General features: G+C 37.2%; 5 protein-coding genes across 6 annotated transcripts in view; 3 read left to right on the top strand and 2 right to left on the bottom strand.

The window, feature by feature from the left end:
* Positions 1-3,688: 3,688 nt before the first annotated feature.
* pdlim1 (PDZ and LIM domain 1 (elfin)) lies at positions 3,689-9,563 on the top strand. Its single transcript, XM_058386108.1, has 7 exons — positions 3,689-3,896; positions 5,125-5,276; positions 5,604-5,688; positions 7,235-7,419; positions 7,578-7,723; positions 7,837-7,954; positions 8,694-9,563. The coding sequence occupies exons 1-7, from the start codon at positions 3,804-3,806 to the stop codon at positions 8,878-8,880; spliced, it is 966 nt and encodes a 321-aa protein (XP_058242091.1). The 5' UTR covers positions 3,689-3,803; the 3' UTR covers positions 8,881-9,563.
* Positions 9,564-13,248: 3,685 nt separating this feature from the next.
* On the bottom strand, positions 13,249-14,126 carry neurog3 (neurogenin 3). The gene has a single exon (XM_058386720.1). It carries the CDS (start codon positions 13,901-13,903, stop codon positions 13,316-13,318), a length of 588 nt encoding a protein of 195 aa, XP_058242703.1. The 5' UTR covers positions 13,904-14,126; the 3' UTR covers positions 13,249-13,315.
* An 8,150-nt stretch (positions 14,127-22,276) lies between these two features.
* sgpl1 (sphingosine-1-phosphate lyase 1) lies at positions 22,277-35,771 on the top strand. 2 transcript variants are annotated; one of them, XM_058385973.1, is made up of 14 exons: positions 22,277-22,540; positions 26,675-26,840; positions 27,407-27,474; positions 28,395-28,542; positions 29,316-29,395; positions 29,552-29,680; positions 30,306-30,394; positions 30,920-31,028; positions 31,123-31,221; positions 31,349-31,495; positions 31,688-31,926; positions 32,020-32,166; positions 32,257-32,377; positions 33,823-35,771. In XM_058385973.1, exons 1-14 carry the CDS (start codon positions 22,529-22,531, stop codon positions 33,985-33,987), a joined length of 1,719 nt encoding a protein of 572 aa, XP_058241956.1. In that variant the 5' UTR covers positions 22,277-22,528; the 3' UTR covers positions 33,988-35,771. The 2 variants fall into 2 exon arrangements, with proteins under 2 accessions (XP_058241956.1, XP_058241957.1); XM_058385974.1 differs by lacking the exons at positions 22,277-22,540; positions 26,675-26,840; positions 27,407-27,474; positions 28,395-28,542 and adding an exon at positions 28,880-29,140.
* An 834-nt stretch (positions 35,772-36,605) lies between these two features.
* pcbd1 (pterin-4 alpha-carbinolamine dehydratase/dimerization cofactor of hepatocyte nuclear factor 1 alpha) lies at positions 36,606-39,398 on the bottom strand. Its single transcript, XM_058385975.1, has 4 exons — positions 39,272-39,398; positions 37,919-38,050; positions 37,204-37,284; positions 36,606-37,105 (listed from the first exon to the last, which is right to left on the bottom strand). Exons 1-4 carry the CDS (start codon positions 39,272-39,274, stop codon positions 37,013-37,015), a joined length of 309 nt encoding a protein of 102 aa, XP_058241958.1. The 5' UTR covers positions 39,275-39,398; the 3' UTR covers positions 36,606-37,012.
* A 2,442-nt stretch (positions 39,399-41,840) lies between these two features.
* Positions 41,841-60,948, top strand: part of si:dkey-192p21.6 (uncharacterized protein LOC565246 homolog) — a 31,506-nt gene continuing 12,398 nt past the window's right edge. Inside the window, exons 1-10 of the mRNA XM_058380839.1 lie at positions 41,841-41,919; positions 42,470-42,564; positions 43,089-43,210; positions 45,171-45,286; positions 48,866-48,935; positions 49,412-49,478; positions 50,043-50,122; positions 56,750-56,826; positions 60,234-60,264; positions 60,813-60,948. The exon at positions 60,813-60,948 is cut by the window's right edge and continues 25 nt beyond it. Of these exons, the coding sequence (XP_058236822.1) occupies positions 41,841-41,919; positions 42,470-42,564; positions 43,089-43,210; positions 45,171-45,286; positions 48,866-48,935; positions 49,412-49,478; positions 50,043-50,122; positions 56,750-56,826; positions 60,234-60,264; positions 60,813-60,948 (873 nt within the window). The remainder of the gene's footprint in view (positions 41,920-42,469; positions 42,565-43,088; positions 43,211-45,170; positions 45,287-48,865; positions 48,936-49,411; positions 49,479-50,042; positions 50,123-56,749; positions 56,827-60,233; positions 60,265-60,812) is intronic.

Here is a 60,948-nt window from a genome sequence, read left to right as displayed (position 1 = left end):
CTCAAAAAACATCTAAAGGATAGCTCATATCTTGAACTAAACAGACACTCATTTATCACTTAAACTAGTACCAATACTTTGCTTTTTATATGGACAAACAAATAAACCCAGATTGTAAAATTACACTGAAACATAAAAATCTAAACTGATCCGCATTAAGACACTACTTCAGTACTGAAGTTCTATGTTTCTGCTATACTTCAGTGTAATGGAAGAGAGAGTAGAAAATGAAAGAGTTATTAGAACTGTCAGAGTTCATGACTGTCAGTAGGATGACCTTGACCTCTGCTGGCAGAAAGAGGATATTACATCCAGTAATTATACAGTATTACATACTTTTTTCCCTTAAGGGAAAAATAATAATAAATATTTATACCTAATAAATACCTAAATAATTTAAATACCTAAATAAATACTTTCTCAAACATATTCTTCTTTAAGTCTCCTTTAAATGTGCTGACAACTGATATTTGAATAAATATAATGCTTTTGTTGATGGTAATGTTAGTAAAATTGTGCTTAGGTGCACTGGTAGGATGAATGAAATAGCAATATACTGAAAATGAGACCACTTATCATTACAGACATTTTTTAATTAATTCCAAATATGTAGGTCAATGCTACATTTTGGAAGCTATTCTATGCATTTTATACAAGCTACTCCTTTTCTCTTTTCCTGTTTTTTTTTTTTTTAAATCAAAGGTTACATACACTGATCAAGCATAGCTTTATGACCACCTGCCTAATAAAATGTTGGTCACCTTTTGCTGCCAAAACAGCCCTGACCTGTCAAGACATGGACTCCACTAGATCTCTGTAGGTGATGTGGTATTTGGCACTAAGATGTTAGCAGCAGATCCTTTAAGTCCTGTAAGGTGTGAGGTGGGGCCTCCATAGATCGGACTTGTTTGTCCAGCACATCCCACAGATGCTTGATTGGATTGAGTTCTGGGGAATTTGAAGTCAACACATCAAACTTGTTGTTGTGCTCATCAAACCATTCCTAAACCATTTTTGTTGCCGTTGAAAAGGTGTACATGGTCTGTAACAATGAGTAGGTAGGTGGTACATTTAAAAGTAACATCCACATGGATGGCAGGACCCAAGGTTTCCCAGCAGAACATTGACCAAAGCATGACACTGCCTCCACCGGCTTGCCTTCTTCCCATAGTGTAATCTGGTGCTTCCCTGGTAAGTGACATACACGCACCCGGCCATCCACGTGATGTAAAAGAAAACGTGGTTCATCAGACCAGGTCACCTTCTTCCATTGCTCTGTGGTCCAGTTCTGATGTTCACATGCCCATTGTTGCCACTTGCAGTGGTGCACAGGGGTCAGCATGTGCACCCTGACTGGTCTGAGATTATGAAGCCACATACACAACAAACTGTCATGCATTGTGTATTCTGACACCTTTCTATAAGAACCAGCATTAACTTCTTTATCAATTTGAGCAATAGTAGCTCCTCTGTTGGATTGGATCACACGGGCCAGCCTTCACTCCCCACGTGCATCAATGAGCCTTGGCCACCCATGATCCTGTTGCCTGTTCACTGTTCCTTCCTTGGACCACTACTGATAGATACTGACCACTGCTGACTAGGAACAGCCCACAAGAGCTGCAGTTTTGGAGATGGTCTGATCCAGTTGTCTAGCCACCACAATTTGGCCATTGTCAAACTAGCTCTTGCCCATTTTTCCTGCTTCTAACACATTAACTTTGAGGAAAAATGTTCACTTGCTGCCTAATATATCCCACCCACTAACAGGTGCTATGATAAGGAGATAATCAGTCTTATTCACTTCACCTCTCACTGCTCATAATGTTATGCCTGAGTGGTGATAACATTTGGGAACTTTTCTGCATCTAACATTCAAACACTTGCTCCTTGTATATACAACAACATGTGTAAAGGTGATGCAAGAGAGGAAGCAAAAGAAAAAGATATTTTCACAGGCTACACCTATTCAGGCAGTTAGTCTTAACTGTTTATTCTAATCCAGGAGTTCTCAGCTCCAGTCCTGGAAACCCACTGCTCTGAAAAGTTTTGAATTTTCCTTATCCCAACACAGTCACAGTTTTTGTTGAATGAACTACAAGTTGTACTGAAACTTAAAAAACAAAAAGAGTAGGGGCTACTATTCTTTAAATGTGCACGTGGTGTCCCTTTACTTTAGTCTAACAGGAAAACTTTGAGTTTTTGAGTGAATCACAAATCCTGTGACTGAATCCTGAAAACGCCTCAGCAATTGCTGTGACCAGGAGCCAAGAGACCAAAAATGGCCATGTTCTCTGGGAAAGATGGCATACTTTTGCTCTTCATGTTAACTACAGTGTCACTTTGAGCTCGTGTATGAGAATGAGGGCAGATATTGCTTCAGATATTGGGCAGATAGTGTAGTAGTTGGCTTCATATGTCTCAGACAGAAAGCACCCTCACCAGTTGGTACCTGTTGTGTGATGAGGAGAGCTGGCTGGTGGTATCTGGAAGGTGAAAAAATTGTGAAGAAAAGTTTGGAAAAACTAATTATGATCTATTTTATTCATTCATCTTCAGCGACAACGCCACCATGCACACACATTCACAAATTCATTCACAAGAAGCAGTAATTTAGCACATTTTTTGAACAGTGGGAGAAAAATGGAGAACCCAGAGGGAACCTGTACAGATATGGGGAGAACATGAAAAACTGCATCCAGACAGTAATCCAAGATCAGGATCAAACCCAGGACCATTGAATTGTAGCTTCAGTGTACTAGCTATGTTGCATTGTACCTTAAATAATTTTTTAAGGTGCAATGCCTCCATCATTCCAGGTGAAACACGCATACTAGTGTATAGGCTAGAAGTTCTGAATGCTAGTGCAAGAGACGGAGCTTTATGACTTCACAGGCAAGTAGCAACACATCTTTGCCCTGATTGGTTAGTTGGTGGCTGTCCAGATAATTTGTTTCCAGGGAAAACATGAAACTGTGCAGGGCAGTGATTCCATAGAACTGAATCGGTGAATCGGTGTTTTTTCAGTGGTGTCAGACTCCAGCCCTTGTTGGCCACAGCAACTGAGTTTAACATTCTGCTTCATTTAACACAGCTGACTCAACTTATGAGCTAAGCACTAAGGCCTTCATGGACTGAACGTGGTGTGTTAGACCAGAGAAAATATACCATTTTTGTGGTCTGTGGCCCTCTAGGGACCAGACTCTGACACTCCTGCATTCTTGAGTATCATTTTCACATTCAGCATAAAGATGTAGACCAGACAGTGTGCATATTTCACCTTCTTGTGCTTTAGTCTACACTAACTTTTGCTAGGTCCAGGACATGACCAACAGTCTAACATGTTTAAATCTGCCTTTGCCTATCGTTGCCAGGAATTCGATGTCGGGAGTGGCACATTCCACATCCTGGGATTTGAGCCCTAACCATAAATGGTAAGTTTCAATAGGATTACGTAACGTCCCTCCCCTAAACAAACATAGGAAACTAGTTCTTATCAGCAACAAAACCTTTAGGCTGAATCCCAAAAGGCGCCACACTCCCTGTATAAGTGCACTACATGTGGTATAAAAGTAGCCAATGTAGTTCACTTTGGTTCCAATAGGAAGCCATTTGAATTTCAGCCTCAAACTCCATTGGGCCCTTGTTCGTAGAAAGTCCCGCCCCCGTCCCCCACTTTTACAAAGTTACCGCCCTGAGAGACTGAAGATACAGCGAAAGTTACACGTTTTGTATCGCAAACCTCGTTCGGGAGGATTAGACCTGTCCTGTGTGTTATTAAGCGTTTTTCATTGAAAAACAAAATGCCTCTGCGGATTGACTTGCAGGGTCCTGGACCTTGGGGATTTAGACTGGTCGGTGGTAAAGATTTCGAACAGCCCCTGACTATTTCACGGGTAAGTACAATGTATCACAAAAGCATGCTCTTTATCTGCGCTATAGTTATTGTAGAAAGGTTTTCTTTTCTTTATTTATTTAACTTTAGAGAAACCTTTATGCGAAGTGTTTTTCCCACAAGTGACATGTAGTCATGTAGCTCATTTAGCTAACTAATCTAGACTAATCTAATTCTAATAGAAGTTTTTATTATTGTTATTATTATTATTATTATTATTATTATTATTATTATTATTAAGAGCCAGATTCCTTGTGGTCTATAATAACAAGTAGGAGTTAGAGATATGTCTATTTGCCCCAATCCGTGTGTACTAAGAAATCCGAATAATGAGTGTAATGCCATTGTAGGCTATATCGCTAGCATGAAAGGGGTTTCAGAGATATTACACAGCCCTCACTTTTTCCATTAGCTAACAGTGGACGCTTCAGTGGAAATTTTTTCTGTGAAGTCAAAGTTTTTTTGTTTTTTTAGTGTGTGTGTGTGTGTGTGTGTGTGTGTGTGTGTTTTATTGCACACCTTCGTTGTTTAACAAGCCAAAGCCTTAGGATGACTCGTTGTTTTGGACACTACTGATAAGGGGAGGCTTGTTTCCTCTAACGTTTTAAGAAGGAAATCCTCTTGTGACAAGTGAAAGAATGACCAAGAAACCTTCTAGCACTGGTGAATTATATATTTGTTTATTTGTGCATTATTTATCTGAAAACAGTCTCTAAACAACGGCTCATCCAGTCCATGTTTCTATTCAGGTACAGCTTTAAAAACACCTGATCTAGGTAATGCTGCTGACAGTGCTGTTTGTGTGTGTGTGTGTGTGTGTGTGTTAAGAATTAAACTGTGGACTGGCTTGAAAAAAAGAAAAAGAAGAAACATCTGGTCTAAATTTAGTGATACACCAATCCTATTTTCAATACAACACCAATAGCCAAGCTTTGTGTTTCAGTGCACGTTTTCTGTCCCGCATTAACACACAACATCTGGGTTCCATGATCCCAATGACCCAATGGGAATTCTTAGGAACAAAAATTATACATGGAGAAATACCTTGTCAGGGGGCCCAAAATATATGCAGGTAGCCATGTGTGTCAGTCTGCATCAAATTGCTTTGTAGCTTTCAATATGCCAGTGGATGAATCTGACACATACTCATCTAACATTTCAGATTATTTATCAGTCAGCACCGATACAAAAACTCAGATTAAATGAATAGTGCCCACTTTATTCACCAGGTAACCCCAGGAAGTAAAGCAGCCCAGGCCAACCTCTGTATTGGTGACATTATTCTTGCTATTGATGGAGAGGCGACGGAGGGAATGACTCACCTGGAAGCCCAGAATAAGATCAAGGGTTGTATGGAAGAAATGGTGCTCTCCATAGACAGGTACACATCACAATAAATCTCTAATAGCCAAAGAGAGATCATTGAGTGAGTCTATATGATGTGTTGTTGGATGGTTAGTGGACTGCATTCTTTTTCTTTTTCTTTTTCTTTCTTTTTCTCCCAGTGGCTAGGGTTTATTCATACGTACAATGTTAGTGATCTTTTCAAAATGTAAACAATATTGAAATTAAATGCTTAATGAAGAGTCATTATGCATGTTTAAGGTAACTAGAGGTTTCCTGCTCTAGTATCGGGCCATTCTGTGTCTACTGTATTATCAAAGAGTTTTTCCCCCATTGAGGCTGTGCTTTTTTTTTCTTTCCTTAGATCAGAATCTAGAATGTGGTCTCCCCTCGTCTCTGAAGATGGGAAGACACATCCATATAAGATGAATCTGGCAACAGAATCGCAGGTACGTATTATTCTTGCTTGCAGTAGTTAATATTCCAAAGCACGGGAAAGAACTTTGACCTGGCCAGGCCTTTTACAATGACCTGTGAAGAGAATGAGATAGTCATAAAGTACAGAGCCTTTTTACATAGCAAGAAAAAAAAAACAAACAAAGGCAGGGAACAAAATGAAGTCATTATTTACATGCTAACAAACCATATCCATGGAGACAAAGGTTTATGAGCCAGACCAAGACGTAATGCAGCGTTTCTGCCAGTTCCTGCAGGCAAACCTAAAATTAAAGGTCAAAGAGTGAGCAAATGCCGGAAGTATGCATTTGTGGGAGAGTTGTACTGGGAATGTTTTAAAAGTTCAGAACTTTATACAGTGTTCTACATTTGATGTGCTTAAAGGATGCATTTGCTTCTAGCATTTCCGTAATGCTTTATTCATATTTGGTGTGTTATTAGACTTACATTAAGGCAGAGATATCAACTGAATCTTTAGATCAGTTAAGCCGTTGATAGACACCACGTTATTATATGCATATTCTCTTATTTTTATTTAGTAGAGTTTGTGGTTTTGAAGATTTTGAATGAAGACATTTAATTTAGATACATATTAGAGACATTAAGGGTGCGTCTCAGTCAGCTTTCTAGGTCCTGAATCAGCACATCATGTTCACAAGTTCAGGCACTGGCTCATTGCGCATTGGGACACTGACTCAATTTCTGTCTACATGACTACATACACAAATTGTGAAACATCACCACTGACACTTATCAGTAACAGACAGTACTGATTATTTTTCTGACATTATTTCATGTAAAGTACATTAATGAACATGCAGCGATTGTTGTGCTACATATCCTTGCAGCATTTCAAGCTAGTGTAATAGTTAAACTATGCTGGAAATGTCAAATAAAGGGAAGAAAAATCATATTAAGCAATCATTTGAGAGCTACAACAACGAGAACAAGCTACTCAACATTTAATGATGAAGTTGGCTGAGAGTCTGTCCGCCGTGCTTTCGAGCTGAGAGGCATCAGAAAGTATGACATTTCCAGTAACAGAACATAGTGCGCGTTGAAGCTCCCTGGTTTTTGGATTGTGTTGTGGGATTTTTTTTCAGGGAGTGAACATTCCAGTTCACTCGAAGGATTTTGCAATTGAGACATCTTTTTAAAATGTTCGACTCCCTGATCAGTGCCTGGAGTATTGAACTAGGAGCCAATCGAGAGACACTATTAGTGTTTTAGATTCACAGATGTACCTTAATCATTTGTTACCAAAAATTGGTAAATAGTGTGTGTTACACATTATGGATCATTGACTTATTACAGGACACACAACCATTTTAACATCTTTAAGTTTGGATGCAGGTAACTCTTAAAATTGTGGCACAATTTTCTGTTCATTTTAAAATTATTTAATTTTATATGCTTTTGGATGGATTGGTAGCTGTAGCGGAACCTTTCTTTTTTTGATAGGTGGTTTCTAAACCATGTTAATCACTTTGGTTGCACTTTCTCTTGAGACACTCTGACCACTTCCTTCATTTTCTATAGGAAGTGAAGCACATTGGTTCTGCTCACAACAGGAGTGCTCTCCCGTTCAGTTCTCCAGGCTCCAAGGTGGTTACAAGCCACTATAATAGTCCAGCAGGCTTGTACTCTTCTGATAACATCAAGAACTTTAACAGTGCTGTTGGTGGTGCCAAGCCCACTGTGACGTCCAACGAATCAAGTAATAAGTAAGAATTGCTTAGTGTCAAGTCTCAGTAATCACATTGTCCACCACAAAAGCAATTAGTTTAGTGGAAACTTGAAATTCATATAATTTTTACTATATAAATCTTTCTTTGTTACACTGCCAATTACATAGTTTACCTATTTTTTTGCTCGGTTTCAGTCCAGATCTCGCCAAGCCAGTCCAGCAGAAACCATCAATTGCTGTTGACTCCGAGGTGTATAAAATGCTGAACGAGAACCAAGAGTCAAATGAGCCTCCACGTCAGTCTGCATCATTCAAAGTCCTGCAGGAGATCCTTGAGACTGGTACTGCACTTTTTCTCATCATTTCTTGTACACCTATACTGTAGATCTCAGGCACCTTTTTGGGATAGCAAACCTTTGGAGCTGTAGCTTTTCTTTTCTGAATCTTTGCACAGGTGATTCTGACAAACCTTCTGGATTTAGAAGTGTGAAACCTCCCACTACAAAAATTGCTTCTTCCGTGGGCAGTACTGAGAAACTCTCCATCTGTGACAAATGTGGCTCAGGGATTGTGTAAGTTAACTTTTATGATATTAAGATTGTGTTTGAGGGGAGACAAAAAATGATGTAATCTGAAATAAGAAGGCTCCTTTGGTGGATTTCATACTGGGGACATTTGCTGAGATCTGAATCAGGATGTGATTGTTCCCGGCACTCATGCAGTGTTGGTCTGGTTTCAGATTCTATCGATGTCAAGTACATTTGCACTGATCTTGCATCATCACAATCTCATGTGTAGAACACATTTGACTTTTGGTGCTATTATGTGCAGTGAGGCACCACACATCTTCTCTGTCCCACAACATTCCCCTGCCACTCATGGTACATGTATGCTGTGGAAACGAATGATATTGTGATCAGCTAAAACACATGTGCAAGGTTACTTTTTCCAGTGCAGCTGAAATCAGACCACCTCCTTCAGGTAGTCTCGGGTTTGTTACCGCAGTGTACTTCCTTATTCACACGACCGCTTTCACATTATAAATTGTTCATGCAAACCACGTGTTTAAAACTAAACTGCCAGTGTGAAAGCACTCTTAATATTAAAAAAAAAACTTTCATGCGGTGGTGTTGCCACCTAGTGGAAGGTTGTGGAACTCGCATCATGGGCTTGTGTGTAATATACATTATCTTCTCCTATCTATTTAATATTTAGTTTGATTTACGTTAAAAACTTTGTTTAAAATTTCAATTGGACTATTTATTTTTGTTCTTTATATTTTAATGCAATACCCATTTTTTTTAAACATAGGGGAATGTTTGTCAAACTGCGAGATAAGTTCCGGCACCCTGAGTGCTACGTCTGCACTGACTGTGGAACAAACCTGAAACAGAAAGGACATTTTTTCGTCGAGGACAAGATTTACTGTGAGAAGCACGCACGTGAGAGAGTGACCCCTCCCGAGGGTTATGATGTCGTCACAGTCTTCCCAAAATAGACGCTTCACCAGTGATGCTTAAAAACTGCACATTGCCCTGTTTTGAGGAATTCTGTGCAATTTGGAAACACTTCATGCAGATAGTTTTTTTTTTTTTTTTTTCCCCCCCCCATTGGGTTTTGTCAGTATTTGGAAAAAGTAAACAGTTACAGCAACTCGAGTTAACGCACTAGATGAGTGCTCATCGTAATCAAGGAGAATATCTTCATGAAGTGCTTCTAATATAAGACATTCCAGTTTCTTAGACATTCCATATGTGAGGCAGTGGAACAAGTGCTTTGGTGCTTTAATTCTCTCCAGGTCCTTTGCGAAAATGCTAATATTAAAGGGGCAAGGTGCTACATTGCCTACAATTTTGCACTTACATATAAAGGAAAGTGTGAATGTTACAGTGGTAAACTGATGTTTTTTGGCACATTTACTGTAACTATAAAAGATTTGACTTTTGGGATTGTCAAAGATTTAGGGACCATCAATTTCATATTCCTGGAAAAGTGGAAAAATCTCAGTGCTTCAGCTTTCTCTGGAAACTACATATATGAGCAATAATACCAGATCATTTCATAATCTCATGTTTGGACTGTTTATTTCATGTAAAGTATCATGTCCTTGTTTCCAATCTCTGTTCTGCAACATTTTTTGTAATAAATGTGACTGAATTGAATAAATTCTTTTAATGCCAACTTGTCTACATGCTACTAAAGTTCTTCTAACTCAAAACAGTCCACCTCTCAACAGTTAATGCTGGTGTAGGGAATGTTTTCTTACTTTCGTATTCCAAAGTAGTTCCCTAACCGTGAAAATGTGTTCATTGAATCTCAATAGCAACTTTTAGAAAAGGCAATTTATAAATTACCTTAAAGATTTATTGTTAGGGCAAATTATGGAATATGTTTTACAGCATACAGGCTGTATGTGAAGGGAAAAAATAGTCAAATGTTTTACTGGACTCTGGGTCTCCCTGCCAATGGTCATATCTAACTGTGATCTGGGAAGTCTCACTCACCCCTCTATGTAATACTTCTCATGAGCCTGACCAAGCTGCTCCAAAGAAATTCTCCTCCAGTCCATTTTGCCATCATTCTGATCACTGTGGATTTCAAATTAATGGCTTGATGATGCTTGAAAAAAAAACACATTTGGACAGCAGTGACTTTTAATATACAGTTCTAATCACATTTGCATCTTTATGCATAAAGCTATTTAAGAGAACACATTTTCATGGGGCATTTAAACACAGGTGCATGGGGTCAGAACAAGACAGGTAAAGTCACATTCCTGGCCTCCATTTCACAGAGCTCTTTGGGAAACTCTGGCTTGTTTTTCTTTTCACAATCCAGCAGTCAAATTAAGGATAAGTCTCACAGTCTAGATTTTTTTTCCCCCTCAGGATGATTTCTAGTTGGATTTTTTTTTCCTGTATAAAAATATGACTGCTTAATTTTATGTAGCTTAATTGTGTATAATTTCTGTAGGATTTGAAAGGGCTATCATGACTTAAAAGCAACAAGATATTTTTCAACAGTTACGTATGGAACACATTGCTGAACACATCAGTCCTGAGGATTCAAGGAAATGGAAGGTTTTATCACACATTGTAGCTTCTTAAAAGATTTGCTTCACTTTTAAACTAGTATACTCCTGCCATAATTAGCAGGCCAAGGCAGGCTTGCAAAAGAGTTACAACTATATCATTCTTTTTTTTTTTTCCATGTTTGGCAGCATATCTGGCATACCTGTCAGCATTTTGATTGTATCTTCCACATTACTCTTCACATCGGGATAAACAGTTTGTCACTGTTCCTTTTGTTGTTGTTGTAAAGGTCCTAGATATGTGTACCTAAGCATCAAGGTCTTGATCGGTTTCTGGTCCTTCACATGTCCACACAAACTTTTACTTATATTTCCCATAAAAATAGAAAAGGTCATAAAGTCAAACTGATTAAAAAATGTGTATGTAAAAATGTTAAGTATAAGGGGCTCTGTGGTCTCAGGGATTTCAAGCAGTACATAAGGGCTATACATAATATAAACAGTTTTAGCAGATAGAGGGCCAATGCTTAAAAATTTCTTTGTGAACAATTAAAAAAAATCAATAAATATTAAACAAATCAATAAAAATATTATTTCAATTCAAACGTGTGAAACTACACAAAGGTTTTAGGCTTGTTTCTTTGCCTAATCATTTCATCCGCTTGAACACGGTAAGCTGACTACCACAAATTACATTATAATAATAACAAAAATGCAAGTGATCATATACTACCATTTAAAACGTGAACTGAGGTTCAGTTTCAGATAAAAAACTTAGTTTTTTTCTGTCTTAATTTGACAGTTTCAAACTTCTTGCTCTTATAAAGGAAACTGGAGAAGTTAAAATCCTGATTGTATTTATTGACCAAATTATCAAACCTCAGTCCGAAGTTACTGATCAAAACAATTTTGATTTTCATCCTCATAAAATCATGTGATTATTATTATCTCAAAATATATTTTTAAACTGAAAGAGGAAAAGGTCTTTCTGCATTGGCTTATTTTTATTTTATTTTATTTTATTTTATTTTATTTTATTTTATTTTATCCTATCTATCTATCTATCTATCTATCTATCTATCTATCTATCTATCTATCTATCTATCTATCTATCTATCTATCTATCTCATCATTGGACTAAAACTGAAGGTTAGGTATGGTTCTGCACTCAAACACAACAAATTCACTGACTTCTTTAAGTATAAATCACATAAACCACTGTTTGAGACGTGGGTAGAAGCAGACCACTGTGTCCTGAAGTGCAAAAATAATATCAATCTTTCACTGTTTCTGAGTAAACACAACATTTAACATTTACCATGTCACAGAAAGGCAAAGAGGATGCGCTGATGAAAGATGAATTAAATTCATTTTTGTCAAATTGACTCATACATTTGTAAAATTGCATCCAAAAAATTAAACATTGATTGTTGGGTTGCAAACCTCCTGTGAATCTACACTCTTAAAATATTTAAACCCATTCTGGGGGAGTCTGTAACTGTAAAACTAGGGTTTTAGAACATTTTTCAGTGAATTATCCAGTGAGCATATGCCATAACTGGGTAATCACATTCCAGGGATTTAAAAAAAAAGTTAGGTAAACAGTTTTGGTACTTGGTTCAAGAATTATTTAAAGTTTTATCAAATAGGATAGAAACCTATTCCATAGAATCCTTGAATCTTATTTTTTGCAGCTCCACACATTACCATTCACTGCTAGAGATTTATTCACTATATCAGAATTTATAGTAAAAAAAAAATCCAAACAAGGTACGGCACACATTTTTACATTGTTTTTAATTTTTAAGAATGTACAGTGAGTGTCTTGTAGATAGAGATGGTTATGGTTCATGTTATCTGTGATGCACCTGGTTTGGTACTTCTTGTACAGAGGCTTTACATGATGAGGCATAGCAGATGTCAAACACATTGACCCTGCTGTGACTGACTGGCCCCTGGATACCACTTTGTCAGATGCCTTTTCTAGTATAGAAGCCACCACACTTTGACTTGACTTTCTGTATTCTGTAAACATCCAACACATTTTCTAAAATATGTACATTTACCATTAAGAGGTACTCCAACTCCTTCGCCATTTCCTTTGTTGTTGTCTTTGGGTTCAGTTAAATTGTTTTGAATTTGTTCAGTTCAGAGATTATTTGTACATCCTTCCTGAATGATGCAGTGTCTCTGTGGTGCAAAGAGTTTTAAATTTGTATAAAATTGTTTGCTCCTATAAACTCTGAAATAGGGAATACATTTCTGCATAAGTGATTATTTTAAAATGACCTCATTGACTTGCCAAAATAAATGGATGTTAACATGAAATCCATGGCATTGCAAAAAAAAAAAAAAGAGAGTGATTTAATATTATAAGCATATGTATATGTAATCATGTGGCCTTTATTTAACTATAGAGACACATTTAACTAGTGGCTTGGACATGGCCAGGCCCAGGGATGTATCTCATTTGCTCCAGGCAATGCTCCACTGTTGCAACTGACCCTTACAGTGTCAGCAAACTGGTGACTTCAGCCCTAACAATACTGAATATATTTAAAATAGCACACTAAGACTGTGAAAAGATTAAGCCAAACTGCAATAATTACAACTAACTTAACTATTTTATAATTTGAGATATTAATTCCCACACAGTGTATGAGTATTGAAGGCAAACTATAAAAAGATGTATGGTCACAGAGTAAATATCTACAACAAATAACAGATTAAAGCATTATTATTTCACCTCAAAGTTTATTTGAATGTGGAAATGTATACACATCTAATTCTTGAATGATCTATTGCAAAAAAAAAAAAAAAACAGAACACGGAATATTGGGAAGGAGTGAAGCGCAAAAGTTCATGTAAGAGACGAGATATTCCCGTTAATTCAGTGAAAGCATCACAAAGTGCAGCTACTAATGCCCTGGTGTGAAAAACGATCAAATCCTTTACTCATAAATACATCGTCTTTATCGCATCCAAATGCCAGATGTTGTATAAAAGTGCAGTCAAATTCTTCCAGTAGCAGATCTGTGTAGTAAGTTTGCGCTCCGGTCCAGCTCGCTAAAGAGTTGCTTGCAGAGGTGCAGTATAAAGTGAGTGAACCGGATGCATGTGGATGTTCATCATTAATATCCAGACCTGGTGTGTGTCCCACGTGCTCGGTAATTCTGAGAGTTTCCGTCAGTGCCCAGATATAATTGTGCGCAAATCTTAAGGTCTCTATTTTTGTTAGCTTGGCGTCATCGGGGAACGTGGGAAGCACTCTCCTCAGCGCGTCTAGAGCAGAATTAAGATTGTGCATACGATGTCTTTCCCTGTCGTTCGCTTTCGCCCTACGATTTCCACAAGCGGAGAGCTTTGTCTTCAACTGGCTTTTTATTGATTTTCTTCTGCATGGCGTGAGTGAAAACGCATTATTTTTTGGCGCTTTGCCGTGCTGGTCGGGTTCACTGACGGTCGAGATGACTGACCTTTCTTTGGTCATGCTTGCTCCAGTTGAGTGAACGTAAGAGGCACGTGCCTTGGTTGTCTCCACTGATGCGCGCGCCGACTTGGGGAACACGCTGTAAAGTTAAACAATATGTCAATATGCTGGAAAAACAAAGAAAACACTTAACATCAAAATATAAATCTATTTAAACACAATACCATCTTACCTTATAAAGAGTAGCAAGTCTTACTGGGCTGAGTGATAGACTCAGTACAGATCTTATCCACTGTATATAAATACACAAGGACAATAGGGACGTGACGCGCCCTCTGCTTCATTTGTGTTCCTTTTATCCAATCTGCATGTGTGGATTGTGTGTAGAGAGCTCATGACCAATCAGACTTGCTCAAGCACTTTCTTGTGTTAACCTACTATATTACTTTATATTTTTGGTCCTTTTCTGACATAGAGGTTCGCGCAATTTCAAAGTCATTTGATTGCAAACTTGGCTCATTGCAAACACATTATTCCAAAATGATAACAGTTTTTGCTCAGAATGTAAATTGTTTTCCAAGAGTATATATTGATGAAAAACATATAAATATATCATATTGTCAATAAATGCGACTAGGTTAATTGTAGTCTGTACGCATTCGTCTCCAAATCAGAGCGCATTGGAGACCTGCGATGCTTTATAAGAATGCATTAAGATAAGATATTGTCTACATAAATTAGCATTTACAGAATTACTCATGAAAATGATTCTAGGTTAGGATTACATGAAAAACAACAATTGTTTTTTCCCTAACGATTAACCAAGTTAAAACCCTGTTTTAAAATTTACTGCGTCATGCGCAAAAAAAAAACCCAACCTATTTAATTGTGCTCATAGTCTGTTTTCGACTAAAAATGATGTAGAAATATCTTTGGGTGAAGATGTTTTTAAAGAGATATATCAGCCTAATTGCTGATCAACACAATAAACACACTTCTTTTCCAACTTGGATGAATAAAGTGGCGTGCGCCCTGTGGTCTCCAAATTGCTCCAAATTGTTTACTAAGGCCAGTGCGCAGTTTGTCTTTATTCGTAGTTGAGGATAAAAGACCTTCAAAGGTGAATGATTGGCCTAAGTTTACTCTCTGCTATAAGTCTTGATAAATCTTAGTTTATAGGACAGACGTCAGTGTGTTTCTGTGGACAAAAAATATTTGCCAATGTAGACGACATCTCCGCAAAAGCACTCATCTACAGTCTAACTAAATATGTATTTTGTAGGGTATCTGATAACCATATGCTTTCAATAAACTAGACAAATAAGTCAGGGAGATATGGGATGTTGTCGTGCTGTTATAAAAAGCCTTGAAATAATCCAAAGTAAACCAAATCTCGCCGCTTTACAAATAGCAATTGATGCCAGATCCATGTTCGGATAACGCAGACAGGTGTGAGTTTGGGGCTGTCAGATTTGTCGTCCGATTTTTTATCAGTGCCGTGTAATATCCTGCTTGTTATGCAAAGTATGGGCAAACACAGGAGAGCAGTTGCTGTGGAAATCGGAGATATCGGCAAAGAGTTGGTCCGAACGCGATTTAACAATATTTAACAATAAACGAGACTTACTCGAGAGCAGGTGATACCTGCCCTCAGCTCCTTGATTAATACTTCCTCAACTACTCCACTTTGCAATCTGTTGTAATTCTATATTAAATCTATTTATTATTATTTTAGCAAACAGAAGTACCAGGTGGGGCTTTATTTTCATCCTCAGCTTTTGTTTGAAGGAGGCCAATGAAGAGGCCAATGAAAGACTGAAAACTCGCTGACCAGCTTTTTGCCATCCATTTGTCCTAAACTGGCAGACAAGCTATTGAAATCTTCCCTCTTGTTCAGACACGGGAAAAGGCTGTATATAAAGAAGAAAAGGAAACTTCTCTCCGGAGGAGAAAAAAAACACACAACTTAAAACATTTAATTGCAACCCGGATGCCATATGTACACCACTTGTACAAAAAACTCAAACAATGTCAACTCTTTTGTGAGCTAAAACGTGCGCTTTTGGAGACGTGTGCGCTTTTGGAAAGGTGTGCGCATCGAGATCAGAATGACCTTGAGTACACTTCTTGGAAGAACTAATGCTAGTTTAATGTGCTGTCGAGGTTCCTTTTAGAGTCGGTCTATTGTACTATAACGCATATGCTTGTGATGACCGAATACACCAATTATAAGTGAATAGCTAAGAGCACTTTGGTAAACCTCTGTTTCGTTTAAGCACTTGGGGCTACACAGATTAATCAAGCTTTAACGTTGCGAATGATTGTTTATTCAAACCAAGGAGTTTCGACATCGGGCCCCATTTGAGCAGCATATAGTGCCTCTAATTAATTTCTATTTTCAAAATATTTATATTCTTATTAGGGTATGTTTTTTTCATTTTCAAATTTTATGCAACAGCATGCACAGAGAACACAGAGTACCCCCAGGAACACACCAGAAAAGGAGCATTTTAATTATAGAAAGCAGTTCACCTAAATCACTGACCACATTTGTACATTTATGTTTTCATGTTTATTTTTTTAAATGTTTGTGGGGGGAAAATAAACAAATAGCATTCTTGATATAGTAACCGCTTTGTAAAACAAGAAGAAGAAGAAGAAGAAGAAGAAGAAGAAGAAGTCAATTAATATAAAATTCTGGATGTTAACAAAGACGGTGAATAATTCTTTTTTTTGTATATATATATATATATATATATATATATATATATATATATATATATATATATATATATATATACACACACACAATATTTTAATAAGAGATATTATTCTACGGATAACGTAACCTATATTAGAGAAAGGTGACATTTAAAAATAAAAAAACAAAAAGTACACTCTGCTGTTTATTTGTGTCAATCTGTCCTAGTCAGTGTCGCAGTGCATATGGAGCCTATGCCAGGAACACTGGGTCTAAGGCAAGAATACACCCTTGGATGGGCCGCAATACACACACACACATTTAGGTGGCCAGCCTGCCTTGCATGCATGGCTTTGGGAGGTAGAAGGAAACAACAGAACCCATTGGTAACATACATGCACAATGCAGAACTGGGGGCAGAACTGGAGCAATTCTACCCACTGGGCCATGTCACCAGGTTATTTTGCCATATTTTTCATTTTCATTTTATGCAATTTGCATACATACATTCAAAAATAGCCTATCAGAGCTTATAATTACCAATCATTCAGTTTAATGTTGTAATCCTCACACACATACCTGAAACTACATTGTATTTCATAAAAGATCAGTATGAATATCAGTTAAATCGGGTGTCAAACTCATGACCCGTGAAAAATAGTATTGAATTAGTCCAAAATAACAATTTTGAGTTGTAACGAGATTCAAGGAGCTGGGAGATGGGAGAGAGATCATTAAGCCGGAGGTACGAGACAACAACAAAATGAAAATGAAGTGCAGCTAGATATTAATAAGAAGTGCTTATTGTATTGTGCTCCATGCGTATATGAGAGGAATCACCATGCGCATGGGAAAAAAGTCTATCTATCTATCTATCTATCTATCTGAATATGTATGTATCTATTATTAATTATATATGTATTAATTAGGCTACTGTATGTATTCTCATCTTTTTTCTTTTTCCTTAAATAGAATGGTCCTTTTGCACGAGTTTTAATTATTATGCATAATGTACATGAAGGCAGTTCTACAGTTCTATAATTTTTACTAAGTAAAACAGATTTAATGGTAAGAACTCTAATTGTTATTAAATATGAAGTCATATGACTATTAGATTTTAACTGCAGACCTGTAGCACAGCGACCTCACGCGTTCTTCACGCGCTACTGTAACGCATACTAGCTCTCAAATGATTTTCTTACCGTGATATATTTATGATATGTTTAAAACATTTATATTAGGGGTTGCACAGATAGTATTTTTAAACTGTAATTAAAAATGTATGCTTTGTATAAATGCTATTTTTTCATGAAAACTATTCCGTTCAATGCAATACATTTACTATGATATCAAATTAAAAAATTTCAATTAACCCCCAGGTTCCAATCCTAGCTCCTGAAGTACCCTATGTCCTACACATTTTAATGTTTCCCTGCTCCCAACATACCTGGTTTAGTTAATCTCTTCTTTAAAAAACCCTTTTTTTCAGTAAAAAAAATGTTGACAGGAATGCATACAATAGAATAGTTTTCACAGAATCATCCTAATGTTGTTACAAGTCCTAGGTTTTTGGTGTTCTTTGGTAGAAAATGTCTGTAAAGTCTTGGTTTCCCGGGTTTCCCAGGAAAAAAGGATTCATTTATGGTGATGTATTGATTCGCCCGAGAGCCATTCATTCACGGTATGGCAATACACGCTCTAACACTTATTACTTTTCTCACATGATGGAGAATAACCTTGTGTTCCAGCAGAATAGAGTCATCTGGCTGCCAACATATACAAAGCAAGTTTATCACTTGAGCTTGCCATGGCCGTTCTCCAACTATTTTTTCCGATCACTAGTGAAAGTCAGGTTTCAGAGACACACATTTCAGTTTTTTGTGGCATTGTGGCAGATGGAGGCCCCTGCCCCTTCTAGTAAGCCCTAAAACGTCTATGATCCCCCGAAGTGCCTGGCATGCTAACCACATGCCCCCTGTGCCCCTGTGGCACCACACTACTCCCTATACCAAGTAAGGGTGTCCATGGTAACTGTCTGTCTCTGTAGGGGCACTGCTTTCAGGCTGCCCCATTTTGTTAGAAAAGCTTTGCAGTTCCAGCAAATGAGAGAGTGTGCCCCTCTTGTAAGACAAAGACATGACTTGTTGTGGAGTGTGCTGTTCTAGCCATAGGCTAATATGCCATTTATGAAAAGCTTGTAGTTCCAGCAAGCCCAAAGGGACTTCCACTGAAGCTGACATAAACAATCCTACCATCCTTAACGCAAGCTGGTACCACACATAGCAACCAGGTAGAATCTAATTTGCCAGCATAATAATGCCTGCCACACAAAGATTATAATTAGGTACCAAACTGTGGTATACAGTTTATTAATAATAATAAAAAATAAATAAATAAATAAATAATAATAATAATAATACTTATTAATGAATCAGTGAATGAATGAATCAATCAATTATCATTAATTAATGAATAGTGTGGTGATAAGATGGCTTCAAGAAACAACAAACAAGAGTGGCTTCAGAAATAGGTGTGGTGAGAGGAAGCAGGAAAGAGTAGACTTTGAATCTGAAGCCTGTCAAAGACAAATTTAAAAAAAACACCTGTTTTATGATATAATTGTCACATAAACATAGATAAGATGCAGATCTTGCTACATGGCATAAAGAAAATCTAGTAACCTTTTCAAATGGATATGATAATCTATAGAAACTTTTTCAGCCCTCAGAATTGGATAGAAATTGCCCTTCATTTTCCTTGGAACATACAAGTACATTAAGTAAACCCCTTGTATTTTGGAAACATGTGGTTTACATTTATAATCTTGTCTGTGTCAAAGAGAGAATGTTCTTCTTGGGCCAGAAGAACACCTTCATTGAGGTCTGAATAAAGCCCTGTAACATTGATGTTAACTTACAAATCTGAAATAATCACTGCATAATAAGCAATATTTCTGCCTTTAAGCATCCCAGCTCTATGGGACACTTTTGTGGTGGTCTACACTGTTTAAGGCTCACCATAGGAGATGGAAAAGAGTGTGTGTGTGTGTGTGGGGGGGGTCCTAGGGGGTCAAACAACTGCGGATGTCGGCATGCTGAAACAGATTGTAGGAATCTTAAAGCCGTGCATGGATGGCCCATATGGCCTTGCAGATTTCATGATTTTTAGACCAGTGCTATCCTCTCTAGGGCCTCATTGGCAGCAGGCCCAAACACTGACCTTGGTACCCAGTGCAGATTTCATACTGTTGTTTTGAAAACCCAGCAAAGCAGATTGTATGAACCACACCTGGCAGTGTGTGGAACCCACAGTGGCAAACGGTCACCCCATATCCTGACCTAGCCATCACCCTGCAGAGGAATCTACTTCTGTAGAATGGGCTGTTTGGTTCAATGCTAGCGATAAATAAAAAAAAGGTTGTGAGTCTGCCTTCACCAGTTGTTTATCTACAAGTCCAAAGGAATCTGGACATGGCTGTAGAATTTGCATCCTTGTGTTCTTCCTGTAACTAGTATTTGGTCTACAAAAGAGTTTAGTTGAAAAACATTAATCCTGGAGTTGAAATCCAGCTAATGGTGCATGCTTAGTAGCTTAGAGTACGATTAAACAGAGGAAAGCTATGCCAGCAACATTTAGCCACAGGCCTGATGTTTGGTTAGACAGTACAGTATATGGAATATTCTGAACAGTTAAAAGTGACATACACCGATCAGGCATAACATTATGAGCAGTGACAGGAAGAAGTAAATAACACTGATTATCTCCTCATCATGGCACCTGTTAGTGGGTGGGATATATTAGGCATTCAAGTGAACATTTTGTCTTCAAAGTTGATGTGTTAGAAGCAGGAAAAATGGGCAAACGGTTTGGTAGTACCTGAAGTAGCAAAGGCTACAGCAGGGGGCAGAGCACTTTCTTACAAAGCCCCACAGTTATGGAACAGCCTTCCAATTACTGTTCAGACACAGTCTCAATGTTTAGGTCTAGACTGAAGACACGTTTGATCAGTCAATCTTTCAATGTATAGTTTGTCTAAGGTAAAGGAGCAGATCTGGAAGGTTCATGGGCATAGAGTTTTTGGTGTACTGGGATGCTTGGATGCTGTCGCCCTACCACCATCGCAAGTCACTCAGGTTTGCTATCTGTGAAGTGGTTGGACACTTTATGTCCTGGAAAGCCTTTATGTCTGTCACCTTCTGGCTCTCCCTTTTAGTTATGCTGTTATAGCTAGGCTTGCCGGAGTCCCTGCCTGCACTTTACACATAATCTATATTGTCTTTAAACATCACATGATCACAAGCATACTTAATATCTTTCTGTCTCTCTCTGTCTTTGTTGAGCTATACATCCCACTCCAGAGCTCCCAGTGTTCTGAGTTTCCACTGGCTCCACCCTGGGTGGAGTGTCGTCGCTTGGTGGTGCTCTGTGATGCTGTGAATGGATCTATGTGGACAGCCTGTGACCAGGAGACAGCCATGGACAGAGCCACTTGGGGACTGTCACACCGTCACGGATCTGCCGTTAAATCTGTCAGGTTGTGACAGCAAGGAATTAGTGTCTGTAATAAACTCAGAAACTACACTGACCTAATTGTTCCCCACAAGCCTTTGGTTGCTGTTGTTGAAAGGACATTATTTACTACTGAAATGAGGATGGGTTCCCTTCTGAGCCTGGCTCCACTCAAGGTTTCTTCCTCATATCATGACAGGGAGTTTTTCCTTGCCACTGTCGCCGCAGGCTTGCTCATTGCGGATAAAAATAGTAAATTTAATTTTATTTTTTTCCTTCTCTGTTTCTATACTTCTGTAAAGCTGCTTTGAGACAATGTCTATTGTTAAAAGCATTATACAAATAAATTAAATTGAAATTGAATCGAATTGAACAAGCTTAAGGATTTGAGGGAGTTTGACAAGGGCCAAATTGTGATGGCTAGACAACTGGATCTCCAAAACTGTAGCTTTTGTGGGGTGTTCCCGGTCTGCAGTGGTAGGTACCTATCAAAAGTGGTTGAAGGAAGGAACAGTGGTGAGTCGTCATCAGGGTCATGGGAGGCCAAGGCTTGTTGATGTCTGTGTGATCCGATCCAACAGACAAGCTACTGTTGCTGTAATTGCTGAAGAAGTTAACCCTGGTTCTGATAGAAAGGTGTCAGAATACACAGAGCATGACAGGTCAGGGCTGTTTTGACAGCAAAAGGGAGACTAATACAATATAGGCAGCTGGTCATAATGTTAAGCCTGATCCGTGTGGAACACAATGTGGTGTGGGAACAAAGGGTGAACGGAGAGAAACCTGACCCCAGCCCTAAAACCCTTGGTGTGAATCCAGATAGCTTAGCAGACTTGGTAATGAAACCAGTCAACAGATCTAGTATACAGCACATAGTATACAGCAAATACACCAAGGGGTCTATGTTTTTTTTTTTGGACAACAAATATTTTCTCAACTCTATTACTTTTATATAGTATATAATCAGAACAAAGATAGTTTAATCCAACAGTCAGTAATACACGGCGTTTATCGGAATAAAACTATAATAACTCAGGCATGTCCAAAACTCCACCCACCCACACACACATCTAACCAAAGCTTTTTGAGCTTATATACACTCTGTGGTTCTAACACATCAACGGGACCATAAAAGCAGCCAATCACTGAAAAGAGCTCGAGCGCTCTTCCGGGACAACGTCACACGCCACCAAAGTGTTTCGGTAGCGTTGTAGAGGATTGAGACACTGCACTGATCTCTAGCTCAGTGTTTTAGGGCGAGCTTGCGTGCCTGAGGACAATCATTTGGCTTGTAGATCTGTGCAAAGCGGCTCTGCCTACCGGTGTGCACTTCCTGAGGTCGAGCCCGTGATTGTTATGTAGCTCAATCGACCGTGGCTCTTTATACACAACGCAAACAAAAGAACTCAGCAGTTGACTTTTCACTCCGGCATCAGCGGCGCCTGTTTTCCACTGATCTGAATTAAAGGAGTAACATGGACTACACGGTAAGTGTATTTAATGCCACTTTCCAGATCCGCGGCCGTGAGCACGGTCAGAAACTTCTCTTATAACAAGTTAGTTATTTCTCGTGGTTTGCTTTGTGCACTTTTATAGTCAATGAAATGGGAAATAGTCGGTGTTTAAGTTCCCGTAGTGCGGTAAAAAATTATTGCACCATCTAATAAGCGTGCAAGCCGTCATCGAGTGACACTGCAGCTCATCATGAGACGCGTCTTATTTACTTGGAGCAATAATTATGCGCTTTTTTGTTCACGTTGGAGCTCTATAATAAGCCATCTCTTCCTAGCTGTCAACCAGTCGATACACTACGTGGTATATGTCGAGGTAAAAGTACACTCTCACTAAAACAAATGGTACTAGATTGGACTGGTCACAACATGTGTACCTTTAGTGTGCATCATATAACTTTGAATGTGCATGTCGTTTTATGCACTTTAAATAATGGGTACACTATATCCAAGTTTCTAGGTAAAAGGTGCACGATCAAGCAAAACATTATGACCACCTGCCTAATATTGTGTTGGTCCCCCTTTTGCTGCCTAAACAGCCCTGACCCGTCATGCGCTGTGTATATTGACACCTTTCTATCAGAACCAGCATTATTTTCTTCAGGAATTTGAGCAGTCTGTTGGATCGGACCACACAGGCCAGCCTTCAATCTCCATGTGCACCAATGAGCCTTGGCTGCCACTCTTGATAGATACTGACCACTGCAGACCGGAAACACTCCACAAGAGCTGCAGTTTTGGAGATGCTCTGATCCAGTCGTCTAGCCATTACAATTTGGCCCTGGTCAAACTCGCTCAAATCCTTACGCTTGCCCATGTTTCCTGCTTCTACCACATCAACTTTGAGGACAAAATGTTCACTTGCTGCCTAATATATCCCACCCACTAACAGGTGCCATGATGAGGAGATAATCAGTGTTATTCACTTCACCTGTCAGTGCTCATAATGCTATGCCTGGTCGGTGTATATATAGGATAATACTACAACGAGCAGTAAAGGTAGAGTTTAGTGCTGTTTATTCTGAGACTGTGTTGTAGAGCTCCTCTATACAAACAGTGTGTTACAGAAGGAGCTATCCTAGTTTGCAAAAAGCCTGTATGTTAGTTGTGCAAAAATTGTTGAGCTTCGAAAACAAATAGCTTAGGTTCAGACTGTTAGGTCAGTTCTGTCAACATCACAGTTTCTTTGTGCTTTGTTGTATTTTTATTCACTTTCAGTCATTGCAGGTGTGGTGAGGGAAATTTCCCACTGAAACACTTCATTGTGTGCTTCTCCATCAGGAAACTCCCTGTATATGCCACAAACATACAGGAAGTGCTATTATTGCCAATATACAATGAAGTCAGTGGGTACATCGACATTTACTGCACTGTTTCATAGGCTGAGTCAGGCCCTTGTGATCTGTTGAGTAATGCAGTGGTTTTGAACGTCATGGTTTACTCTGTCATACACTGATAAATGTTTGTCATAATATCTGGAAATGAAGCAGCACACGGTCATGTAAATCAAATAAAAATTGACACAAGGAGATTCTGTGAAAGCAAAGTAAAATTCTAGTTTACAAAGTGTTTTGGGGGTACATAAAGCCTGAGATTTTAGCTCATTTAAACACCAACCAACACAAGGAAAAACCTTGGTGTTAAATGAATAGTTTGTTGTCTTCATAGAAATATGATCACCATTTAGACTCAACATTCTTGCAAAGCTCCCCACGCAAGGGTATAAGTAACCAATAGTACAACACAATGAAAGAAAAGTTAGAACTTGTTTAGTTGTCCAAAATCAACTTTGGTATTTCGAATATGCAGGGGGAAGTACATTTATTTGCCAGTTGAATAAAATACATCTATGTATCCTTTAAATTGGCATCTTATTGCATATATATATGTGCATATAAACTTAGCAGATTATTAGTTATAAGAATATACTAACTGGACACAGTAGACATGTATAGTGTGTTTTTTGTTTGTGAGTTGATCTTCAGTATCTGCTTTACCCAACACAGGTTTGCCTATCCTGTGAGCAAAAGCAGACGTGTATAGTGTCTTGAAAAAACACTGTTGATCCCTTTACCTTTTGCCCTCCAAAGATATCAGCCTGTTTATTACCACTGACGCTTCAGTTTCTGAGCTGATCTCTTTTGTGAACCTTTTGTGATACGTGACTAAAAGCCTGTTTTGTTGGTATAGATAATACTGCCTTATAAATATTTTATACATATTTAATAAATATAGTGGTTATTTTGGGAGTTTTAAAAGCCTCTTTGAGGAAATGGTTTAAGAAACCCAAAAAACTAGCTCTGTGACAGCTTGCCGAATTTCACAACAGAAGGTCTCAGCCTTGTTCCACCTCCTCTTATTTTGACAAATCTTGCTTGAAGACTAAAAGTACTGATTTTGTAGGGAATGAATATTGAACCTGCATGTATAACAGTTATGCAGGGGCTTGGGATGTGATCTCATGTACATATGTGGCCTCTGTGTTATGTTGGATACTTTCCTAATTCACGAGGGTAATTCATCCCAGCCAAGAGTTTCTGTTGTTTTCTGTTACCTGTTTAACTGCTTTAGAGTCCTGGCTCACCATGTCAAGCTTGTCAGAGCTTAGATTATAAACTACTTTTGACTGGGTGTGGTCTTGGGCAGGGACTACTTCAACAGCTTCAGGATTACTCATCCCTTATACAATCCTAAAGGTAAAAGAAATGTGTGATTTCCATTTTTTTTGTTGAGGAGTGTGTGAAAGTGTAGTGAAAGTGCTTCTGGATGGAGCCACCTCATCAGTACACATTTTGGTTTCTACTAGAAACACTACAAACAGAACACGTTTACCTGGTCTCTTGGTGATACCTGGTGATATTTACTTGTTTATTCACACTACCAAGTATCTAGATCTAGGAGTAGCTTTTAAGTACAGTAGACTGCTCAACAAGTATTTCTGTAATACATTTTAAGTGATATTATAATTGCACACCAGTTATGTCTTATCTTCTGATTTCATCAGACATAAGGGCAAGTCAGCCATGGTTATTCAAGATAGCTCTTTGTGCTGACACTTTGATCCAGAGATTGTAAATGTGTGTTTATCTAAATTATTATCTAGTGAATCAGCCTAACCTACCAGCATAATCTAGCCTAAGTTGTGTAAAAAAGATAGAAGTGCATATCACAAAGTGCAGCTTTTATGAAAGCCTTCAAATGTATGTCATTTAAAGTAAATCAAAATATATATTTTAAATTATATTTAGTTAATATTAATAGTCTGTAAATTCTTATGCTTAATGGAAAACAAACAAAAGCAAAAAAAAAAAACTTTTCCAGGTAGTTTTGCAAGAGTATGCTGTATGATTCTGTTTGGATATTGCACTGCCTGTTCAGTCGGTCATAGGTCCTTGATAATTGATAAGAAACAGTAAAAAGTGTATAATAGTACAATGTCAGGATTCCACTGGATTGTTTCTTATTGTTCGAACATGTGTAGGTGGAGCTGGTCATTATCTTGCTACTGTTACTTAAACAGTCTTTATAATGATAAATATGTAATGCACTAACGTAAGTAATGCTAAAAAAAGTATAATCATGGCAACAGAACCTGTTTCTTCACCTCTTTCTTGACCTTATAGCAACAGAACTGGTTTCTTGGCCTTTTTCTTGACCATAGCAAACGAACCTGTTTCTTGCCCCACTCTGGTGCTTCCTGCTAAACATGGAATAACATTGTGTACTCCTAGTTTAAAATTAGCTGTATGGAAACACTCATTCATTCATCTTCAGTAACAGCTTTATCCTGGTCAGCGTCATGGCCGAACCTGATCCAGAGTTTATGACAGGATCACTGGGCATGAGGCAGGATTCCAGGATTCTGGATGGGACACCAGTCAATCACAAGGAATCCTGCACACATGCCTTCACACCTAGGGGCAATGTAGTATAACCAACCCAACTATTTTAAACAGTGGAAAGAGACTGGAGAGTCCAGAGGAAACCTGTACAGAAACATGGAGAACAGTCACATTCTGCACTAATGGGATCAAACCTAGGGTTCTCCAGCAGTGAGGGGACACTAACATTGCCTAACACTCAACTGACTATTGCTTATTTTGTTCTCAGAGTGCTCTGGAGGTGTATAAGGAGATGCTCCTGCTGTACTGTGAGGAGATTCAGCACTACATCAACTCAATGTGTGCTGGTTTGGAGCCATGGCAGATCATTGCATCAACGTTAGTGTCTACTCTTGCGGCAGTATGGCTCAAAGACTTCCTGTTCCAGAAGGAGAGTGAGTAAATCTAGAATTTCAGTCACTTGCCAGTGGAATTATCCATAAAGGCTTCAAAGTCATATTTGTAAGACTAATTTGATAGAATAGTGTAGCATTTTTATCACTCAGTAGTGAAGACTTTCAACAGACGTTGAAAAAAGTCTCCAGCCAGCACTTATCTGGATGAGATTTACATAATTATGCATAATTTCTCTGCTCTCTATAATCACTATATTATGCTTCATTTTCAGCCTTTTCACTGTGGTGTAATTGACAGATAAGCTTGTCATGTAACATATCACTGTGCAGCAGGACATTACTTAATCAAATCATTTTAACAGGGGCACTTTCAAAAGTGAAAAAAGGACTAATATAGTGGGTGCACTAAGGGCTCTGGAAATTGTTTTTGTATTTATTGTAATATCTATAAATTGTATATCTTTATATCTGTGTACAGATATTTAGTCCTTGTACTGTAATATTAAACCTGCAGTCTCTAATTTTTTATACGTTCGGGTTTTTTGTGTTGTTCAAGCATATCTGTCCCTAAAAAAAGTGTCACATGTTCTGCTGTTTGTCTGCAGGTCTGCTGTCTAGAACTAAGAAACAGTGCTTTCGACTCATCAGAAAAATCCCATTCGTAGGCGCATCAGTAAGTGTTTTGTGGTTCTCTTTTTTTGGCTTGCTTCCCTAAAAGAGATTTCAAGGTTTTACTTGTTGTTGCCCTAACACATTCTGACTCATCCTCATCAGTGTGTGGCATGAGTGAAACTTTTTGACACAGTTTATATCATGACTATGATATTAGGATGTAATCTGGGTCATTAGCTGCTTAGAAATATTATGTATCCACATGAAAATTGCCCCCCCCCTTATTATTAGCTTGGTAGAAAAACAGACTTTAATTTCATAATCATGTAACTGTACTATCTTGTGTAAATTTGTTCCACATAGTTACTTTTTCACTTAATGGTCAAAAGTATGTGTATACTCAAACATACTCATTTGTGAAGGTTGAACATCCCATTCCATAGTTGGTGCCCCCTTTGCGGCTATAAAAGCCTCTACTCTTTTGGGAAGGCTTACCACTGGAGTGAGGTTGCTGGACTTTCTGTCCATTCAGCAATGACAGCATTAGTGAGGTCAGGCACTGATGTTAGGAGAGAAGGACAGCCACACAGATAACGTTTCAGTTCATCCCAGAAGTGTTCAGTGGGGCTGTGATAGCCACTTGAGTTTTTTCACTCCAGGCTTTGCATACCATGTTTACTTATACTCACTTTATTGCACAGAGATATTGTCATACTGGAAGAGATTTAGGCCCCTTAATTTCAAGGGAAATTGTAATACTACAGCATACAGAGACTTTCTAGATTGTTGTCTGTTCCAATTTTATGGCATCAGTTTGGACAAGACCCACATAATATGGATGTGATGTTAAGGTGTTCACATACTTTTGACTATATTAGAGTAAGAAAGTTTATATCTGGGTTCAACTCCAAGCCACTCTGAACATGTCAGTACTGTGGGTGGATTAATTATTGATGTGTTTTTTTTTGTCTGCCCCTGAAGATTCAGAACCAGCTGAACAAGGCTCTAGATGACATGTCAATGAGCCTGTGCACACTGAAGGAAGGAATGAGCTACATGAAGTGCTTGCCTACACAGGGCCTCACGCAGAAACAAGTCCTAGACAGCATCAGACAGTACCAGTCACTGAGTGAGTCACTTCAAGTGTGTTCTGAGTTAGGGTGTATATAAAATATTGATTGCCAAACACCATTTAAAGGCATGTTCTCAAGCCAGGTTTACACTGTACGGTTGCCGGCCACAGACAACAATCAAACATCATAAAACAATTCATTGGTCATACGTTTAGATCAGCAGTTTTAAAATGTATAATGTGGCATGTTCACTGATTGGCAATTTCGTGCTATTGTGAATAAAGACAAGCTATGACAAAGTTTTTAATAAAATCCTAGTTTGACAATGCTCATCTAATGTCCATCAACAGGAGGATGGTGCAGGATGACATGAAAACAAATGGAAATGCTACAGATACAGGAGTAGCAGTGGTGAAATGTAAAAACAAACATGTTCACTTTGATGAACATGTCAGTTTGTGCAACCCCATTTTCAGCACAAGCCCAGATTGCATAAGCAGAACCTTCACATGCAGGTCTATCATTAGAGGACCTTCATCATATAAAATGACATGGCGAACACACCGCCCAGTCTGTTATGCTACTCGGTTGATTTAATCTGGATGATCTCATACTTGAAAAGTAAAAGTCTTAAAAGACCAGTGTACACCCAGGGTTAAGTATACATCTGTATTTATTGTTTTATATGTGCATGTGTGCTTTATGTTGATGAGAATACTTTTCACAAAATAAAGATCAGTTTAATTTTAAACACCAAATTTCTGATTCTGACCCCTTATAGAAGCTTTCCCCGATTTAGTGGATGATCTTTTTTGTTTGTTTGTTTCAGATGAAGTGCAGTGGTCCAAAGGCAAGGTTTCAGGGGCAGTCTACTGGGGAGATGAAAAGCTCACAGATCTTCTGGTGAAGGTGCTGGTTTCTTTACAATAATTTGTGTTTACAATCTGCTAAATCCCTCATTCCAAGCAGAATTTGATCAAATTCCATCTAGTTTAAGCTTTAACACAGGGTTATACGAGTAACATTGGAGTATGTTGGTGATGTCTCTTTATTCTCTATCTCCAGGTATATGGTGAGTTTGCTTGGAGTAATCCCCTCCACCCGGATATCTTTCCAGGCGTGAGAAAGATGGAGGCAGAAGTGGTGCGGATGACGTGTACTCTCTTCAATGGTGGACCTGAGTCATGTGGCACAGTAAGCTCATTTTCATGGATCATTATTAATGACATGACATTATTAATTGTTCCTTTACGTCCTGGAGGAACGTTGTTTTTTTGCAACATTGCCTTATTATTAAGCTCACTACTTTGTATTCTCATTGACATCCTCTAGACAATTTTTTGAATGTGTCAAAATGTCTTCCTTAAAAGCATGAAATATTCTAACAGCCTTAGACTCTCAAAGCAGTTTGTAGTCAAGTTAGGAGTCAATGGCATCAGGACAATAGCTTTCGCAAGACCTGAAAACAGAAACTGTAGAGGGATATAAACGGATACCAAGATTCTTGTGAAAGCACTATTTTGGCAATGTAAGGATAGAGACACAAAAACACTACCAAATAGTAGAAGGAAAATAACGTAAAATCTCTTAAAATCTCCATTAATAAAAAAAACAAGCAGGAGGAGAGCTGAAAATGGCAGATATATGTGAATGTTAATCTTTAAGCAGAAATATTCAGTCTCATACTTTATCCAGGGAACATGTTAGCTTATGTACTAAATAGGAAGACTTTATTTGTGTCATTTCACTGCATACATGTGATAAATTTGTAATAAACATGTAACAAATCTGCCTTGTATGGCTTGTGCGTTTTATCTAGGTCACTTCTGGTGGAACTGAGAGCATTTTGATGGCCTGTAAAGCATACAGAGACCTGGCTTATGAACGAGGAATCAAATATCCAGAGATGTATGTGGGTTTTTTTTTTAGTCACCAACAATCTGATATGTTCCATAAACTGTGTTTTATCCAGCATAACACTGTTTAATAAAGTCACAATGTTTGTTCTATAAATGTGTGGCAGCTTGGGGACACCCTTTACATGGTGGTGATATAACATTTTCTACTATATTAGGTTCTGAAAAGATAGTGTTTGAGGTTGGTAGTCATACCAACCATTAGTTAAACTGCATGCTGTTCATGCTGAAAGTGATCTGCAGCCCAAAATCATAAGCAAGGTAAAGCAGTTAATCATTAATACATTGTGTTATGGTGAAAAGTATTTATAGTTTCTTAAAGGTGTCAAAACATGTTGTTGGCATAAAAACCCACAAACCCCACTGGCTACCTCTGAAAGATTTTCCCAGGCTGCCATACAAATAGTGCTATGTCAAACCTGTTGATTTACAAGTCTACAAATCCTACAGAATTGCTGGAAAGTAAATAGGTTTTAGCCTAACTATGTCTATGTTGTGCTAATATTTCTTGTTGAAGACTTGCACCAGTAAGTGCTCATGCAGCATTTGACAAGGCAGCACACTACTTTGGAATGAAACTGATTCATATACCTTTGGATAAGAAGACTATGAAAGTCGATGTAAAGGTACAGTTGGAAGTGTACATGTGATAAATACATAGACTTCAAGGTGTTTATGATCAATAATCATTAGATTATTTTTTGCTTTATTTCAATCCAGGCCATGAAGAGAGCCATCTCTAAGAACACAGCCATGCTGGTTTGCTCTGCTCCTCAGTTCCCTCATGGGATCATTGACCCCATTGTGGAAGTAGGGAAGGTAAAAATGTGTCTGATTATCAGACATTGCTATATATTTGCATTCGGACAAGCTGGACACATCATTATTTAATAAATATTAGATGTCAAACATATGTTTGTGAATTAATTATTAGCCTCATTTTTAGTTGGCGGAAAAGTACAACATTCCCTTCCATGTGGATGCCTGCTTGGGTGGGTTCCTTATAGTATTCATGGAAAAGGCTGGATTCAAGCTGGAGCCATTTGACTTCCGAGTTAAAAGCGTCACAAGCATTTCAGCAGACACGCATAAGGTCAGAAATGAAAAATTGTTGTTAAATTAAATGGTGCTAACCAGCTATTTTTATTTAAAGGTTATAGAATGTTCGCTTAATATTAATTCACATAACTCAAAAAAGCCAAAGTGAGAAATGTGTAACCCTGTTTTTTTGGCTTTGGATAAACTAAAATGTTAGGTAAACTCTATGTTAATTTATTCTTTACAGTATGGCTATGCACCCAAAGGCTCCTCAGTGGTGATCTACAGAGAAAAGAAATATCGTCACTACCAGTACTTTGTAGCCCCTGATTGGCAGGGAGGAATTTACGCATCTCCCTCAATAGCTGGTTCTCGGCCTGGTGGGATCATTGCTGCCTGCTGGGCCACTATGATGCATATGGGAGAAAGTGGCTACGTGGAGGCCACCAAGAAGGTTGTTCAGACAGCCCGCACCATTGCAGCAGGGTAAGACTAACAGGATAAAGCGTCACCACGTGTCATCCTTGCATCATTGCATTTTTAGTATCTCTTGGTTAATTAACTGATTTTTTTCCTCAGCGTCCATAAAGTGGAGGGACTGTTTGTGTTTGGAAAGCCAGAAGTCTCAGTGGTGGCTTTAGGTTCCAATGTATTTGATATATTCCGTTTATCCAATGCACTCACATCAAAAGGCTGGAATCTCAATACTCTCCAGTTCCCATCCAGGTAAAACCACATAGATAGCCTCTTGGAATATTGTTTGTCAGTGAGGTTAACTTGCGGTTCTGTGTATGTCCTACTTTTGTCTGTTCACAGCATCCATATTTGTGTAACTATGCTGCACACACAGCCTGGTGTTGCAGAGCAATTCATCAAAGATGTAAAGGAGGAAGTAGCAAAAATTATGAAAAATCCCAAAGAGAAGACCACTGGAATGGTGAGTTTTAAACCTCATTCAATTTCTAAGCGTTTTAAAAATTTTGTTATGCATTCAAGACACTAAAACGTGCAGTGATTCTAGTAGGATTCTAGTTCTTTCTGGTTCTGGAATAAAAAGTCTAAAATCTATCTATCTAGAACCAAATACAGAACTACATATTCTAATGAAAATGTGTAATGTTACTCATAAAAATTCCCATATTCATTCATGACTCATAAAATGCTAATTTTGAGAACAGCATTGACCTTTGAAAAGAACCCTATAAAGTGTCACTGGTTAAAGAATGAAAGAAATGGCAGATGGTGTTAAATAAGGTCACTGGTGTAGCAAATTTTTTATTTTCACCCATCTGACTAGCTTAATCAGGCTCTGGTGTTTTATTCCCCAACTCTCATAGCTGTTCTGGCTGATTAGGTGTTGATTAATTTTCTCAAACAGCACAGATCTGAGAGTAGTTCAGCTACAAGGAACATAGGTTTGTTTTTGTTCAAATACTTTATTGTGTCTAAAGTTACAGAGGGACTTGTGGTAGATGATCCTTTAAATTTTCAGATTTAAAAAGGCTACAGGATGGAGGTGTCTGAACTGTACATTTTGTCATTAACGTGACAAAAGACATTTTTTAGGGGATAAAGAGAGGCCGGTGAGGGAACATCTGCTGTTACAGCTGACACTATATGCCCAAATGTCCACCTGACCATCACACTCATATGTGCTTACTGAACATCCCATACCAGACTTAGTTCCCCCTTTGCGGTTATACTAACCTCTAATCTTCTGGAATGACTTTCCACTAGATTTAATGACACGGCTAGAGAGATTTGTATAAGTATTAGTGAAGTGCACTCAGCATTCCAATTTATCCCAAAGGTGTTCAGTGGGGTTGAGGTCAGGGCTCTGTGCAGGCCACTCCAGTTCTTTCACTCCAAAGCTCGCAAACCATATGTTTGTGGAGCTAGCTTTTGTACATAGTGACATTGTCATGCAGGAAAAGCTTTGATTCCTGTGAAGGAAGATTGAAATGCTAAACTATATAAACACATTTTATACAACTGTGTGCTTCCAACTTTATGGCAGTAGTTTGGGGAAGAACCAAATATGGATGTGATGGTCAGGTGACTAGAAACATTTGATCACATAGTAAAAGTGATAACAGGAAATTGCTTCATAACAGTAAATAAAACCAAAAGGGGAAAAAAGTGTGGTTTTACTCTTTACTCTTATTGAAAGGAAAACGGTACAATGTGGTGTTCTATTATAACTAAAATATTTTTTAATGTCAGAAAATGTTTGTGGTATAACAGGAATAAAACATGTTAGTGTACGGATTATTTACCTTTAACAGCATAGGCCATTATGTTTTATTCCTTACTTAATTTTGTAAGGTAAAACAAGGCACCTTTTCTATTTTTCATTGATCACAAATTGAAATCTGTGTTTAGGGAGCAGTTTATGGCATGGCCCAGACCATCCCTGATCGGTCGATGGTGACGGAGGTGTCATGCGGCTTCCTGGACTGCCTCTACAGCACTGAGGTTAAAAAGGTCCAAAAAAACCACTATACCAGCAAGAAGAACCACATGAATGGGAACTCAAAGTCACACTGAGTCTAGCATGACTGCTGGGGTCTGTGCCTACAGCTGCCCTAGGGCTGCTCATCACATTTACATACTGTTTTGTTTTGTTTTGTTTTTTGTCCGTCATTTCAATCACTCACTTACTTATTTCTAGATACCACACAAGCCATATAACCCCATTCACTTTGGGCATTTTTTTGCTGTAGATAAAACTGTCCATAAAATCTGTGGTATCAATGTCAGCGCAGAAGGTTCAGGGACTGTTAGTTTTTTTCCAACAAGTGTCTTTATATCTTCAGTTTTTGTTATATAGATGTGTTGACACTTCTCCTTTCACATTCCTCCATCCATTTTGTTGGAGGTAAATGCTCCAGCTGAGCTCTCAGGTTATCACTGATTAAACCATTCGTTGAGTTTTAAGTACATTTAGTACTAATAGAAATTTTTATTGCTAACTGCAAAATTAATGTCCCTTAAAATATTTCAGTTCACTTTTCAAAGTACATTTGTCACAGACAGTGACGTCATGCAAGCAAAACTGTAAAAACGTTTTAAGTTAAGAAGCTTTTAAATTTTCGCATCCATTATTTGTGCTGGTGAAGATATTGAAGATATAATCAGATAACTGTGCAGCTTTATTAGTGTTGGTGAGAACATGAAAATGGACTAAAGAACATGTTTAGTTTTTCTTTTAATAAAATATTTCCATCATCTAATGAAACTTGAAGTACTACTCAGGTGTGCTTGAATTGAACAATTTCTCATTTTAATAGATACAACAAAAAAAAACAAACAAAAAAAACTTGTTCATTATAATTGAAGCAAATTAGATGATGGGAAATTCATGTCTTAATTCTAAAATCTCCTCAATATGATTTATTGGTATTTCTGAGATGGATCCTGCCCCCACATTATGTCTACCTCAGAATTCGTTCCAATTTTAATACATTTCAACTTTTTCTTTATAAACACAATAATTGGAATAAATGTTCTCATCCCACATATTAATTATTCAACCTACTGGCCAATTAATACAATGAGAAATTGTTTGAAATCCATGGGAGAGGCTTGGGAGAAGGATAATTTTAAAGGAAAAATCCTTACTGGGAGAAATTTGATATTTTAATGACTTCTTATCCTAGAAGGACACGTGTGTAAGAAATAATTGTTAAGTGTTGTTGAAAAAGGGAAAGGAGCTCTTGGATCAGTAGTGAGATGATGAAGATACGGTACCACTGAATCATGACTGCAGACCTCACCAGCTGTTTTAATTCTGTATGTATTCATAATGTTTGTGACCACTATGTGTGTTTTTACATTATGTTTCACTAATATAGGGTCTCGTATTTCAATAATGTAATTATTATTATTATTATTTTTAAGTGTGTTTATAAATGTTATCACAGGGCTACAATGGTTCATAACATCATAATATTTAGGTTTACGGTTGATGTGCAAAGTTCCACGACTTGTAATAGCAAGACTATTTTTAAATCTTATTTTCATATCCAGTATTTTATAATTAAAGCAGTTGTCCCTTTGATTCCACAGAAACACTTTAAAAGCACCGAGCTAATCGATATTACTACCCAATAGTGAGGCATCTTCATTATTGAAATCTGAAGTATCCATTTGACGTTCATGGTTATGATTATCTGTAGCTAATGACCCACGCTGTTCACGTGTATGTCTTTTGGCAGGCTCTAGTGCAGTGTTTAAATCAGCCTCAGGGAGAGGGCCTTTTCCAAACCGTACCATATCCACTTACCATACTACCCTGTTCATGCAAACAATAAAGTTGTATTTTAAAAATCTCTGTTGTTGCATCATTTACATACTGTAAAATTTGTGTTTACATTAAGTGGAAATAAAATAATGGAAGAATACATCCAAACAAAGTAATAATAATATTATTAATAATAAAAAAAATCTCCACTATGATATGATCTTGATATAATTCCATGGGATATTGTATATTATAAAAGTGTAATTTTATATAATACAATATAATTTATAAAATAATTATGAACTCTTCTTGAAAGTAGCAGATTAAAATTGTAAAATGTTGCAAGTTGTACATTTAGTGCTTAAGAAGTAACATTTGTATACATATAAAAACATCATGATGAAAATCAAGTATCATACGTTTTTAGGTCTTCAGTTATCCTAATGTTTTTGCCCATCCGTAGTCTCCTCTTAATCTAAAACTGTAATCATTAGCATCATAGAGGATCTTTTGAGTTGTTGGTGTTGAGCAGGGGAGTTGATGAAAATGCGGATCATCGCATTGCATACTTTGCAAATTTTTATTGTAAGATACTAGTATATTGTTTAAAAGGTGTATATACACACACCTTTGTTTTAGTGTTCATTTTGCTAGTTATATTAAACATATTTAATATTATGTGATGTCAGAACTGATAAATAAGAATACTGAAAAGGTTTGACCGAAGTTAATTAAATTATGCACAGAAACTGAAGTAGAGCTCCTATTCCTTGATTTCTAATTCAACCTAATTTGCATGTGGGTGCCAGCTGCACCCAGTGAACAAGTCAAGTTCTATTATTCTTTCATCTGCTTTGCCTATTTTTGTGTAGCAGGTATGTGAAAAGATTGGCCAAGCTAATGTGTACGCAGACATGCAGTATAAATTTAGAATCACTGGACCAAAAGCTGTTTATTTTGGAAAACAGTTGGAGGCTTAACCATCACAGTGGTTGAGACACTTTACAAGGTTGAGTTTGTAAGGACAGCAGTACCCTGTGCACACAATAGAAAATACAGGCACAATACTGTTTCAGGACAGAGAAGATACAGGGTTACAACTATGAGACATAAGACCATCCTGTACAGCCATCCTGCTCTTTATCACCACAGAACTATCCATTTACAGATACTGTATCTTGTGTTTTTATTAATACTCTGTAACAGGCCATCAAAAAAAAAATTAAATCTGGGTTTGTATCTGGAAACCGCACCTACTAAATGCATTTAATTCAGCAGTGTGAGACATACAGGTTCTGGTCTGTTTCTGCCTAAATAAAAGAATGATCCTCACAACACTGAGACTTGATCAATGAAAGTAGCAAGAGTAATGTCACGCTTAGACAGTCCTCCACACTCGTGTGTGCTTAAAGTGATGTGAACCTGGCAAACAGAAAATCAGGGAGGAGGTGGTGTTACTGGCAAACTCTTAAATGAATTACCAGTGCATGAAAATGCTTAATTTAATAGTACTCCTATACCTTATTATAAACATTGAACCACTCGGGATGGTGGTCCATCTTCTCAGCCTGTAGTGCTACTCTAGTCATGAACCCAAAGGCCTAAAAGAGAATGTCATTCATATTATTCATCTGAAATGATGCTATTTGTGTGAAAACAAATTGTGTTTTACAGACAGCACATACACTGATCAGGCATAACATTATGAGCACTGAGAGGTGAAGTGAATAACACTGATTATCTCCTCACCATGGCACCTGTTAGTGGGTGGGATATATTAGGCAGCAAGTGAACATTTTGTCCTCAAAGTTGATGTGTTAGAAGCAGGAAAAATGGGCAAGCATGAGGATTTTGACAAGGGCCAAATTGTGATGGCTAAATGACTGGATCAGAGCATCTCCAAAACTGCAGCTCTTGTGGGCTGTCCCCCGTCTGCAGAGATCAGTATCTATCAAAAGTATCCTTTAACTCCCGTGAGTATCCTTAAAGTCCTGTAAGTTGTAACGTGGGGCCCATGGAGGCTCATGGAGGCCCCACCTCACTACTTAGAGGACTTAAAGGATCTGCTGCTAACATCTTGGTGCCACATACCACAGCACACCATACCTTGATGGGTCAGGGCTGTTTTGGCAGCAAAAGGTGGACTAACACAATATTAGGCAGGTGGTCATAATGTTATAGCTGATTGGTGTATGTTGTGCTCTTATTGCAAACTAGTTTTATTTGGATACTCACCTGGTTAAAGTCCTTGAAAACAAACTCCTTATAGAGAGCATCCCTGCCTACAACTTCAGCCCACTGTGTGCTGCGGAGCATAGGGAGGAGCTGCTCTCTCTCGTCCAAAGTCAGAGCCTGGATCTTACCAGCCTGTGTAGTTACAACGGACAGCTAAATTACTGTGTTGCCATAAATGCAATATAACTACAGAACTTGACAATATAATTAAAACAATAATGGCCACTTTAGCCATTTCACCTTAGGTTACACACCATCTCATTTCAAACCACACAGTAGGTTGTCTCTAGTGACATGTTCCATGCATAAGACTTCTTATAACAAAATATATATGTTAAAAAATATAAATAAAATATGAAATTCTACAGTAGTGAAAGTACTAAACATTTTGCATTACCAAAATTTAAACAGCAATGCAAGAGTTACAAATTTCAACAGGGGGACGTTACATAAAGCAGCTCTGTGATTGGTTGCAGTGGAGCCCATCTGGATGCAATGATGACTTGCGATTCCAGGTTTAGGAGATTTCACCATGTTTCACTCGAGGTCACAGGACTTATTTAATACTTTCCCTTTCAAATACCTTATAGGAGTCCCATGAGATCACGAGAAAACACTTAATCCTGCTTTAAAACAGTACAGCAAGAAAGTGATGTTTAAGATAAAGAGTTTCTGAAAAATATGTCCATAGTTGGAAAAAAAAACCCCTCAAAATTAGAATAATCCACTTTAACTGATTTGTATAGTTAATGGAGCATCATTGCATCATGACAAATTGCTCATCATGATTAGCAAACATCCTGTAATCTGAGATCAGGGGCATTTTCTCTGTAAAGACGTCAAGACTGTGCAGCTGTGAGAGTGAATAGTTAGAGCATCAGCACTTTCCGTGTGTGTGTGTGTGTGTGTGTGAAACGGCCTTGTCGCGCCTCACAGCAAACTGTGACACAATGAAGCTGATAACACCGTCACACGTCAATCAACACGTCTCTTAGCAACAACACAATCTGCGACGTAATTTCAGGCGTCCAGCACGTAAAAACGTGCGCGCGCGGACCACATAAATACACAGCTCATGAAAAACCAGTCACACGAAACATGTCTGAAAAGTGGAATATCGTGATATCAACATGTGCTGCTAATTCTATAAAGGCAAACAGGTTGGAAATCCTCAGTTTATAGTGATATGAAAGGGATAAATTCTGCATGTACAGCCTGGCAGAGAAACAACAGCAACAGGTGGAGCACATTTTCTCCTGTTTAGCCTTACTATTAAAATGCGCACTATCTGCTAGGCAGAGATGAATATAATGACTGAAGTTGTAGGATAATAAGTTTATGCGATGCACCTACCATGTTTTCTTTCACTGCTTTTCAATCTCTTCGTCTCCTCTCTTCTGAATTAAAACGTCCCCATAACCCGTATTTCCACAAACCCCTCCCCCTCCGCTACGATTGGCCAATATCCCATATTTATACGCATCCTCCCATGTTTATTCGCCACCTACTGCTTACTCTACAACAAGGAGGCGGGGTTTATCACAATACGGGTAGGGAAAGTAAAGAAGCGCGAGTTACTAACAACCGCCTGTAGCCTAATACCGACTATTATAAGACCCCCCCCCAGACAGGGCGGAAAAAGTCAAACTGGTCCATCGTCTCCTTATATGCCAACCAAATAACCGAACTCTACAGACAGTGCTTGAAAGGAGATAGTGCTTGTGCGTTTGTTCGAAAGCGAACTATTGAAAAACGATTGAAAATCAATCATTACTGAGGGCGCAGATGAAGAGGCCTGAATTAAGCTAGACACGTCAACATTGCCGCCATCTTAGAGAGGCCCAGTTTAGCTCATTCACTTGAAGTCAAATGAAGATTTTGCCCTCGGATGTGATAATTGAGCATAAAACCAGAACACTGCATGACTCCATATGCTCATTAAGATAAGCCTTGTCTACTTTCAGTACAGTTTTCTCATATACATTATGATAATGAGCTAGTTAAGGTGTTTTTGAACACCTCGAACCCTGCAGTACTTCATCGCATGCACAATGAACGTGTTGTGTACAAATAACAGATGGCCTTGAATAATATTCTCTTTTTTTCTCTGTTACATTCTGCATTAGTCTATGGGTGTATGCAGAAGCAACAAAAAATAAAATAAAAATAAGTAAGGTAACAAAGGCATTATGCAACAAATAATAGTAGTAATAATAATAATAATAATAATAATAATAATAATAATAATAATAATAATAATATTAAGAAGAAGAAGAAATAATTGTTACCAAAAAGACAGTAACCTCGGGAGGATGCAATCAATCTGCCTGGGGGAGTATGACATCTAGCTAAACTAACAAAGAAAAAAGAAAAACAAATAACATCCACTTTCCCTAACTCTCTTCTTGGCCACAAAACAAGAGAAAACTGGGATAAACAAAAATGGCACCCTCCTCCTTACAACCACCAAATAAACAAATTGAATATTTTAACAGGTTACAGTAAACCAATTAACTGTATGTTATAAACCCAACCCCTTTTTTTTGATAAGTGGATCGATGTTGAATTACTCTATAGCTTTGGAAATGCCAACACTGCAGGATTGCTCCATAAGTCAATACAACAGGTGGCCTAAGCAAATGACCTGCTCCCAAATTCTATAATAAATAAGTGTTATCATATGCACAATAATTGAACATTAAAAGATTGGCAAGTAAAATTAGATAGAGAGCAGTCTTTGGTTTGTGTGTAAACTTGTACTGATCAGCCATAACATACCACTGCATAAAAACCACTTACTGGTTTCTTGAAGTTGACTATAATGTCTAGATGACTACTGAAAGAGACTGCATGTTTGTAATAGGTCATATATATATTTTTTTGCCTGGGTTTGGCTTTTGAAGCAGTGAAAAGGGTTTGGGAAGATTCAGTATTGAAATGTTTATATGTAATGCAACATATTTGGAGCGGGCCAAGGTTCTACCAAGGTTCTGCCTTAGATTATAGACTGTATGAACTTGTCTGATGTGCATACTCATTAAAACTGTTGGATTTAGAATTGTTGGATCCTGACTGATCAACAGAGTATGCAGTCATTTTGGTTTAGCTGAATATTTAAATGAAGATTGTATTATGCTCTTATGACTTGCCGTTACTCGTTCTGACCCCGACTTTTCTTTAATAGCAATGCTGTGGTGTGTTTCTGTATTAAGTAACACAGGAAAGGATTTGTTGTCAAAGATAATTTCTATTACGCCTTTGTCTGGGAAAGATAGTTAATTTGCTTTATTTTGGGACATGTATACTGTCTTAATGATCAAGCAATGCATTTTCAGAGACATACCGGGAGTATTCAAGCCAGGGGAAGATGCTCAGATTGAAATAAAAATGTAAAATACCGTACAATGTTTTCTGTGTCTTGACAGTGCAGCAGACTCTAAACTCACTTTATTATATAGCACATGAATATCATACACAAGCAAGAATGGAAGAATATTTATTAATTTAGGAAATGCTTTTATCCAATGTGTTTTACTATTGAGCCAGAATTCATATAATTCAACTGAGTAGTTAAAGGTTAGCAGCCTTTATCACAAACATCTGAGCAATTACTAGCTCAGAATCTTAAACAGTCCACCTTAACCTCTCTTTTAAAGTCATTGTCTAAAATAGTGAAACAGTGGTTCTGAAAAGCACTCAGAGCTCCTGCCACTGCACATACATGTGTGTTTGGTTGACAGGATACTAAGACAGGATATGAAAGTATGAGTCATATATGCCAAAAGTATGAGAGCTGGCAGTGACCGAAAATTGTGCCATAACCACCTTGGGGAATATCCTCTGTGCTCTTTGAACTCTTTGTTTATATCTTTTGTAGCCTGCAATAAATGAGTTCAGTAGTGAAGCAGGTTTTCAGCTGACTATGGAGATTTGCAGCCTTAGACACATTTTCTATATTGTTCTTCTCACAGCAGGACAGTGTAAGACGACCATGAGTACAGGTATCATACATATAGAAATCTGAAAATGAATTATTTGTAATATTTTAATTTTTCTGGAATTGCAGTGCTTTGTATACCATTAAGTTTGTCATACCAGAGTGCAATATGTTTTTACAAGTGACGCATTTTTATAATAGCACCAAAAACTTTATGTGCAAGATCGTGAAGTAACAATGTTCTGCCTGTGGTCTGAGTGTGCACCATCTTTTGGAGAGCTGTGATAATCCTGGTGATGTCAGCATGGGACACATTTATTTTTACTGACTGCTCCTTTTTTGGCATTAGTTAAGAAAGTCTAGAACTAATTATTTTTAACAGTTACTAATTAAGAAAGACTGGAACTAATCTTTTATTCTTCTTAATTTTTTCTTCTGTCATTTGAGACTTTTAATTGAATTGTTATCTCATTTATAATATTAATAACAAATGTATTCCCTCAAGTCATTTAAATTATTACCCAAAACTGCAAATGTTGATAAGTATATACTGTATAGGCCAGCATGAGAGTTATAAAGTGCCTTTTTATAGCAGCGTCATCTTTAAATTGCAGAAGTGACACTGAAAATGGATGAAGCATTATTAACAGTCCGTAATCAGATGTCCTATGGGCTTCAACTTCTCTACACCTCAGATTACTGCTATAAGGTATTTAGAAATGGTACTAAATAATAATAATAATAATAATAATAATAATAATAATAATAATAATAATAATAACAATGAGCATTATTTTTATCTATCTATCTATCTATCTATCTATCTATCTATCTATCTATCTATCTATCTATCTATCTATCTATCTATCTATCTATCTGTTTGTTTGTTTGTTTGTTTGCTGTACCAGCTCATGGTACTGCATATGCTTTGATGGAGACTGCAGAGCACTTCTTTGAATTGCTTTGGATAAGGTCATCTGCCAAATAGTGTAAATGGAAATGATAACAGTTATAATTGGCCATATAAAAAGTTTAATGCCTAGCATAGTTTTTAAAAAGGCAGTTAACAATAAGCAATTAAATAATTAGCAAATAACTTTAGGGATGTTAAATATTATATATCATAAGAGTTTAACATTAATGACATTACATCTACTTTTCAAAAGCTAATACATGTCTGTGGTGTGCACTGAGGTGGTGTAAAAATAATTTGCACACACATAATGTCTGCAGTGTCTGTACCAACCTTTGGCTAGCATGGAAGTTGGACCAGGAAATGTGTCTGTGGTCCTAAGCACACCTTTCACGCTAACTTTGAAAGCCTCACCTATGAATGCTACTTACACTTTGTGCAGGTAAGACTGAAAGTTACACTACAGATGTACACAAATATCCAGTCTGTTTCACTTTCACATCTAAATATTTCATGTTTGAATTGCAAATTGCGTTAAATTGAAATGATTCACCTTTTGTTCTCGAGTGCACAATCCTTTTCCATTTGGATGGATTACTTAGCATCAACATCACTGTCTATAAATCACTGTCTATATGGACAGGTTCATTCCATTTATGTGCGCTGAAGTACCTTGACATGGGCTAAATATACAGCCTTAATAGCAGAAGATTCCATTTGCAATCTCTCAACCTACATAGACCACAGTGTGTCAGCATTTGACCTGACTTTAGGTCCAAGGTGCCGGCCTTTGGATGATATCTCACATGCTATTGATCTTGCTGCCATTTGGGGTTAATAGGAGCAGACATTCAAAATAAAGAAATCAGCCATTAAGACATCAACACTAAAAGTATCCACAGAAACCTCACCCTGGATGTTAAGAACAAAGATTCAGTAGCCATATTTATATAGAATCCAGGCCTAGGAGTCTGAACTGAAGCATTCCATGTGAGGTTTGTTATTAAAAGGGTGGTGAGATATTAAACAGGTATCTGGTTGCAAAAGATAAGGTGCTGTGCCTTTACTGCATGGCCCCAGGCTGGAGTCTAGTCTTGCGAATTTTAAAGATCAATAGCGAGGTCCCTTTCCAGATGGAGCCACAATCGATTTAGCCTCCCCCTCCAATGAACATGGCGGCTGGTATGTCATCCCCAAGACGATCAATGAATGCTTGTAACACACATTTTAGGGATGAAACAGGAGATGGTAGAATGTGGTCATGAAGTGCATTTCTACTTACCATGCTCTAGATGGCTCCCTCAAGCCTCATGAATATTGGGCCTTATCTTTTCATCATACAATAAAATTAAAGCTTTCCTTACATGCAGTCTTAAAGTTCAGAGGTTAATAAGTGAATCTTTGCATAACACTTGCGAATACTGTTTACACAATGTACAATAACATGTTACATTCTAAGCATAATGTAGACTAATGGCATAAGACAACATATGGTTTAAAAAAATAAATTATATAGTTGCTCAATAATATGTTTTAAATTGAATGACTGAACAATAGCCTGCAATTGAATGGATTAAACAAGAATTTAAGAAAGGAATTATTTGATTAAATAATTCATTTCTTAAGACAGAGTAAAGTTATACACTATATAGCCATAAGTATGTGGACACCTGACCAATGCAGCTGCATGAGGTCATCTCCAAACTGTTGTCACAAAGTTGGAAGCATGCAAATGTCTAGAAAGTCTTTATACAGTGTGCTGTAAAAATACAAATTTCCCTTCACTGGAACAATGTACCTAGCACAAACCTGTTCCAGCATTATACTGCTGCTGTGCACAAAGCGAGACATGGTTTGCTAAGGGTTAGAATATACAGAGTCTTGACCTTAACCCTACTGAACACCTTTGAGATGAATTGAATCTCTGGCTACGTGCCAGACCTTCTTGCCCGACATCAGTGCTTCACCTCACTAATGCTCTTGCAGCTGAATGGGCAGAAATTTCCCAGAAAAATGAAGCAGCAAAATAGAGGACAAAATGGGATGTTCAGCATGCACATGGTCAGGTGTCTTCACAAACTTTAAACCATATAATGAGGCATTTAGTATGATTAATATTACTAATCATGTTTAATGACTTGTGCTGTTCATTATATGCAGTCTATAATTATTATATTTTAAATATTATGTCATGGAAATTATCACAATTTATACTATACTATACTATAAAAAAATAAACCTAAGTATAATCTAAAATATTTCAAAATAGATGTAAGAGGATAAATTCAGTAATGTTAGTGCCAAATCTAGTAAAATTCTAGAGTCAATTATTATTATTATTATTATTATTATTATTATTATTATTATTATTATTATTATTATTATTATTATTATTATTCCAGCTTAAGCTATCAATTTGAAGAGGCGGGACATTATTCTCTTTGGGTCACACCTGGAGATGCCCTTACCGTGACCTGCTGTATTTCTCTGGATAAATTTCCACATACCACCTACCAACGTAAGTACAAGTTACTTGAATTATTGTCGAAAAGAATGTTAACATATGTTTGCTTTTTGTCAGTTTATGTTTTATAATTAGCAGACAGGCTCCTTATGGGGGAACGTCTTGGAGCTCTCCTTCTCCTATACCAATAAAGACACTACCTTGACATGTGATTGATATGTCTGTGGATGTATAACAGATGTACAGTAACATATAAACACATTTACAGTGTAACACTTTAACCATATATATTTACCTCTGATTGCATCATATCAAATATTCTCTTTGACCTGTATAAACCTTGATTGAGTCAGCAGAATGGAAACGTGCATCTTGTGATCTAGACTTCTATAGAGAAGTACTTTTTTGAATCCCAGAGGCCGGATCTGTGCGATATTGATTCAATAAGCTGCCCCTTTCTTCAAAAACAGCTCAAAGAAAAGCTTTTCTGCCATGTTTGTTTTGGAAAATGCCCCTTGAGAGGAGCATTGTGGGAAATACATTAGAGGAGCAAGAAGGATTAAGACATAATGGGATTTTGAAAGCACCATGCTCCATAATGCAGAGTCTATTTTACAATAGTGCAGATTATGTTGTAGATCAGACTTTAAGGGTAAGTAACCATTATCTGCTAGCTATATGGCCAGTGTTGCTAAACTCTGGGCCACATGATGAGCTTCCATTAGCTGCACTGTCCGGTGATTATATGCAGGCTCCGGTGGGCTCTCACAGCTTAAGTAATCAGCCTGGTGATCAGCAGGCTAGAGGCAGAGAGCACAGGAAGAAGCTTGAATAGAACTACACTAGACCCATAGAGTATTTTTCTAAGGGGTATTAACAGAGGCTTAACCATTTATGTATGGGAAACCATTTATTCATTCATCTTCATTTATTCATTCATCACTATCCACTTTGTCTAGGTCCGGGTAGCTCAGAAGCTTAGCTAATGAATGTATGGTTTTTATTTGTGTGTCATTGGACACTATTATGCTTTCTCACTAAATATTATAAGGGAACTTCAGTGTTTTTTCAGTTGCCCCATAATTTGTTGAGGATTAAACAGTCAAGCAGAATGTACAGACTTGAATTTCTTTGCATTATTTGTAATAGGATCCAGGAGTCTTCTTTTAAATGTAATGTCAATTATATGTTAGTATATTTGTAATTGTGTAAAAGCCTGTCATGGCTTCGGCGTTTGTTGTGTGTACCATAAAGTGACCAGAAGATTTAATATTTTATACCAAATATCATATATTATTTTATAATATTATTTTATACTTAAAACATTAAAGATTTCTGACACACAAGCAGAATTATTCATAATCATTTTGTTTAATGACTTTCTGAGAAGAAGCTATTAGAGGTTTTAATTGCTTTCTTTTACTGTCTGTCAGTTCTTGATAAGTTCTTGATAAGTTTCTTTAGAAGAATTATTCAAAATTCCTATTTAAGTGCTTTTGATCTTATTATTTTACAGTAGTTGATTTGTGTATTGTTGTAAACAGACATTATAAGTGCTTCAGTCTTTATCCAGCCCTACAGACTTCATTAAAACATCATGTAAGTCACAAAATAATGTCAGTAATTTTCTATAAAAAAAAAAAACATTAATTTAATTATAAAATCTCTCTCGGCAATACTGTCTCTAGATAGATGAATAATTTCCAATTAAAATCTATTTTTTAGACACCCTGAAGTTGTCAGAGTTCAATACACGCAGCATGTGTTGAATAATTTCCTGGTCATGGAATTGTAGTCCTTCAACTCAGTCATCAGGACAGGGTTTGGGTACATCACTGCTTTTGTGTCATGGTGTGTATTTATTTGCTGATTGAACGGCCATTTTAGTGTTTGTTTTTCCACACAAACGCCTCCCCTTTTACCTTTGGTGGTTGTCAGTGTTTCACTTTTTCTTCTTGAACCTTTATTATAGATGATACCTCCTGGCAGACTACAGTATGTCATGTGTTCCATCATGCACTGAAAAAAAATATTCTTCTCCACACTCTCTTACTGGTGATCCAGGGTTTCAGTTACACAGATTGATTTTGCAGTGACAAGTTGTTTTTTTGTGCTATGCAACAGGAAACTATTAGGCTCTTGAGAGTCTCTCTGTGATACAGAGTGATTGAGTTTCATCCCTGCCCGTAACAATCATGAAATCATGTAGGCATGTAAATGTATGGCTCCAAATCAGAAATAAAATAAAAAACCATTAGGGTGTTGTAAAGGTTCGTGTGGTTTTGGTAGGAAGATTCAGTGGCAAAGCCTGACTGCAAAATGCCAAAATGCACTGTGGCACAGTGGTGAACATAATGTCTTTTGCATCCTGAATGAGAATGTTGTTTTGCTAGTATTGATTCATGTATGGGTCAGCACTCCCCAGAGTCTATCAACACACAAGATTCCTTTTAAATAATATGAGGTGAGTTCTTCCCATGAATGTTGAATCCTAATAAACTACATATTTAATAAGAAGTTTAATTTGTATGTAATTAGCTTTAGCATTGAAGGTGTGGAAAAAGATCTGAGAAATTAAGTTAAAGTATAGATAATATTTTAGAATCTTGTGTGTGGTTGCTCCTTTTAAATGTACTCAAGCTTTGAAAAGGAAAAAGTACATGCTTTTAACTGATGAAATGTAGTTAATGTATTGTTTTCATGTGAAATGTAGCTTTCATTATTTATCTAAAAGTGTTACAAGATATTTGTTTTAAAGTGCACATTTTGCCTGAAAATATCATTCAGTCTTGGTAAGCTGGTCATATAAACTAACACTGCATAGTTTGTTAATAAATTAATGAGAAGGATAAAATATCCTGTAAATAACCTATATTAAACATTAGCTACTATTTTAGTTGCTGCCTTAAGTTTGACACAGCGGTCTGGTGGTTTGTCCATCTTCAAATGCACACAGATAGCTATAGTGCTACATTACTACATTAATTAGCATAAGAAGGTCACCACAGGAGACAGATTGGCATGGATGTTGATAGTTTGTTTCAATTTATGTTTTTTAACATGCTAATCTGAAATGACTGAATGCTAAAGTGAGCTCAGTCAGCTGATAAACAATTAAGCCCACTAGTCAAAATGCATTTATTTTGCATTCTGTTCTAATTTAATATAACAATTACATGAATTTCCCCATTTTGTTTTAACAACAGTGTGCACGTGAGCTGGCATGGACTCCACAAGTTTGTCATCTGGACTCATGCTTCAGTAGAAGAGATTAGACATGAGAAAAATCTGACCTTTTGTTCAAAGCAATTAACATGGTCAATATCACATATTTGCTTACATTTAAATAGGAACCTTGAAAGAGTGCAGAATCTTGAGTAAAAAAATTACTTTCATTGTTTTAAATATGGCAGAAATCTAATTCAGTTTATTTCCATTTTTTAAAAAAAAAAAACATCCCAGGTTTTCAATGTGGTCTCAGATTTATAGAACATACTGTAAAAATCATACTGTAGTAAGATGTCCATCTCTTTTGGGTTTATAGTTTTATAAAATAATCATGCTAGCAAAATATTTTAAAAAAAGTTTTGCAATTGAGACAATATTTATTTATTTATTTATTTATTTTTATAGCTTTGTGGGTAGCTGCTCTTGTTCTAGTCCTTTTGGCTTGTATTTGGGCCTCTGTACCATTTCTGTCCAGGTAACACCATTTTATTAACACTCTTAGTTCAAACTTCCATTGCTCTTGAATCAGCAAAAAAATATGTGTATATAATCATCTTAATCATCAGACTCATCATCAGTTACAGTTCATATTCTTTTCTTATTTAATTCTAAATATAGGTACTAAGGTACTAAGGTTGGAGTACCTTAGAGCATTTTCCATACAATTTGAGTACAGTTTATCTTAGTGAATGGAATAAAGTTGTATTGAATAATAAACTTTGTTGCTTGTAATTGAAATACAATGTTTTACAATGAGTGTGAGGTGTGATTATGTTGATTCCTATGTTGATTCCATAGGGCTACTTTGAGCTGCTGTATTGCTGTAAAACTTTAGTGTACGAGTGTGTGATACAGATGCTAGTAGTCAGACACTGTGATTGATTATAAATTCCTTGAAAACATTTGTTGAGTCCTTACAACCATGTTATATCATTATTTTATATATTATAGATGTAGCTGCACATTAAGGCTCAAAAAGCTCATTTGCTGTTGTGGAGCTAAATTCTCTATGGAAAGGGTAAGTATTGTAACAGACTAAATAGTTAAGACACAGAACTACTGGTTCAATGCAGAGTAAAAAATACAATTACTATCTACTACCAGGTATATATTCGAAAAAACATTAATACCAGATACACGATTTGATGTCTCTTGTGATTTTGTCTGTTCAATGTACAATGTGCTCTAGTTTGATTTGGCTGGTCAAGGATTCCTAGTTTGATTAGCCTGGTCTGTAGCATTACATTCAGCCATTGAAAGAGCCAGAGCAGGAAGATGTTTGTGTTAATTTCTTTGTGATGGATCTCTCTGCCAGCACACAGCCATATGGGAAATGGGAAGCTCTTCCTTGTGAAATAAGAGAAACTGTTCATGCTCACCAAACATATTCATCTAGTTCACTATATTAACAAAGGCAACAGATATGCAGACTATTGCACATTTGCTCAAATGTTTTTCCAAAATATCTGTCATATTTTACAACCTGTATTTTCTTTGCGTAGAAGTGCTGAGCTGATTCACTAAGATTCATTGTGTTGCTTGTATTTGTTTCTTTGACATTTGTTCTCTGCTTGTTTCATAGGAAGAGGCCACAAATGGAGCTAGCATGGACCAAAGCCAACCAAAATCATCCCGTTTAAAATCATTAGACACATTTCGAGGGTAAGTTTTATAAAACTATGAAATTCTTTTATAACCAGCAGTCACCTACTATTAGATTATTTGTTTGTGGAGATTGCTGTCACTACTGTATGTTAATTGTTTTCTCATCCAAAGTGCGTTTACAGAGAGAACATATTGGATATCTTCAACCAAGATAGCTGAAAGGTCATAGTCTGGACACATGCTCACTTGAGCCATTGTTATCTAGAGGTTGCTCGAGGCATCATCTCTAATGTCTTATGCTTCTGTGGTAGGGAACAGTGGATTGCTGTTGGCTAGGGGTGATGCGATTTAATCTGGAGGCCCAGCAGGATATAATAGTGGCTTCGGGGCAGACACAAAGCACGTCTCTCTCGAAACAGGAAACGGTTGTGGCTTTGACCTCCCTCTTGCCTAAAATTTGATGTAATAATACTGGCGGCATATCAGCACATATTTAACAGCCTGTGATTTTAGAGCTGGATAGGATATGAGTTCTCAGATCAGTACCTGAGTAAAAGAGATCATATGTCATTTAGCTGGAAATATCTGCCAACAGTCATTAATGGTAATTTATTTTCCGGACAATATCAAAACAAATTTCATGTTACTGGCACTTTTAGATCCAGTCATCCCTATGTAGATTAAAGCAAGGTTTTAAAATCACAGTCATTTGCATTCTATATTTTGTATGAGAAATCATTAAAGATTAAATCAATATTCTTAACAGTTCTGCTCTAAAATACTATCTGACAGTTTCACTAACAAAATTGTTTTTGTAAGCATGTGATTTTTATAGCGTTCCTAGAACACAGATATATGTAGCTTTTTTTTTTTTTTTTCAAAAGGTAATTTGCTGTTTAATGTTCCAGTAACTTCTGCCATATTCCCATAAAGAAAAGTGCTTATAAAACCAGATGTTTTAATCTACCTACACCTGCTTTGGCTTTTAAAATGCAGCAGCCCATTTTCTTTTTAAGCCTAATGGTTTTCTCAGTGTCATGCCAGGCTTGTCTTTGTCTCTAGAGTGTCTGTAGTGCCTGTGTAGTTACACATTAACTATACATGCAACTATAATGTAATGGCTGTTACTGATGGGCATCATATGTAAATCCCTTGTATTTTATTAACATCTATCTATCATTTATCAGTTTTGGCTTGTGTATTCTGATACTTGACAGCTGTAACATGATATTCTCCAGTTCCTGTGCCATTGCATTGTGGGTTTTGCCAAAATATGTTCCAGGCTTTTTGTGGCTTTTTATGGGAGATAGAGTGTCTTGTTAGGATACCGTAATGAAACACTTGTGTATTTGCAAGAGCCAAAACCTGATACACATTTGAATTTACATAAGTTGTACTTCTGCCATCCATCTCTAACACTGCATACATACTTTCACCATAGCTGCAGGTGCATATACAGTACATTATAAGTAACTACATACATTATATTCATTCAATTAATAATTCATTCATTCATTCATTCATTCATTTATACACCTCCTTGCATTTTAACTACTTTGGAATGTCAGTGTAATGATAGAGCAACATCTGTGTTACAATCGCCTCGGGTGATGTAAATGCATCATTTCACCTCACGTTCCAAAGCACCAAACATAGCTTAACAACCTGAAAAGAGAGAGTGAGAAAGAGAGAAAGAGACTTTATCAGTGTTGAGACATATAAGCTAAGTCATTGTGTTCCCTGCTAAGGTTTTGTATTATTTATTTTTAATGTACCACCTTCAGAAGCCAAAGAGCAGATTATTTATGCTTATAACATTTATATAAAGACGATTCTACTATTCATATTCTCTGTCATCAGGAGTTTTTGTGGTGCCTACATTTTCATCTCTTAAATATTTTTGGCTAAGTCCTCTTTTAGAATATAATAAATTTGAGACTTTGCATCAAAATTGTTTTCCCTTCCAGGCTGATTAACATATCGCCTGTCTAGCAATAAGTTAAAACTTTCTGCTGAAGACATAAGCATCTGTCATCTGAGCAGAGAAGCACTGCAGTCAATTTGCCAGATACCACTGACATGATGTTGATATAGTGCAGTATAACTGGAGACTTTGCTGCCATTTTAATTTGTTAAAAAGGATCTGGGTTTTAATCTTGCCAGTGAAAGCCTGTTGCCAGTCTTCTCGTAATTGTTATTAACCGGTTCACTGGGTTTATACTAGATATCAGAGAAACAAGATGAGAGAGTTTGTATAGCATATACACTTTTTTTTTTTAACTGTTAAAATGTGGAACATCACATTTTTTGTTAATTAGCAGAATTGTTTGAGAGGCAGATGTGTTGTAGCTGCATGACACATAATAACTATGCACATTTTAATTGCAAAATTGTTATAAAGTTCATGAAAGAAAGGTTAAACGCATGATATAATTTTAATTATAGAAAAGATGGCACATTTAATTCTTGGTTCTGAAATATAGTTAAAACAAAGATTACTTAGCAAATATAAAGCCATTTTCCAGTCCCACTGTAAATGAAGGTGGCAAGACATTTTGTTTTATGTTTTTATTTGAATCCAGTTACACTATATGAAACCTAGTCATTAAGGCTAGCAGCACTAAGAATTTGAACCCACAAACGTCTGGTCATTATCACAGTACCTTACTCGTTGAGCTACTACTATCTAAAATCCTGCTCTGTTACGGATAACTTTGCTAGTTTGTGTTTTAGGCTTATGAAATATGTTACTTTACTGATATTGATTATAGTACTTAGCATTCCAAGCTACAGTCTTAGGAATGTTCCCACTTAAGCTTGCCATAAAATGTGCTTCAAAATACATCCAACTACATTGTTCCAGCTTTATTTCACCTGTATGCTATTTCTGAAACCTGCCTTAAATTATAGGTATTCTTAGTATAAATGAGACACTGGCAGACAAAGTTAATTGTTTAATCTATCAGAAGTGATTTTCTTCAACATAAAGTGTAACATTGTGTCAGACACCAGGAAGCTTTTAATTAAAATGATAGGCTCCTCTATTGCTGAAATCTGCTTGAGTCTCATCTGGAAAATGACTTAACCTTTGTCTTTGTTACTATGGTTACTAATGGATGGAGTCACAAATTGTGAGTGAGTGTGTATGTGTGTGCACGTGTGAGAGACTGAGAGAAAGAAACCGAGAAAGAGAGCGAGAGAGATCTGCCATACTTAATAGTCCTCTTTGGAAGATGGCAAGCGATTAAAATCTTGTATCAGCAGGTTAGGCCTAAAAGGGGTAGTAATGGTCTCTGTTCTGATCTCTTAATTGAATTTCATAAGGAAAAACAAGGGAGGGCCAGTACAGATACAGTAAGCTTTATCACTGAGTCTATTCTGGGGCTTTTCTCTGATCTCTTTGTGGTACTTAAAAAGCGTCTGATGGACAAATTCCAGGGAGAACAAACCACAGGAACCATAATCTTGACACTGAAAGTCTTACACTTGGGATATTATTGGTTGTGTTGTAATGGTGGATATAATGCTTTTCAGTATACAGGGGATATGCATGTAAACAAAACATACATTTTGAAGAAGTATAGAAATGAAAGCTACTAATTTAGTGTAGTGTTCACTACACTGCCACTTGGGCACCACGTACTAAGCTACATGTCTTTAATAAATTACAGCAGAGAGCTTTAGTCAGCGATTCTGTGTGAGGAGATTCAGAGGGCAAGCATTCATTTCCTGAGTGATTCATAATACATACATTGCATTACCTTACAGTGCATTTTTCACACAATATATAAAACATAAGTGTTTACGCTAAGCTTTCAATTCTGAAATACGGCGGTGTCTTGTTACTATCGAGAAGTGAACCGTATACTTGTTCCTTATTGTTGTAGACATTTCGGAAAAACTGATGAATCCTTTCTCAAACTGTGTTTTGCTCGATGTGTTGTTGGAAGCATTGATATATGTTTGTGCATTACATCACTTTCGGTTGAAGCCACAATCAAGCAATTCAAACCAACAAAGTGGCAGACAGGGAGTTGTCGAAAGCACTAAAAGCAGCGGTTTGGAGCCTGTTTTCTTTGAAAAATTCATAGATGGTAGAAGACAATAATCAAATTTGAAGCTCTGTAAACGTATTGATTTTGCATTGATAGCAGATAATAGCTAGAAAAAACTCGCATTTTGGCTCACAGTGGTGCTATCATATTTAAATAAATGAAGCATGTGAAATAAGGTTAACCCCATTTTAGAGGCTTCAGCTTTCATCATACATATGATGTAAACACATTGGTACAGACAATTCTACATTTGCCCTAAAGAAGATTGACGCTTATAGATGTACGTAGATATACACAGTCAGTAGGACTTTATTTGGACAATCTGATTCAGATACTCAACAAATCTTTTAACATTGTGTTTCATTTCATTTTTATTATCTACTTTATCCTGGTCAGGGTCAGGGTGAATCTCAATAACACTGGATGCAAAGTGAGACTATTCACCGCAGTTGGGATGCTAGTTCATGCACACATGACAGGACATAATGCACACACACAATCACACCAACAACCGATTTGGCTTCTGATTTGAAATTGTGATTGCAGTAGAGACAAGTTGAACATTTACTGAAAATCAACAGCCAAAACCTGGACTAGGCAAAAGTTCATATAGATGAGTATAGAGTCTAAAATAGACCACAAATGATTAATATTTGATTAAATATTGGAACACAATTGTAATATATATACAGTGGATACAAAAAAAGTATATACATCCTGTTTAAATTGCAGGTTTTTGTGATGTAAAAAATTAGATAGATGTCCTTGTTTTCTTCTTTTATGTTATATAACAACCAACAAAATCCAATTTAAAATTTTTAAAAACATTTACAACCTAGTTACATAAGCATGCACACCATTTGAAAACGGAGAGGTTAAGAGGTAGGTATACATCAAGACTCTTTTCTGTTCTGGCGCCAAGCTGGTGCCTCCTTTGGGAATGTGGCACCGATGTGGTGCCTGATTTAAGGATGTGGTTAAGTCATTGGACTACTGAGTGGAAGGTTGCGAGTTTGAATCCCAGGTTTTCCATGCAGCCACTGCTGGGCCCTTGATCATAGCTCTCAATGCTTGATTGCTCACAAAAAACAACTGATAAATTGTAAGTCATTCTGGATAAGGACATGTGCCAAATGCCAGAAATATAAATGTGGAGAAATGAACTTCCCCTAGATGTCTGAAAGGCTGAGTCACTGCCTGTCTTCAAACAACGGGAGACCTTCCTCTTCCTGAAACACTTAAACTAGCTCTTATTTTCCCTGTATGTTTTATATATTTAAAAAAATGCTGTGATATATTTCCTCCCAACACAGTTTTTAGGCTGATGGTATCCTAAGTCTGTGACCTAGTGCACCAGCATTGATGTATTCATGTATTCGCTGATAGAGACCTCTAAGCACTTTTTTACATCGCTCTAGATGAGGACATCTGCCAGAAATGTAAATGTAGATGTACATTTGAATAATACTATGTTAAAGCACTTTTTGCTTTTAATACAGCACTCAGTCTTTTTAGATAAGAGTCAACCACCTTAGCACATCTTGATTTGGCAATTTTAGGTCACTCTTCCTTGCAAAATGCTCTACATCTGTCAAATTGTGAGGGGCTCTCCTGTGCACAGCTCTCTTCAAGTAATTCCACAGGTCTTCAATAGGATTTAGACCTGGGGTTCTGACTGGGCCATTCCAAAACATCAATATTCCTCTTCTGAAGCCATTTATTTGTCGACTTGGATTTCTGCTTTGGGCTGTTCTTGTGCTAGAAGGTGAATTCTTCATTTGTCTAACAGATGCCTTCAGTTTTTCTTCCAAAATAGATTACCACCCTACCCCATAGCCAATACATTTGAATAGAGTGAACAGTATTTGGCAGATATTCCTGCAGCTCCTTTAATGTTGTTGTAGGTCTCTTGGCAGCCGCCCCGATTAGTTTTCTTCAGTTTTGGATGGTAATGTCACTGTGGTGCCCAGTTTTCTGTTTGTTAGTGATGAACGTCTCAGTGTTCCATCTAAAGTTTTAAAATTCTTTTGTACCTCTCTTCTGATCAATAACTTTCCAGACTGAGATGCTATACATGCACTGTACAAGTTCTTCAGTTGGATGAAAGCAAGAAGATGTTTAGAAAATCCTACAGAAACAACTGACCTTTATTTGGGCTAATCAAAGTCACTTCTTTGATGACAGGTGTATGATAATCACATCTGAACATGAGTTGAGATTCTCTGTCAATTGAGAATGTGATTGGTTACATGACCCAGTCACATGACCTATTATAAAAGGGTCTACACACTTGTGCAACCAGGTTATTGTAGTTTCTTTTTCTTATTTCCTAAAACTATTTCTTTTTTTTTTTTTACTTGAATTGTTGTTTTGATTCCTGTATCACATGAAAGGTAGGAGAAGACATGATTTATCTTGAATTTGTTGGGGTTTTTTATGATATTTTTCTGCATCATAAAAACCTTCTATTTTAACAGGAGTGTGTAGACTTTATATATCCACTGTAGGCCATAATGTAATATCTAATTACTCAGAACGTGAAGCTGAAAATATTTAGTCCTCTTAAGTATCACATACGGCAGTTAAAAATAAGGAGGTAATCTGTTTTGTTGTGTTGATGTGTTTGTAGCTTCTCTATAACCCTCATGGTGTTTGTGAACTATGGAGGTGGAGGATACTGGTTCTTTCAGCATGCACCATGGAATGGTTAAGTATTATGAGAAAGCATGATATTATAGGTAGTATGAATAATATGTGCATGTGTGTCAAACCTACTTGTTCTAGGTTATCTTTTAATAAGTCAAATCCACTGTCAATTTTGTGCACTCCCAAACAGAGCTCCTCATAATTCACAGTATGTGACAGTTTTTGTCTAGACTATTTTTCATCTTCTTTCTTCTTCTTTTATGCAGTGTAAAGACTTTAGTTATTCAGAAGCACTGCGGTGGTGATAAAGACTGTAGAATAAAAGCACTGCAGTAATAACGTACAGTGTATAAAAGTGCACTAGTGATCATGTATCCTTAATAAAAGCACTGCAGTGAAGGTGTATACTATTTAAAAGCATTGCTGTGAAGCAGTACACTGTTTAAAAGTACTGCAGTGATGGTGTACGAAGCACTATGGTGATAAACTACACTATTTCTAAGCACTGTAGTCATAATATACATTATTTTTAAGCACTGTAGTCATAATGTACATTATTTTTAAGCACTGTAATCATAATGAACATTATTTCTAAGCACTGTAGTAATAATGTACACTATTTAAAAGCACTGTAATGATGAGCTAGACTATTAAAAGCACTGCGGTGAAGTACACTATTTATAAGCACAGTAGTGATGGTGTACATTATTTGAAAGCACTGCGGTGATGTGCACTAACAGCCATGTATTGATGGTGTATGTTTTTTAAAGGCTCTGCAGTGATGCTTCACACGATTTAAACGCAATTCATATTTATGCTATTGAACTGCAAAGGCAATATGATTTTGGCTTGGGTTTCAGTTTGGACTGATTTCCTGACCTGCAGTAATTGTTATACTTGCTAGGAATGCCCATGTCATTGATACTTCCCTTTATCTAGTAATTTATCCAGTGATGTCATGGTTTCCCTCAGAATTAATAACTAAAGTTTACTGAGTGGAAATAAAACTAATGTTTCATGTTGGACAGATTATTATCACTGCCATCTTCCTCTTCTGTTCCTTATAATGTTCCTCCTACTTCTCCTCCTCCACCTGTTTCATCACATCTTCATTATCGATGTCTGTCCACTTCTAATCAAAGGTTTATCCTGAAGATAAATATCCCTGATCGTCCTCACAGGAGTAACTCGTGATGCGTGTTTAATTTTTAATGGGGATCATTACAAAGTGCATCTGCAGGAATAGTCACAGATGAACTCAGTGTAAACCTCCCTATATATATATATATATATATATATATACAGTATATACAGCTCTGGAAAAAAAATAAGAGAGCACTGCAAAATAATCAGTTTCAGGTGCATGTATTGGTGAGATTAACAGTTTTGTTTCATTTTTTGTGATCTGCTGACAATATTTCTCCTAAATTCAAAATGAGTATATATTTAAAGGAAATGACAACACATCAAAATAACCCAAGATCATGCAGTATTTGCAGAGCTTTAATAACTCAAATAAAACAAAATGCAAATAATTTGTAAACAAATTATGCTTTGGCTAAATAACATTAAGAAATCAGTATTTGGTGGAATAACCCCGATTTGCATGCGTTTTAGCTCCATGCTCTCCACCAGTTTTTCACATTGCTGTTGGGTAACTTTATAACTTTATAACTTTTTTTTGGGTAACTCTTTTTGCAAATAAGCAAACAGCTCATTCCAGAGGTTTTCAATAGGAGATTGGGTAGTGGTCTCTTATTTTTTTCCAGAGCTGTATATATATATATATATATATATATATATATATATATATATATATATATATATATACAGCTCTGGAAAAAATATAATATAATATAATATAATATAATATAATATAATATAATATAATATAATATAATATAATATAATATAATATAATATAATATAATATAATATATACAAGGGTTGGACAATCAAACTGAAAAACTGGCCAATTTAGTGTTGGAGGTTTCATGGCTAAATTTGACCAGCCTGGTGGCCAATCTTCATTGATTGCACATTCCACCAGTAAGAGCAGAATGTGAAGGTTTAATTAGCAGAGTAATAGCACAGTTTTGCTTAAAATATTGCAATGCACACAACATTATGGGTGACATATCAGAGTTCAAAAGAGGACAAATTGTTGGTGCACGTCTCACTGGCCCATCTGTGACTAAGACAGCAAGTCTTTTTGATGTATCAAGAGCCATGGTATCCAGGGTAATGTCAGCATACCACCAAGAAGGACGAACCACATCCAACAGGAGTAACTGTGGACGCAAGAGGAAGCTGTCTGAAAGGGATGTCCGAGTGCTAACCCGGATTGTATCCAAAAAACATAAAACCACAGCTGCCCAACTCACTGCAGAATTAAATGTGCACCACAACTCTCCTGTTTCCACCAAAACTGTCCGTCGGGAGCTCCACAGGGTCAATGTACATGGCCGGGCTGCTATAGCCAAACCTTTGGTCACTCGTGCCAATGCCAAACGTCGGTTTCAATGGTGCCAGCAGCGAAAATCTTGGGCTGTGGACAATGTGAAACATGTATTGTTCTCTGATGAGTCCACCTTCACTGTCTTTCCCACATCTGGGAGAGTTACGGTGTGGAGAAGCCCCAAAGAAGCATACCACCCAGACTGTTGCATGCCCAGAGTGAAGCATGGGGGTGGATTAGTGATGGTTTGGGCTGCAATATCATGGCATTCCCTAGGCCCAATACTTGTGCTAGATGGGCGCGTCACTGCCAAGGACTACCGAACCATTCTGGAGGACCATGTGCACCCAATGGTTCAAACATTGTATCCTGAAGGTGGTGCCGTGTATCAGGATGATAATTCACCAATACACACAGCAAGACTCGTGACAGAGTGGTTTGATGAACATGAAAGTGAAGTTGAACATCTCCCATGGCCTGCACAGTCACCAGATCTAAATATTATTGAGCCACTTTGGGGTGTTTTGGAGGAGCGAGTCAGGAAACATTTTCCTCCACCAGCATCACGTAGTGACCTGGCCACTATTCTGCAAGAAGAATGGCTCAAAATCCCTCTGGCCACTGTGCAGGACTTGTATCTGTCATTCCCAAGACGAATTGATGCTGTATTGGCCACAAAAGGAGGCCCTACACCATACTAATGAATTATTGTGGTCTAAAACCAGGCGTTTCAGTTTCATTGTCCAACCCCTGTATATATATTAGCATTAGCAATACCTTTCAGTTAGAATAGATAGCAGTCATAATATGGATGTCATTACAGTTTGCTGCCTCTAGACAGGTTATCTGATTGTAATTCATTTAGTAAGAGGATGATACATGCTAGTCCCAGACCTCCATCTTTTTACTTTATTCACTTTTCCCCGAATTGGTAGTGTTCAATCCATGTTTATTTGTGTTCTTGCTTGTGTGTGTGTGTGTGGTGTGTGCGTTTCTTTGTGTTTCACAGGCCTTACCATAGCCGATCTTGTGATGCCCTGGTAAGCTTCCAGCAAGTACTTAATAAATCAATACAGAATGATTACTTTCCATTTTCTGATTATATGGAAGATGTGGAATAAGGTCCAGAAGCTAAATCTCTCTTCAAAATTATTCAATTCCCAACCTTTTTCACACTGTGGTATGGTACACACCACCCATTAATCCATCTTTCTCCACCGGTACATTAAGCCTGAAACATTGAAATAAAGGCCAGTTTCTGGGTGCAGGAACGTGAAGCAAGTCGCCATGCAATAATTTAAATATATTAAATGAAGAATAAGAAATGGCACTTCTGGCACTTCAGGATAATCTGTGTTGCAATACTTTTCTGGCTTTTATCCACTTCAACTAACATACAAAATATTGAATATCAAGCACAGGATTAACATATGGAGAGTTATTTAAAAAAAAAAAACAACTAAAAATAAAAAGCTACAACTAAAAATCTCATAGCATTATCCTGTTGCCAATACTGAAACAGGACAGCTTTTCTGGTATAAAGTGTATGCAATCAATATAAAGAATACATTTTGTTCTTTTTGGCCAGGTTTGTTTTCATCATAGGGACATCTGTAATGTTAGCATTTAATTCCATGCGAAGGAAAGGTGTGACAAGGCTCCAACTTTTGCGCAAACTGAGCTGGAGGACAGTGGTGCTGATGCTCATTGGATTCTGCTTTATC

Source organism: Hemibagrus wyckioides, linkage group LG03 (genome assembly GCF_019097595.1).
Source record: "Hemibagrus wyckioides isolate EC202008001 linkage group LG03, SWU_Hwy_1.0, whole genome shotgun sequence".
In the NCBI taxonomy this organism is placed as follows: Eukaryota; Metazoa; Chordata; class Actinopteri; order Siluriformes; family Bagridae; genus Hemibagrus; species Hemibagrus wyckioides.
Note: the sequence above shows the minus strand (reverse complement) of the source record. Positions and strands in the feature narration are given on the sequence as shown.

Coding starts and splice junctions, on each gene's coding strand:
- pdlim1 (XM_058386108.1), top strand. CDS start 3,804: ATGCCTCTGCGGATTGACTTGCAGGGTCCTGGACCTTGGGGATTTAGA. Junction 5,277..5,603: donor ATGGTGCTCTCCATAGACAG/GTACACATCACA, acceptor TTCTTTCCTTAG/ATCAGAATCTAGAATGTGGT. Junction 7,955..8,693: donor AAATGTGGCTCAGGGATTGT/GTAAGTTAACTT, acceptor TTTTAAACATAG/GGGAATGTTTGTCAAACTGC.
- neurog3 (XM_058386720.1), bottom strand. CDS start 13,903: ATGACCAAAGAAAGGTCAGTCATCTCGACCGTCAGTGAACCCGACCAG.
- sgpl1 (XM_058385973.1), top strand. Junction 29,681..30,305: donor GACCTGAGTCATGTGGCACA/GTAAGCTCATTT, acceptor CGTTTTATCTAG/GTCACTTCTGGTGGAACTGA. Junction 31,927..32,019: donor GCCCGCACCATTGCAGCAGG/GTAAGACTAACA, acceptor TTTTTTCCTCAG/CGTCCATAAAGTGGAGGGAC.
- pcbd1 (XM_058385975.1), bottom strand. Junction 37,285..37,918: donor TTTTCAAGGACTTTAACCAG/GTGAGTATCCAA, acceptor ATTCTCTTTTAG/GCCTTTGGGTTCATGACTAG. Junction 37,106..37,203: donor GGTTCAATGTTTATAATAAG/GTATAGGAGTAC, acceptor TCTGTTTGCCAG/GTTCACATCACTTTAAGCAC.